The sequence below is a fragment of the Crocodylus porosus genome, unplaced genomic scaffold, assembly GCF_001723895.1.
Source record: "Crocodylus porosus isolate Cpor-Errol unplaced genomic scaffold, CroPor_comp1, whole genome shotgun sequence".
In the NCBI taxonomy this organism is placed as follows: Eukaryota; Metazoa; Chordata; order Crocodylia; family Crocodylidae; genus Crocodylus; species Crocodylus porosus.
In genome coordinates, this window is record NW_017728924.1 from 11,666,320 (window position 1) to 11,733,476 (window position 67,157).

A 67,157-nucleotide genomic window follows, 5' to 3' on the forward strand; every position below is an offset into this window, starting at 1 on the left:
ATAAGAAAAGCTGTGGCAAGGCTGGGCAAGGAAAAAAGTCCTTGGCAGTGTTTCTTTCTTACCAGGTGCAAGATGCAAGCTGTGCATTTCTAACAATACTCCATTTCTAACAATATTCCATTTCTAACATTACTACTAATCAAGCAACTGTTGTTATATAAAAAGTGTGAGTGTTCCCTTTCTCCAATCACATGCAGTATGTCACTTGGTGAGGGATGGATGGAGGGCTGCATGGTTGGAAGGTGAGAGGCAGGCAGGCAGGCAGCCTGGTTAGTGACCCTTCTTGGTTACTGGCCATGTCCCAGCAGTGTTTTATTTTTGGTCTACATGACATGCATGGCCAATGGGGGGGTGGATGATGTGGTTTTCAGAGAGCTGATGACTGCACAACTTTTATGGAGTCATGGCATTACTGGAAAGTTGCAGCATGGACTGTTATCCAGGAGGGATGGAGGAGAGGGAGGGGAAGAGGAAGGGAGGCAGGCAGGCAGGTGCCATTTTATATTTTAAAGGTGCTAGGGAGGAAAATGCCCACTTCTGTTATACTACTTTCTGTTATCCTTAGTTATTTAAAATCCTCCTTCCTTCCACAAGTCAGAGAAGAAACTCAAGGAGATAGAGGGCTCAAGGAGACAGAGTGGTGGGTGGATAGAAGTCAGAAGACATGTACCCCAGCACAGTAAAAGACATGTACGCCAGTCCAAATTTGCTGGGACATGGCCAGTAACCAGGAGGAGGACAAGAAGACTATAAAATGGGCCTGCGAACTTGTGCAACTCATGCTGATGCAGGAGGCAGGGAGGGTTTTCCCCAGCAAGAAGCTTTTCCCCAGTCAGAAGACATGTACCCCAGTCTGAATTTGCTGGGACATGGCCAGTAGTTAGAAGAGTGAGAATAATATGAAATGGGCCTGAAGGCATGTTTTCTGTATTTACCCCAGTCAGAAGACAACAACTCTTACCATACTCAAGCTTTGCTTGGGCCAAAGACAGTGAAGAAAGCAGGAAGGCTTGGCCAGCAACCAAGAAGAAAGCCCCTACAATTAAGAGAAGAAACTCAAGCCTCAGCTTCCTTCCGGGCCAGCAACAATTTGAAAGTTACAAGGGTGCAACGGAGAGGTGTGAGGCAGAGGTGGGTGAGTGGGGCAAAAAGGTCACAGGCATGGGCCTACTACCCAAACCCCAGGAGGGAATTTGCCAGAGTGCTTGGTCCGCAACCGAGAAGAAAGCCTCTGCATTTGTGGCCAGCAACAATCCCCTAATTACAATTCCATAATACACTCATTAGCAAACATGGCCAGCAACCAGGAGGGCGAGAATAATATGAAATGGATCTGCAGAACTTGTGCAACTCTTACCATACTTGAGCCGATGCTCGGGCCAAAGCCTGTGAAGAAAGCCTCCACGATTCAAACAGTACACAGAAGAGAAGGCTCAGCAGTACTTGTGGCCAGCAACCAGGAGGAGGGCGAGAATAATATGAAATGGACCTGCAGAACTTGTGCAACAATTCAAGCAGACAGAAGAGAAGCCCTAACAGTACTAGTGGCCATAAAAAAAGGCAGAACAGGGGCTCAGTCTCGCGCCGGCCCCACACTGGCATGTGGCGGCGGGGGAGGGGTATAGCCCCGACTCCCAACGCCTTCTGCCTTTCTCCCGGTGCAGCCCCAGGCCCTGCCTGCCCCAGGCAGCTCCTGGGGCATATGGCCCCCCCCCATGCCCTCCCAGACTGGCAGTGGGAGCAGCAGTGAGAGCCGCTGGACAAGCTGCCACACAAACAGCTCCCAGACAGCGCTCACAGTGGCGCAAGCTGCCCCACCCCCTCCCTGGGCAGCGCTTGCCCCAGCCTGGGCCCTGGCCACAGCCCCAATCCCTCGCTTGCTGTGGGGGTGTTGATCTGCCCCCCCCCCCCACGCCCCTTGCCTCCCTGCACAACAGACTTACCAGCTGGAGGCAGCTGTGTCCAGCATCAAGCACTGGTGCCTGTTTAGTCTATGGCTGAATCTCCGAAGCAGCACCGAATCCTCAAATCCAGTTCAGCCAAATTGAACTGGGACAGTGATTTGAATCACCAAATCAAATCACTGTCCCTCTGAATCGTTTGAATCCAATTCCAAAGCGAATACTTGCCGCTTCACAGGCCTAACAGTAAAGAGCACTGTTACTCTGGTACCTAAATGCAAGCTGAGCTCAACTGGAAATCTGTTCCTTGACCTTTCATTTATCCTCTGGTTTACCTTAGGCCCTCCATCCCCTGAGTCTCTTTTCCCATCCCTCTTTCCCCTCCTCCCCACCCCTTTCTCACAGGCCAAACAATCTCATTTTTGAAGCCACCTGGTGAGACTTTAATGCTTTACTTTGTCAGTATTACTTTCCTCTTGGGCCATGAAACCTGGAGATTTGCCATCATTCTGTCACACAACTGCCTTCTTTTGATCCTTCCTACTGCAAAACACTCATATCTTCCTTTGTTGATGAAACACAAATCCAAATTATGTGGGAGAGAAAAAAACACCTTCCTCCTCAGTTCTGTACAATAATAAAAGTGTCACAGCCAGGATCCTCTCCTGTTACCATTGCTGAGAAGTGACCTTTGTTGGTACATCCAGCATAGTTTGAGCTATGAGAACATTCATGTGTGTGACTTGAAGATTTCATCCCCTCTGTCCTGGGAGATTATAGCCCTGGAAGGAAGAACACTAGCAAAAATATTCACAACCCAAGTACTGATAAGTTGGTGTTGTGGTGAGCATACTGCTCCCCCCTTCCCCCCAGCACCAACCAATGTGCTTCCAATATCCCCATTGACTCTCCAGAAGCTGGGTGCAACCCAGACTTCTAGAACTGAGTTTTCAGAAATGCTATGCACCTGGTACCACCCATTACAACACCAGTGGCTTCCTCAGCAATTAGTAGGGCTGTGTGAGGCTTCAGACCATGCTTCAGATCCAGAGAAGCTTCAGATGCTTTAGCAGCAGAAGCAGCATGTCCGGATCGAAGCGCTGGCTTCGTTAGGCTCTCTGAAGCACTTTGGAGCTTCCAGAACGCTTTGGAGCTGCCTCGGAGCCACCTCGGAGATCCGGCCATAGGGTATAATGGGGAAACAATAAAATATCTATAACTTCGTTGTTTTTTGTCCGATTTGGATGAAATTTGCAAATGAACTGCACCTCAAGCTGCGGACAAGCAAAACTCATGACATGGGTGACCCTGTGTGTGTTAAGGCGCACCAGGGTGAAAGCTGCAGGGATGGTAGCCCCTGCTGCAGCCACGAAGCCTGCCAGCTGTCAAGGAGATTGGTGCAGGGGGGTTCTATGGCCCTGCATCTCTGGCTGCTGACAGGCAAAACTCATGCCATGGGTGCTTGTGGGATGGACTGTGTCTGTCTTGGGGCATGGGAGACACTACTGCAGGCCTGGCTGCTAAGCTACTGTGTTACCAGTTACCAATCAATCATGATTCACTCAGGGACCAGCTCAATACACAGTTGCTAGCTAATGTCCCCAGTTAATTATCATCAATTAACACCTACAAAACCAGACTAAGGAGAAGAAATAATACAATCAACTGCCCCAAGATAGAGAGAGTCAGTTGCACGAGCACCCATGTCACAAGTTTTGTCTGTCAGCAGCTAGGGCAGACAAATTGGGCAGTTTTGACTAATTTTTCCTTAAAATTTTGGCATCTACTCAAAGCCCAGAACTCTAAATTCCAGACAAACCTGGATTCTGGGGAAGATCAACTGTAGATTGTTACTTCTGCTCACTAGTGGCTTGACATGCAAAAGTCCTAGGAACTCAGCAGCTCCCATTATTCCCAGCCTAAGGTGATGCTAAGGATTCTCCAGTGTTGACAGTAGAAAATGCTGAGTGCAAAGCACTTCTGAAACTCTTGCTTGATACCAGCAAATTCACTGGAAATTTTAAGCTGATTTCAGTGGACCTGATTCTTCTCACTGTAGTTGCACTGATCACATCTATGTCGATGTAGCATAGGCAAACACTAACTGACACCACCACTACTGCACAGTAGCAATGAGCTACTAATTCAAGCTACTACTACTTGTTGCTACTGTGCAGTAGGGTTGAAAATGATCGTGCACCGCCAGGACTGTGTAGTACCAGCGGGTCTGTGCAGACAGGGGACACATAGGTGCGCTCACTGAAAAGTCCCTTATCCCTGAGAACCTCAACTGAAATTAATGGGGTTACATGATGAGTGAAGAGTAAGAGTAAGGAGTAAGAGTATCCAAATCTAGCCAGTGTTGATCTCCTAGACCTAACCCATCAACCAAACCCTGAAACAAAGTGCACACACAGTCGCTTTAGTTCCCATCCACATGATGCCAGTTAGAACTGTTCCAAGTATCTAGCATTACTGAACCAATCAAGATTCATAAAAATACAGAAGACATCAGAGAACTCTTCAGTGCCCTTATAAATGCATTTCCAGGTTTTCCATGACGCTCTCTAGACGAAAAAAACAAGTTGATTTCACATGTAATAAATTTCATTTGCTGGACTTTCATCTGGCCATGACAGATCATTCAGTTATAAACTGGGCCTTGTGATCCTGCCAGGAACATTCAGCTTTATAGCCAGAATAAAGACCATGGAATTGTTTATAGTCAAAGGACATTTGCAATAAACATTAGCATAAAGGGGAGACTTGATGAAATGCTCAGGTGGAGGGGCATGCGATCATCTCTTGCCACAAGAACCAGACATGTATTTACCACAAATTAATGCAATCTATGCTCAGTTCATAACACTTGGAACTGGGAGATCGTATCATAACTGGCCTCTGGAACTGTCCATAGAGTGGGACACCACTGTGCAGACAGTATCTCCGGGTCTTCCCTGCAAGCTGGGATTCACTCCACATTGCCCTGCTCTCCCACATCCAGCTCTGTTCACATCCAGCCTTAGGCATTCCCTACCCCCGTCTGGCCCTGTAGACCCTTCCTCATTCCATATCTAGACCTCTGCCATCCTTCCTGAATGAAAGCCATTTCATGATAGCTGTATTCCCTACAGATACTTGCTTACATTCTGCTGTGTCCTGGCATGCAATGCAATTTAAGTGAGGCAAGGACAGGTGCTGCTCTGGCTACCAGCTACAAAGTGCATTCACACACATCACTTAAGAGAAGTGCCTCACTGTTGACCTCCAGCATCCACTGTAACCCCAGTCCTGGGGCTCTCGCACAGCTCTGTTCATTGACCTCTTTCCTGACAAACAGCTCCCCTCAGTTTCTCCTCCTGAAGCTATTGGAGCTGTAGGGTGCCCACAGTTCTTTTGATGTGTCTCAGTCCTGACATCCACGACACAGTAGCCCAGGCTATTCCAGTCCTGAGGACCTGGCTTCAAATCTGCCAGCACATCTCAATACACCGTGTTATACCAGTCCAAGTCTTCCCTTGAACACAGCTTGTCAGGTGTGTAGATTGCTCAGGTACTGCATAAAATGTGTAAATAAGCAGGTCACACGCCCTGTTCCCACTTTACAGTCCAATTTCTAGAGGTCAGGACTTAGCCAAACCCTGTACTACCAGCCTGCCCACTGGAAAGATCCCTCCTCTTTTGTCCTTTCTCCAGGAAATCCCAACTATAAGCAGAGACAGAAGCTCTTCCTCATCCACTTTTACAGGCTTTCTATTGAATCACCGGGGTTAGAAGTTCAAAACCTCAGCATGACCCGCCAGTGGAGACCTCTGCCCCAACAGCCGCCTCCTCACAGGCAGTCCCTGCAATTGCAGGACATTGCAGGCCAAAATTAACTCGGGACAGCCTTCAGCTGCATGCTGGTGGTGATTTGGCTGTGGCTTAAGGAAAGCAGGCCAGGAAACAGTTATAGGTAAGCACAACCTTTAGAAAAAGAACTTTGATCACAGAGGATTTTAATTACTCAGTTTCAGACAGTGATAACACAGTGGCAATGAGGGGACTTTTCCTTCAGAGTGGACTCTGGCATTTCTTTTTTTATATGCTTTGCGAAGCAGCCCCAGTCCTCCCCTACTAGGAAAATGTCTCAGTTCCGGTCTCTGCTTTCTACCAAAGCTTTCTACCAAGAATATCCACTTCCAGAAAAATGCCCTTGACACTTAGCAAGTGCAGAGCTCCTGATCTGAACAGAATCCTTCATAGAACAACAGCCTCCCTCTGCTCTCCAACCCAGCTTCTTTGTACATTGTTTGAGCAAATGTTGCACTACTGCGGAGTGAAGAGGCATTGCTTTTACCATTGTCTCATCTGAGCCAATATTTCCTGGTCATAGTACACTTTGAATATAATCAAATCTATCAGCAATCATCATAGAATAAAGGTACTGACATTCTCTTTAATTGTAGTCTTCAAAAATGTTATTTGGTATTGGTCTTCCTACAGATGCAGGCTGCTTAAAGACGAGTTAAGGGTCTCATGCCAAAGTGCCAAAGAGTAGCATTACAATTCCGTCCTACTTCTATGGCCGTTATGAACACAGTATGATAACAAGCCAGATCCCTTGATCCTGGGTTACTTTTCAAGTTACTTTTATGCCTGGAAATGAGAGAGGAAAACAAAACAAACAAACAAAAACCTAATTACACTATTTAAGACATTCAAGCACTATGGACAAGACTCTAAAACAATTCTAAGGTTACTTTTCTCAGCATCCTGGAAAGTATTCCTCTTAAAAGCAGACTAAAGAGTTAAACCAAAACATTTCTTACTGAAAAGTTTTCCCAGTGAAATCAAATTTTTTTTCTTTTTTTTGGTTAGAAATCAAATGGCTGGCAGGAAAATGTTGGTTTATAATAAACTGTCTCAATTTTTACTGGAAAATTCTAAATGAATCATTTTTTTAAAGATATGTTAGTGTGTCTAAGTATGGAAAACAAAAAATACTGACATTTCAAAATGTTAAAAAATAGTTAAAATGTTGCCATTTCTAAATGAAATATTTGGCTTTGATCAAAACAACTTCTTTTTCACCTTGACATTTCCAAGCTGATTTTTTCTGAGCTATTCACTCCATGAACATTTATGATATTCCAGCTTTTTGGGGAATGTACCCAAATGTTGGCATACCTGAATGTCTTGGCAGGTGGAAATCTCATTTTCTGAGTATTTCTAGTAAATAGACCACATTAGCATAGCTTCTTTGAAGTCAGTGGAATTAAGTGGAGTAATGTAACAAGTGGTGGGTCTTGGAGCACCAGCCCCAGGCTTTCACTTAGAGTGGAGTGCATGAAGTCCAGCGGCAGATGCCACAGGTGGGTCAGTCCCTGCCACCAGTGCCCCAAACACAGACCCTAGCTAATAAGCCTCTGATGTGCTGAATTACATTAGAGTGTCTGGGCCAAATGTTTGCATTTTGGTTTAAGTTTGGATTCATATTCACCTGGTCTGGCGAAGGTAAAATGCAAAGCAAAGTATATCAGTTAATTGCACATCGCTGAAGACAGCGTTAAAGTTTTCAAGAGGCCAGAGAAATTTGCCCGACCCAGAAGATTTACCTGGTGACCCATCTGTCACAGCAGTGCCTCTCCAGTGTTGCAAGTAGCACCGATAGCCACAACATCCACATTGTCTGTACATTTACTCTTTTGTAGACCATCACTTCCAGAGGCTCAATGCAATGTTGCTGCACTCCACTAGGATACTGCCTAGGCACAGTTCGGAGATGGATGCCATCTCTGGTATCCAGGAAAGCACAGAAATCATAAAGAAGCAGTCAGAGAAAGAAGCTGGCATTCATCAGAGAGTGGTTTAAAAAGATCTGTTTATTTCATTCCTTTTTATAAAAAAAAAATATACAAGTTGAGTTTAACATCCAAGACACCCATCGCATTGTACACCTGCCAACTCACAATCACACTCTCTCTTTTTTCTTTTTTTCTTTTTTTTAATTTTTGCGCAAGGGATGGATTTTCATTTTCTCAACCTGCTCCTCCCCAGAATTCCCAATTACAGGAAGTAACTTGAAGGCTGCTCTTATGAATTCACAGAAGGGACTCTAGAAGCCAGGGAGATGTGAGTACCTTGGAGACAGATGTTAGCTAAGAAGAGTGATAATCCATGACAAAGCATTGGCCTCACAGATGATAGTCTAATTTCAGGGCACAGAAGTGTACATTTGAGGCGGGCATAGTAAACTGCTGATTAACCTTTTAGCTGCCTTTCTGTGCTGCATGTTGTATTACAAAGTGTTCGCCCCAATTGATGCACAAGCTAAGCTAAGAATGATCAGATATCATGCTCCACAGATATTAAGGTGACCAATTAGCTGTGAAAGTTAGAAAAGGATTCCTTTTCCTTTTCCCTTCTTAACACTATAAATTTAGCCAAGTCTATTGGCAGGTGGATGACATTCAACCTTCTCCTGAACCACTGAATACAAATGAGACTGTCTGTGATATCCTGTATTACAAATGGTGACTTTTTCATTGAATCTGGGCACCCTGATTTTCTAATCCATCCTAATGAAAATTATCTTTTGATTGCATTTTTTATGAAAGGTAAAGTCTAACATATCCTTTTGATCTCTCATTCTGCTCATAGCTGGGCAGAATTGGTTTGTGCTGAAGAAACAGCAGCAGTTAGGACCTCTGCTGGTTTCAATTGGGTTTGTATAGATGAGCAGAATTCTTAACCTTTCCCTTGTAGTCAGCAATGAAGTTACTTCCAGCAACTTAACTACTGTGTTTTGATATGATGAATACACCTCTTCACACAGAGTGAGAGACACTAGCAACTGGACTATGGCATTTCTGGCAATGTAGCAAGAAATCAGGCAATGACTGCTAAAATGGCATTTGGGGTGGAGGGGAGAAGAATGACTATCCTTCCCTGCAGTGAAATTTTATTACAAAATATTACATGAATTAATATCTGTAAAAGTGACAAAAAAAACCTATGCAGAAAATAAACCTTCCACCACAGTTTTCCAGGTCCCAATTGTGTGTGTGTTTGTTTTATACAGTAAACAATTGCTTTAACTCCACATACAAAATTCTGTACAAAATTCCCTATTATTTACAGAAATTCCTCCACTGTGTTACAAACTCAGAAGCACAAATGAAAGCCCAAAATAGGGATATCAATTCTCTAAATTTTATTCTGAAGGAAGCATAGAAAATCTAGCTCATGGGTCCTTATGCCTGTAGGACAGGGAAACAGAATCTTGTGCTTAAGATAGGGAAATAGCCTCCAACACTTTTTTCAAACTCTTCTCATGGTCCACTCTTCTTGAAGGCCCATGACACAGGACAGGCAGCTATATGTTGGTCTGGGCTTGTTATATTTCTAGACATGCTGTTTTACTGTAACAGCTAACATTTGCTGCACTGGTGCTCCCCCAATGAGGCACTATCCAAGATTTTTTTTGTAATATGCTAATTCCTCAAATACTTTCAAGTTCCACTTAAGGTTCCAGTGGGTCTCACTTATGGGTCACACAAAGGGGAACAGCAAAACATTATTTTAAAGAAAAAAATGACTCTGGCTACATGCTTTCAAAAACTGATAGAGAATTTTAGTTACTAGTCACAAAAAAGCCCCAAAGATTTTGGGGTACAATGTTTCCAATTTTGGTGAAAGCAGTAGGTTTTCCAGCCAAAATTACTCTGGTTTGACTTCAAGATTTAGAAAATGTTTTTCAAGTTTTGTGTTTTAATTTTGATTTCTTTTACCAAGCAAGCATGGTACTGAAAAAGATTTTTTTTTAAAACAAACCAAAACTGTGGTTACTTTTTCCCAAAAAGGGAGATTTGTCAAGTAAAGATATTATGTTTTGAGTCACTTTAATGACTAAATAGTTCCCATTAGTCACTTAGTATCAATACAACACTGAGCATGTGTATGTGAGTTTAATGTGTAAAAGAGGAGGAAATTGTTTCTTGTTCAAACTTGTTTTGCGTTTTAATTGGCGTCTCAACTGCTTTTGCGGGAAATTTTCTTTAGATTTTTTTTTAAAGACAACATTTTCCTAAGCTATAAAAAGTACACCAGAAAGAAGATATAAAACTGAAATGAAAAAATCCATGTAATGTCTAATATTAAGCCAACTAGAGCAAGATCTCTGGTAGACTTATTGCTGCCTCATTGTGCCAACACACTGTATCTGATGCAGTACCAAATAAAGTTTGAACAGTAACATCCTTAACTATTGGAAGCTATATGCTGCCAAGAATCCACAGACGGTATATGGAACTTCTCCCTGTTTCACTCAAGACTGCGCACACAGCTGGAGGGCTGGAGTGAGACCATACATGTGGGTTACTGCACTAGGCACACTGCTAAGATTTGTGCCTGATTACTTAATGTTGCATTTTTAAGCTGCTGTTTTCGGTGAGACTGCTGCAACCAAGCTGTTAATTACTAGGACCATGTATTATCTGGGGAGAATGTGGGTGGGTAGGGGAGTTTAATAAGAAGGAGGGATGGTGTGAAAAGACTTGCATTTGCACTATATTGCAATGTTGTCAGCTGAACCCAAGCCAACTATGTTTGGGTTGGGCACAACAGGTTTCAACATGGCTGGTTTGGGTTTCCACCTAAGCCACTGACCCAGCCCTAATTTCCAGGATACACCAGATGTAGTTGCCTAAGAATATATTGCCTTACAATGAAATGCCTTTGAGCTTAGATAACTGTAAAGACAGTGTATATGTGCGTGTGTGCAGTTCTGAAAGCCTGAAGAACTTCCCCACCCCACATCATACGGTCATTGGATCTTTCTATAAACAGATACATGCTGGTTACCTGGAAGAATTCATACTCAGTGTGGCACCTATCAGTGTTGGAGAAATGGCACACCACACCCATAAAATAACTCTGGTCACTGTGTCTGACAGAGGGGGAACGGTGTTTGCTGCCACACCTGGCTGCCAGAATTGGCCTGATGTCAGCACAGAGTTCTGAAGGATAGAATATTTTGTACAACGCTGAGCTTTAAAGCATGTTCTGAACTCAGACGGAACACCCCATCCTCAGGAATACCTCCGAACACTGGGTAATTAGGACTGTCATGTCTTTGGCATGTGCCTGTGCACACCAGAGTCTGTGCCAATGAAAGGATTCTGTTCTAACTACATCCACACACAAAACACACCCCTATTTGACAAGGTATATGATAAAAGAATACATATTTTACAGAAAAAGCATATGGCACATTGCAGTTCCCAAGGGTTCCTTGTGTTATAATACAGGCCTTTTAATAAAGAGATGCAACCTTAGTGGAGATGCACAGGGAAACTTCCCTAGCCACACTAGAAAGCAGTGTGTGAAATGTACACAGTCACACACTTGGGTTCCAGGCCTTGCTTGTTTTGGCTTCTATTATGTTTGTCATCTTTGATTGATTTACATGCCTGGCCCTGGCTATCGGGTAACTACCATTTGTCAGGGTCACAATAGAGGTGTGGGAGGGGTTGGTGTTGACTTGCTGGAGAACCCAAATCACCAGAGCTTCCCAGCCCACTCACGAAAGAACTTGGGCAAGCTGAAATGTCTGGAGAGTGGAGTCAAGCCAGACCTGGTAAGCCCAGGCAGTGCAGCTCAATAAGCCAAGACAGAAGCCTGATCCCTGTTCATAGACTTGGCGCCAAGCTCTGCAGTGACTTTTCCACCCCCGGCTCAGCCTGCACATCTGGAGGTCACCAAAGTTTAATTCCAGTGAGTCACTGCAGCTGGGTTATTTACATGGCCTAAACAGGGCTCTCTGAACTGGTTGGGCAAGCTGCTTAGAAAGTACTTAATCAGGGGCAGCCCAAATGTTGAGCTCACAGAGCCTTGCAGGTGGCTTGCCAGTGTCCCCAGTGCCACACCTACATTAATGGATATGTAACCCTAAACCAGTAATGACTGTGCATCATCCCTAACATCTGCCTTCACTTGCATCTTCATTGACACATGCAGAACTAAACTTGCTGGCTCTGTTCACCAGAAGTCTGACTGATTTTATTTACATGGAGACGGGCACTAGTGGCCACATTGGACTATTAGGCCACACTTGGGGTTAACATTTCCAGAGCCTCTAAAGCCCTAGATCCTGTTAGCAGATAATCTATCACACAGGTCACCATCTGTACATTGCTTACATTGCTTCATCAGGAAAATCAGTGTTCTGTTGAACATGCAAGGCTGATTGATTACTTGTTCTTGATTTATTCATTATCTACATTGCTGCTGTTTAAATTGGTATCACCTGTTCTTGTTCTGCCTATGTTTAATTTTTCATAGGCTTTAGCAGTTTCTGGTATACACTACACATCACAGCATGTTAAGGAAGACAATGAAGATTCCTTAAAGAGCCCAAGGTCATGAACCTGTGAGGTAGGTAACAAGATTACAATGTGGACAGCAAGATTTATTAGAATTTCTTGAAAGCGGCATTTCTGAAATTGGTAAAATGCATGAAAAGCAACAGCAAAAATATCTGATTTGTAATAATCAGTCTCTTGCGTTCAAGGCATGAAGAGACCTGCCCAGTGCATTCTGGGAAATCAGTGGTACAGTGCAAAGCTTTGTGTTTTCCTGGTGACTGCCCACTTCCTGCCTCTGAAAGCCATGCTGGTTCTCACAGCAACCACATAAACCAAAACCATCCTGGAACCAGAAGCAATAAGGGCACAGTGATGGAAATACTTGGTCAAAATGCATAGGAATTCATGCCCCAAAGCCACCTCACTGCAGGAAACAGCACGCGGGCTCTGGGGAGCATGAATAGCAGATCATCTGCATTTGATCTGCTCCAGTCATGGGGCACGTCAGATATGGGAATTTTTCTATCCTTGTTTCTTGCACTGACATATAGAACAAGGTAAAAGACTTGACTTTCCAAACAAGCAGTGAACATCTGCTGCTGTTGCTGCATTACGTGCGTATCCTCTGGTCATGAGATGGTCAGGTCCAAAGGGATTCCACCAAAAACTTAAATAAACCCTTTCATCTGCTGGCCAGCCCATCTTCCCAATACATTCCTGCTCACTTCCAACAAGACAGAGACCTGAAAGGGAAAGAAAAGTCCCGAAGTTTGACACAAAAGAGAAAATTGCTCCTGAGTGAAAAATAAATAGTGAATTTGCTGGATGAGAGAATTCTGAAGTCCAAAGAACATCTCCTCGTTGGTGAGTGGGATCTTTGCCGGTGTACAGGTCTATCTTTAATAATCTTTCAACAAGAGAACTTTTGTGACAGGGCACGGACACATCCAGACCCCATGCTGCCATTGAGTCACAGCCTGGTTTTTTTCCTATGTACAAGAAGAGTCCATCAGAGAGGGAAGGAGTCCCAGCTGCTCCAGGAGATGGAGGTTATGGTGGGGGTCCTGCCACTAGTTTTGGTGTCTCTTCATGTGGAGGGCCAGGTGGTCAGAGCGGGAGAAACAGCGCCCGCAAGCAATGCACTTGAAAGGCTTGGCACCTGTGTGCTTGCGATAGTGCCGGGTTAGCTCATCAGAGCGGGCAAAGCGCCAGTCGCAGCCTTCCCATGTACACTTGTACGGTTTCTCTCCTGCAGAGGAAAAACAGGCCACAGATTACAGTTTCTGCATCAATGGCAGTGGGCCAATATACAGCACTTGCTTATTTGTCTGTCCTTCCAACCTCTCTGAGGCACCATGATCTTTATCCATCTACCTATGTGATCCTTGCTGTATCTAGGCACAATCCCATGTGATGTGTACAGTCGTTCTGATGGTGATACCCAACTCTGCTTGCTCTGCCCTTTCTGAACTGATCATGAGCTGCCTTACAGGACTGGAGGTATCACATTCAGACCTATGACAAACTCAACCATTTCAATTCGTAAAGTTTCAAACAAGTTTCTTTTGGGTTCCCTGTAGGCTTTTACTTTGAGCTTAAGGATAGAAAAGCTTGGGGCTTTGTTTTTTCCAATGAAAAGTCAAAAATTTCCATGGAAAATTTCAGCTGTAACAATTTTGTTCATTTGCTGTTCACTCAATTTTCCACCCTTTTCCCCACTCTCATTTTCCAGCCAGGACCGTGGTGGACCTAAACAACATGACATTCTGACATGCACAAAAAGGATTGTTGGGTTATTTTTAGTGGGTTCTGTGACTCTTCATCTCCACCCTCTCTTTTAGCAGAAAAAGACTGATTTGTGAGACTTCTCAGACAGCTGAGAACTCATATGAAGAAGTCCCACAACTCCTTTCTAGATACCCATGAGCTGTCTGCACCCCACAGAGGCAGCCCAGCTTTCTGAGCTGAACTCTGGACTAAGAACTGCAGCCTTCTTTGCAGCTGGGTGTGTCTCCCTCAAATATTAGTCCTCACTCTTAACAGCCTGAACAAGCAGGCAGAGTTCATGGAATGTGCTGACTTTCCTGACCTCAAATATTTACCATTTCATCAGCCAATTAGTGAGCACTGCACAGCAGATCAAGTGCACGTACACACACAACATGTGTGAACGGCCTTGTGCAGGAGCCATCTGATATTCACACACACGCACACACACACACACATGCAATTCAGCATAAAACATAGATGCATGGACATGCATATACGAGTTCACAATCACACACAGGTATCCCATGATGCATGCACCCATGCATGCATGCCTCCAACCTTCCTGACATGTATCTGTGCATAGACACATGGGCACATAAGCCACCTGCCCATAAACCTGCCTCTAGACATGCATGCATCTAGACATGCACACAAACACATGTGTATTTGCATATACCACATGCACCCAAATAAGTGGTGTGCTCCCCTCCCCCAACACAGATTCAGATATATGTGTGAACTCAGAAGCAAACATGACACAGACAGCAGAAAAATGAACTTTAGCCTTGCAGTGGGTGTGAGAGAGCTTTTTATGTCTCTTGTAAATAGGAACTTAAGCTCAATTTACAAGAAGTATATTGGGAATTTTATGGCGTGCTCTAAATCGCACATGTTTGCAGGAGTCTTTGTTAGTCTTCTACACTGAAAGACAAAGACATGGTTTGCCTTGCTCAGCTACAGTCATTGTCCCAGCCAGGTCACCTGGCTGGGTCAGCCCCACCAAGGCCCTTTAATTTCAAACAATAACCGGTTGATCTCCAGAATGGAAACAAAACACTTTCCATTGTCCCGTGAGTTGGCTCCTTCTCCCAGGGCAGCACGGCAGGGCAGGCTCAAACAATGGCCCCAGCAGGCATTCCAATCCCCCGGGAGGTGGGGGGGCAGCCATGGGGTTAGATATTTAATCTCACAATGGCACCCAGTCAATGAATGGCTTCTCCCAGAGATTAATACAGGCAAGACCATAGAAACAGCAAACCCCAGGTAAAAGTCTTAAAGAGATACTTCTTAAGCTAGAACCCACTAGGAGAGTTATCCCAAATGATTTGATTAACTCTTCAAGTGAATGAGCCAAGTGACTTCCTTGAGGGATACTGGTGGGGAGGGGCAGGGAGTTACTACTCTGGCCTTTCCACTCTAGATACACAAGATTAATGTTGGAAGTGAAATGAATATGGTGGCTTTGAGCTTGCCCATGGGGAAGAGTGGTCCATGGTTCTCAGTATCAGCTCATCAGTGTCTTCCCTTCAGTCATTCTAGATTTTCCTACCAGCCCGCACCAGTACTCATACCAGCTCTAGAGACATCCTCCTTTCCTTCTCTGTTTCATGCCATAGGCATGTGAAGGAAGGAGGCCATACACAGACCTCAAACCTAGTCACCAGGAAGGAGAATAAAATGGCTCCAACAGAAGGCATCAGGTTTGCTAGACTGGGTCTTTGCACAATGGCTTAAAAGGAGTTCGCATCTACAGAGACTTGTAGAAGTCAAATATCTGTACTAAAAAGTGCAAATACCAGTGTCCTGATAGGAATCAGGGAAAAAATTCTTCAGCTTTGAAGAAGGAGACCTCACGGTAGGTTGTTAGGTTCTCCCATTCTGACAATGCCCTGGGAAACCCCTCTGACAGAACCCCAACACTATCTGCCCAGGGCACGCTGGGCACTGTCCCTCCTTTTCTTTCCTTTTACCTCCTCCCAAGGAGTTCTACAGCATGCATACAGACAAGAAAATGCTGTGCTTTGTTCATAAGGAAAATGTCTTTGATGCCTTCTTCGTGGGACTGATAAGATGAAATAGGAGCAGAGCCAAGTATGAGAAATGATTCCCAGGCTCAGCACATGTTTTGTGTTTTGTTCGTTGTTAATAAAAAAGAAAAGTGAACCCAGGGACAGCTTAATTGCACCCAGTAAAGATCAACACTTCTATAAAAGAGATTTATGAGGGCAGCTCCAGTTCCAGGACTTGCCAAGAATCTGATAAAGTTTCAGATTGTAAAAATTGTCCTCGGAGAAGACCTAACCATAAGTATATGAGGTACACTTGGATGGCTTTGTGCAGGGGAAGCCGGGGTACCTTGGGGTGCATATTCATCTGAACCAAAGCCCCAGCCAAGTGCTAGAATGACAGGAAGTAACACCAAGTGAAGGTACCACAGCTAGAACCTGTGCAGTAATATGCACTAGAAAGTATAGCTGTTGATTTACTGAGGTGGGCGGGGCTGTTGTCCACAAACAATGATGCATTTCTTTATCTAATTGTATTCACTATGGTAGTGATCATGATCAGACTACACCAAAGCCCTCTCCTGAGCAATACTATTAAAAGCAACAATGCTACCACTACAATGAGGGGCATAGCATAAAATACTGCTAGTAGATAGACAGGTCATAAGTTGGACTCTTACCTGTGTGAGTTCTCTGATGTGCTTTCAGGTGGGAGCTCTTGGTGTAAACTTTTGTGCAGCCTGTAGAAAAGAAAACCCACAGTGTAAAACTAGTTTTGTTCTAAAAAAGACTTAAAATAGGTGTATCAAGTTTATGGTCTGCCATAGCACAATGGAGTGGCCAAAAGGAAATAGCGTGAAAAATTGGGGTTATTTGGATGCAAAGGCATGGGTAACGCTTGTTTCTGCAGAAGCAAATCAAAACAGGAACATTTATGATCAGAACTGAGCACAGTGGGTGTTAGCTAGGGAGGAGATGAAGATGGTTTTCTCTCCCCCAAATCCCAGAGTATTGGGAGCAAGGCTGTACTATTAGCAAGTAATGGCAAATTGAGTATATTAAGCACACCCAAGATATCTAAGAGGATTTCCTTCAAGACAGAAAATCTGCTTTACAGCTTTATTCAAGAAGGTATCATTGTTCTGCTAAACATCTTTTTCATCCATGAATTTTGTCTGAATTGACCCTAGACTCCAGACTTTATGAGGTTTCCCCAGCTCACTACTTTATTATCACACGCTATCTCTGGAGTGTGTACTCCTCTGAATTTTAATGGCTATTTTTGCCTAACTGAGAAGTCTTCTTTTCTATTTACAGGATCACACTGGTTTTTCTGTGTTTGAAGTTGGCTATATTTAAACCAATGTTGCCAAGAGACTGCTGTGTTATGTCTGTTAGAACAGTACTGGGATGCCTCTGGGAAATGCCCTGTAGTCAGTCAGCAGAGTCCCCAACCCTACTGCTGGAATTTGCAATGATGTCAAAGTGAGCCACCATCACAGCCAAGATTCAAGCCAGGATTCAGATGGTCTGTACCAGATAGAGATAGGGCTGGACATAACCACACCTGAACTTTGAGGGAAACTTGGCCCACAAGTGAATTTTACTAATGCCCCCTCAATTTACTAATTGAAATGTTAATGACAGGTTCAACCAAGACCCTGGATTTGAACACCCTCTATCTTCAAAGAGTCCTAAATCAGTAATAAGTCTGGAATTTTGTGATTAGGGTCCCTTTTTCCTCAAAGGGACTATCCTCTCCCTCCCCCAGTCACTGGCCAAGACACTAGGAGCCAAAAGGAGTTTGTCTCAGCTGGCAGCAGATCCTGAAGAAACCACACCACTGCTGGGAATGCTATGCCTCCAGTGCGGGTGGAGACTGGGATTGCAGCATGGTTAGATACTCCTGACCCTAACAACATCCCAATGGGATTGAGTGTCTGTCAAAGAGCCCCTATATCAGTATGGACCCCTTGGGGGCAACCACTGTATCTTCCTAGCCTCCTACCAACCAGGATATCCAAGTGACTGATCTATGCTGTTTGATTGTTGGAAAGGTTCTTTGCAGGCCTAAGGCATCCCAGGGTAGGATGTTGCTATGTCTCACAGCTTCACAGGGAACCAAGAAAGCAGAATATCCATGTCTCACAGATGGACTCTTTCTTGGAGATGAATCTGTTCTGCCTCTGTTTACAGGTCCTCTACAGCTTTAAAATGTCACCTATGATCTAGGGATTCTTATTAGAATTACTTTTATCGTCCTCATTGTGGTGATCTGTCCTTGGATGCCATATTCACATTTATATTTATTTATGCTTTCAAATCTCTCTGGATTTAGAGAAGGGGCTGACAAATTGCAGCATCAAGGAGGCCTGTGGGAGAGTTGATTCCAACACATGCAGTTCCTATGCACATGAAGGCTGCTCCGACCCACTGTAATTCCAGCACACTGAAGCAGACTTAATTAATCGAGTCTGCTGGAGTGTGGCAATTACCGTGCTCCAGCAGACTCCAGTGTCACGTGTATCCCTGTTCCCATACTGAAAAATGGTGGTGGGGCACTTTAACTATAGCTCATTTGATGAGCTTTAGATAAAGTGCCCTCACCACCATTTGTCAGCAGGGGGACGTTGATACATATGACACTTTGGGCATTTTAATTAGAGTGGCTCTTGGAGCTGCTCTAATTAAAGTGCCTCCCCCCCACAACCCACCTCCAGAAGCATGTGTACAAATGCTGCTAAAATAGGCAGGGCATCAATGGGCCTTTCTGCAAACTATTATATCTCTTCCCCTTGTGAACTGCACCCTTGGAGGTGAGCTGCTAAGGATTTGAATGGAGCAGCCTAGAGAACCAAAAGTACAGCAGAATGTGGTTGAGGTTAGTTTCCTGGACTACATATGTGCAGACAAACGGCCTTTCAAGGACACTGCTAAGGACTGTCAAATGATGTTTTCTCAGTGGTGACCACTGGCAGAGCCTGAAGCCCCAGCAAGGGTCAGTGTAAGTGACAAAAAGCCCTGAGCACTCTAAAAGGAGGGAAAACTGGGCTCCTAAGTGATTTCTGTAAGAGTCTGAAAGCATTGTCCTTCCTTTTGCTTCCTTATTAAAATAAACAAAGGGTTTATTTTACCATTCCAGTAAAATCTTCACCATGAGCATAACTGAGGGGGACAATGGGGCAGCAGCCTTCATCGTCACCTTTCGAGGAGATGCCAAAATAGATGCTACTGCAGCTGGCAGCTGGCCACACAGCCACTGCCAGCACAGGCAGGTCATTTAAAACCCTTCTTGAACAGTGGTAAAGCTTTAAAGAAACCCCCAAAACATTTCCACACCTGTGGATTTATTTAGTGTTTACTCAATGGGAGTTGAGTAACATGGGCCAGATGCTGCACTTCCCATACAGGCTGAACCTCTGTGGCAGTGGTTTTCAACTTCTTTTGCACTCAGAATCCCACCTCATTAGACTCAAGGCCCCCTCACACAACATCAGCTTATTTTTCATTCATTTTTTTTACCACAGAAAAACAGCAGAGCAGTTCTTCTGTTGCAAATGGCTCAGAAAGACCTCAACAGGGCAAGACATTTTTAATATGCTAGATTCCTATTTGAAATCTCTGGGCACATCGAGACAAGCATGGACATTTGTTTCCCCAGGCTATGTGCACAACTGTGCTGGCCCCAGCAGCCTCACCTGGGGTTCTGGGGCCTCCCAGGCCTGCAGCGGTAGCGGGAACCCTGGCCAACAGCCGGAGAGTGACTCCAGCCGGCTGGGCTCTGGTTTTGGGTGACACGCGTTGCCACATGTGCAGCCCCTTTCTTTCAGGATGAGCTTTTTTGATCCCAGGCTCTCCCAGGGTCAACCACCCTTCCCCCACAATGCTGCAAGGTAGAAGCACGGGGAATGCCTGCATGTGTGTTGTGTGGCACTGCAGATGGGCCTGTGGCACCACATACTGCATGTCTGTGCTCGTCTGGACATGGCCTCTGGGTTTATCTTGTGAATCATGCACACCTAACAGCACTAACCTTGTGTGGGACCCTGCGACACCCTTGAAAGGACCTCAAGTCACCCTCCTTGAGAATCACTCTTTTATAGAAAGCAACATGAGATTTCCCTAAGGATAAGGATTGTGTAAAGCAATCAAAGCCGTTTGCCAGTCCAATCAATCATGTCCAGGCTCATTCTGATCAGGAAGATTTAGGTCCCTTCCAAGACTCTTAGTCATTTTTGAACACTTGCTATTGTAAATCTGGATGCTTTTGGAACCTGCATTATTTTCTAATCTTGTTAGGCCCACAGCTTTCCTGGCTCAAGTAGTTTGTTTGTGGCAATGAGTTCCAGAGGCTATTTGTGTGTTGCAGTAACAAAAACATTTCTTTGTATCAGTCATCAAGGAAGACTGACTGTTTTCTTTGAATGCCCCCATGTTCTTGTAGCAAGTGACAGGATGAACCCAATATGACTTCTGTGCTCCCTCTTATTCAACACACAGCCTGCTGCATGGCACGTAATTGCTCACATACAACCTTAATAGTTAGGTGTGTCAAAAGCAGAATTTTGGCTTTAAAGAATGTCTCAAGATCGCTGATATGTCAGGTGGATTGGAGCCAATATAATCTTACTGCTGTATGTGTATTATAGAGCAACTTCCACATTATGCACAGCACCTGACACATGTTGCCCATAGCTTGCATATATAAATTACTGCATGGCCTTTAGCTCAGGATGCCAAATGCCAAATGCCAAACAGATGCACAGCATAACATTAGCAGGTGGGGACATTTTGGACAAGGTCACAGTAATTTATAAACAAGGTAGATCTAAGTGAGACAAGAATGGATTTTAACACTACAGCAGCATGACAGCTGTGGCCATACCTGGATAATCGCAATGATGGATCCTTCTTTTCTCCAGTTCAGGATTGTTGCGTCTGTTGTATTTGGGGGGTTGCATTATAATGTGCCCTTGGGAGAGTGCCCCAAGCCCGTCTGGGAGTGTGGGCATCTGGGATGACTGCACCAGTTTCAGTCCAAAAGTGGCTTCATAGGATGGGGGAGGGGAAATGGTGTTGATGAGCTCAGGCTGATTCTCAGGGCTACCTGGCTGTGAATTTGGGGGTGAAGGGGGCAGGTTCACTCCTGGGACAGGATAGAATTGCCCTGTGATGTTGAAATTCCCCTGTCCTTGGGAGACATGGTGGAACTGTTTCACTTGTCCACTTGGCTGGACAGGTCTGTGGACTATGCTGGACATGGCATTGCCCGTGGACATGGTGACACCGCTGAGGGTGTTGATGGCTGTGGTGCTGCCAGTAGAGGGTGCCATTGTGGCAACATCTGCACCACCATTGCCAAGGGGCATCTGGTACAGCTGTGGCTGGTGTGGGCTGGTGGACAAAGGGATTTCTGTGGGCATCTCCTGCTTGATGAAAATATTGTTCACCGCCACTGACTGAGGCATGCTGAAGACACTGGTGAAATCTGGCAGGGTCTGTGTTGACCCAGATGTGGAGGAGCAGGGCTGGGCAAAGCTGGTGCCAGGTTCTGTTTTGATCTGTGGGAAGGGCATAAGAGGTTTGGATGGCCGGTAGAGCCCGGTCCGTAGGTGTGTGGTGTCAGGCAGTATCACGTTGATGTTCACACTATATGGTGCAGAGTTTGGCTTCTCTGTTGAGAAGAACTCATCCACCACTGAGGCACTCTCACGACGATACTTCTTGTCTGGCAGCATTGGTACTGGTGGTGCCTGACTTGAAAGATACTTGTCCATTTCAGAACGTGCCTGCAGGGAAGATTAAAAAAGAAACAGTTCTTGAGCCGACTGCCTAGACAAGATGGTGACAGGTGTTCTAAAATACTTGATAAAAGGGTGGACAGAGAGCAGGAAGGATGGTTTAGTGCAGAGGTTCCCAAACTTGTTTCTTCTTCCAGATTTACCAGTTGCCTATGTATTGCTACCAGCATAGATTTTATATTTTAACCCCTTCGATGCCTATTATAATTAGAATGAAAATTAAATCCACCATTACAGAATTTCTCCTGCGTAACCCCCAGAGATTTTTTGTGTAGCCCAGGAGTACGTGTACCACAGTTAGGTAACCCCTGGTTTAGTGGATAGGGCAGTGGCAGGGGATAGCAAAGACTTGGATTTAGTCTTTGACTCAGCCTCAGACTTCCTGTGTAACATTGTTTAATGCACTGAATCCACTCTTTGCTTCAGTTGCTCCATCTGTAAAATGAGTACTAGTTCTCAATCTGCTGCAAAAATAAAATCCATTGAATATTGTGCAGTGCTCAGACACTGTGGTGATGAGGGACTTAAAACCAAAAAGAGAAATGACACAGTTATGAAAAGTACACAATGACATCAAGAAGGGCCAAGATTTAGATTCACTCCTTTACGCATAAAAGGGCGAGAATTTAAAACTAGAGATGTGACTAGACCAGACCGCTCAGATGCCTATCCCATTCAGCTCTACGGCAGTTTGGATCTGGATCTGAATCTGAATGTGAGCTTAGTCAGTTTTGTGCTTATTCATGAGAATCTAAACATGAAACTTAATAGGAACAAAAAAACAGGTATGGCTAGTCTATTGTCACTGCCCCAGTGAAACATTCATATCTGTAATATGAAATATTCACAGCATGGTTTACATTTTAGTCCTACAACTTTCTGTGTATTTTTTCCAAATTCAAATATTCCAGAATAATGTGATCTCTGATTTAGGACATCACCCAGCTGCAGGTTCCCCTGGGGTTCATCTCTGACAGAGCTTCCTTTACCCATTCCTATTAACTCAACAGCCTAATGGCAGTAGTGTGCTAGGAAATTCAATCAGTGGCATCTAATGACTCTCTCAGTGGTTAATGATACTACTACTAATACTCCTCAATGAAGCTACAGCCTTTAATTATGTAGTTAGCCATATGTCATTTTCCTTACATAGACCTCATATGCTCACTCGTGTGTAGTTAAGCTGGCAAAACAGTCAAATATCCTTGGCCCTGAAGACATGGGTTGCCAGCATGGGCTGTAGAATGCTGCAGTAAACCAATTCACCTCACCACCCAAGATAAAAACAGAGACTACATTTTTCCCTGGGAGAAAGCCTTTTGTTCTGGTGTACTACAGACCTTCAAACTAGTTGTTTCACTTTGAGCACCTGTGAAGTACGCAAGATAAATTGTGCTAACAGTTTTTCTTGGGCATAGTCATGGCTCATTCAAGTTTTTTGCCAGAGGGGAAATCTGTGTAAATCGCTGTTCCTCTTTGGTCCCAGGTTTTGATCAATCAGAACCACTTCAAATGAGATGTCTGTTTATATGTTTTGCCAAAAGATTTACAGCTCTGAACTAAGCTCTATGTAATGGGCCAAAGTCACCTCTGGTATAAAGTGACTATACCAATTGACTGCCGCCAATAGGAATGCATGCGGCCCCAAATGCTTTACCCTCCCTACCTTATGTTGCATGCCATGAAATAGAATATATTTGTGCCTCTTTCAAAGATTCACAACTTTGTCCAAATGAAAGCCATGCTGGCAACTGGCCAGAAACCTGGGACCACACTTGATTTCTATAAAATGGAACAATCACAGCTGCATCCTCTTGAAAATGGAGACAGTGAGTGAAATTGCAATGTTCCAGCTGGATTAGGACAGGTAAGAGGCCACCACAGCAGAGCTGCATGGGCTTTCTTTGGACCCCAAGCCCCTGTTGGCCACCCCAGGCCTAGCAAGAAGTACCTGTGGAGTGCTATCATCCTTGTCAAGCTAGCTATGCTGCAAAGCTCCCAGCTGCCATTGAAGTCAGTGTTATTAAAAGAAAAGTACAAGGAGTAGCTTGTTATCACAAGTTCAACTCAAGATAAATGCCCAACCTACTGCCATAGGCCAGTGGTCACCAACCAATCAATCATGATCAACTGGTCAATCCCGGAGAGTCAGAAAGTCGATCTGAGGCTAGGAGGGCTGAGCCCTGCTCCACCCGCAGCCCAGCAGGTGGGGAGATCAAGGCCCCCTCAGTGAGGGATGGAGAGGGGCAGAGGCAGGAGCATGGGGTCAGGTAAGTGAGGCCCCAGAGGGTGGGAGGACCAGCCTGGGGTGTGCACCCTGGGAGGGCACAAAGGGCATGTGCCCCCACATCTGTACATGGGGCAGGGCAGGCTGCTGCTGTGGGCTGGGGCCAGGGCTGTACCAGGCTCTTCCTGGCAGGGGCTGGACCACACTGTGCTCAGGGCAGGTGGAGGTGCCATACGCACTATCTCTGAACCACTTGCCTTTGATCTAGGACCACCCTGTACAGTAGTAACAGAAGGTATGGATCTATGACATTAAACACAATATCTGGAATTAGACCAAAATCTGCACATTCCCCAAATGACAAGTGTGATATATTTTGGGACCCCTAAACATTGGCCATTATATTCTGGAATCATATCTGATCCTGAACTTTTCTGACATGTCAGGGGTTGGACTCCTTCTAAAGACAGACTTGAGCTTAAATACTTGGAGCTGAATCCTGATTTGTACAGAGGTTTGTACTACTGTCAGAGTGAGAATCATCACAGCTTGCTTACTCCTGATTTTACATGTACTCAGGCTACTCCAGCAGGTTATTTTTATCCTTGGCAGACAGATTACTGCTAGGCAGTACCAGGGGCTCTACCTCAGGCTCCAAATGCCACACATACCTGAGCAATGAAATGACCTGCTCCCCAGGGAGATGGAAGAGGGAGGTGAGAGAGTCAAAGTATTTTACTACTAAGCTTCCCTTATCTCTGGTACTTTGATTTCTCACCTTCAGTGTCAAGGGAAAGAGTTTTTCTAAGAGGGTTTCCAGGAGGCAGAGTAGCCCCAATCCCAAAAGATAAACAGATGCCAAACTTCTATGTGTACCTGGAATCACAGCTGTTGGGCTTCCTGCTCTGTCTTCTCAAAGAGAGACTCCCAAAACCTCTATTATCCTACCTGAAGCCTTCACTTAACCACAAATAATAACTAACTCCAATGTCTTGCCTCTTCTGTCTCCTAAGGCACCTAAAAACTGAGCCTAATGAAATTCTTGCAACAGAAATGCATCCCGCTCAGAGCTGGTTTGTGGCAGCTCTTCAGTGGTGAACAGCAAGCTCATTATGGACAGGCAATGGAGAACACCATATCTTACCTCAGCTACAGTGCATCACTGGACTGTGATGATCTGAGCTGGATTATGGCCAGGACACCTAAGCTAACAGTCTTTGCCCTTGTGAAAAATGCAATGAAATGCAATGTCAAGATAGTGACATCTGAAAGGCAAGACTCCTGGTATGGAAGTGTTCTCCCAGCACCATGCTCGAATACTAGCCCTACACTTGCTTATTCCCTGTAGACCCTAGAGTCTTTAGTCAAATTTGGGGTACATTAGGTGAGGCACTGTATAAACACATAATAAAAAAGTCTTCTCCCCAGAGTTCTTGAAATCTAAACAGGCAACACAGGGGGCAGAACAGTATCTATGACTGCTGCTTGTTAAAGCTAGTCTAGAATGAATGCCCACAGGAATCAAGGGACATGGTAAAAATCATACAGGGAGCATTCAGTAGAGTCAAGAACTGAAACCAACACTCATATGGCCAACACAGAGCTTTATCAACAAAGCAGACCCTAACTCTCATAACAGCACCCACACTGGATCAGCAGCACAACTGCTAGGACAATGTAGTGCCTGCTTTCCTGAGCAAGTGAGTGTGCAGGGGAAAGCAGTAGAGTTCATCAAGCCCTTTCTGTTGTGCCTTAGTCCTTAGTTTGAGGACACATCTGGTAAGGAGAAACCAGCTGAGTTGCATGAAGGCTCCTATGACCCTGAGTTAGTTTTCCAAGTGGCAAAAAACATGTGTATATAAAAATAATAATAAAAACCTTCACCTCTAGAGGGAGTGGCATTCGTGGCTCCATCTTCACAGGATAAAGCTGTGGAATAAACACAGCTCATTACTGGGCAGTCATGATATAGTCCATATTAAACTCAGGACTCAGCAGCCAACCACCCCTTTCCAGATCCTGGACATACATGGCAACATGCATCTCTCCACTAACATGGTCTTATACCTCAACATACCAAAGCCAGCACACCCGGTGCTTGGCAGTATTGGCCAAGTTGCCCTACTTCCATGTGAACTCCGGGACACATAACTCTGCAACCCCACCACCCCAGTTTCTACAGTCAAGTCCTCACCCAGCTGTTGATTTCAATTCCAGCCAGGGATGGTGGTCCACTGGCCACTGTTGCTTAGTGACAGTTGCTAGGCAACACAGGGCCAACAATTCTTACCTGAATCCTGAGAGTAAAGCAGTATCAAGAGCAGTCCTGGCAGAATGGGAGAAGCAACTTCCCAGGCATCAAGGCAAAGTCCCACATGGGTAGGGGAGGACAAACCAGCAGGAAATCATAACTCCTCTCAAACACGAGACCTCACAGGGGACACCTGTCTCATTGTGGCGTCTGTCCCCGTGTGTGGGCAGAGTTTAAGTGAATATCCCTATTTTTATATTCCCAATCTGAGCCCTTTGCAGAGGTGAGTCTTAGTATCTTTATTGTGCAGTAGGACAAATCAAGGCACAGGGAAGCTATGTAGTCTGCATAAACGAAGCAGTGACAGAGCTGAGAGGGGAGCCCAATGCGTCCTATGTTGCTTCCCAGAAGACTGTTCACAGCATACAGGTCAGCATAGTTCCTTTATACAGCCCTGTGGACTAAACTGCCCTATGGTCAAACCAAGACAAACAGCCCTCAAATTCCTACAACCAACATCACAGCCTGTCTCTCGTCTAAAGACTTTCCACTTCTTCCAGAACAGGACCGATGCCTTCTGAGTATACTTGTAGGGGTAGCAAACTATTCAAGCTCCCTACACCAAAGGAAGGCTTAAAACTGCCTCTAAGCCAAGACTGGAAATGGAAGCACTTAGAATTAGTGTTTGTAAGGCACATGCAAACACACAGAAACACTTGACAAGATGCTGCTATATAATGAACAGTGTAAACGAGTGAGACATTATATTTACACACAGTTATTTCCCTACTCAGACTCACACTTGTTACTTCATTTTCCTCCTCTCTCATACACACATGCTTGCTTTCAGGGGCCTACAGTGAGACCATTTGTTCTGTTTAAAATCATCTGCACAACTATAAAACAAAAAAATCAAAATCAGGGATGTATCCTCTCTTTAACAGGGACTTGTTTTGTTCCTTCATTGTCAGCACTGCAATATCGCCTCAGGAAAACCTCATTTCAAGCACCAAAAAGCCCCTAAAAATAGCTTATCAAGGGGGAAAAGTCCCCTTTGTAATTGCTTGGTTTGTTTTTCAGTGCCTATTGCTCTGAAATATATTTGTAATCAACAACATTTGAATGCATTTGGAGTCAATTTACATTTGTTTTCCCTAATGGCAGGGGCAGAGTTGTGCAACCCTAACCTTGCAAATGCCTACATGTCAAAATGGGGAATATGTATTAGAGGGTTGTTACATTCTGGAAGAAACTGAATCTAGGAAGGGCAGCAGGAATTTCAATAGCAAGATCCTTGTGACAGAATCACAAATGCCCCTACGTTCATCTCTGTAGCCAAATTATCCAAGAAAAAACTTTTGCCTTTTGCAAGAAACAGGGGACAACTCAATACAACATTGTAACATTGTGGGGCTTCTTCTCTGATCAGAAATATTTGAAAATCTCCTAAATCGGTATTTCTTGATCTTTTCGTACCATTATCCCTTGACCCCTTGGAAACACCCTGGATTCCCCTTTCTCCTACAGTCAGGATCTAACAGGAACTCCCCACTCACCCACTGAGAGCATGACCCCTCAGCAAATGGTCCCTGCCCTAGAGATTTGGTGTTTTTTATTGTGATCTGTGCTCGGTGCTCTGAGCAGTGAAATTCTAAGCCCAGTTTAGGGCCAAGACTGGCTTGATATCAGATCACAGATGGAACAGAAGAGAATGGCAGCTCCTTTGAGCCAGACATTTATATGTCTATAGACAAGTCACTCAATAACTCTCCTACCACAATTTCTTCATCTGTTAAATGTGAGAAGATATTTACCAGGGATCAGCTGATATGTGGAAATTGCTGTTTATTATTGTTTTCTTCCCTTCTTTATAATCTGGGCTACTAACACCCCAAGCTTCTAAACTCAGCAGCTGATCCTATTGCTTCCCTACAGAAAGTAGGGAATCCATTCTCTAAGGGTTTAAAAACAGAGGGACAGGGTGTGGATTACATTGTCTTTCACTGATCTGCTGCCTTTGGTACTTTTTTCTTTCCTCTTTAACACTGCACGTCCAGGGGATAAAGTAACCGGTCAGACAAGTTGGAAGCTGGTTCCCGGTTTGCATAGCAAGCCTCTGCTTTCATTTCTCTTAAAAGACTGAAACTTCCCCAGAGGGGCAAAGACGGATGTCATAGGGTGGCGGGGGAGAACTTTCTCCAGGTTGATAGGGAAAGCTACTTTGCCAAACCAAATGAAGCTTGCTTGACCCCTGATATCACAGACAGATCCCTTTCTACTTGAGATGAAATGGTCTGAGAAAATATAAGGGTTATATTCTGGGGCTATACAGGGTGTAGGAAGCAAAGATACAAACAGGACTACTCCACCCCTCTGACCAATTACCTAGCCCTCATCATAGTCCTTCTGCAAGGTCAGTAAGTAACACTACTCCCATCCCACAGCCAGAGGTCACATGATTTGCCCAAGGCCCCCAACAAGAAAAATTATAAATTTATATCTGCTTGCAATCAGCCACACCTGGCAATCTGCCTGTGAAAAAACACAAGAGCCCATCACGCTTCTGTTCCAGTAAATCAACACTGTCCTTTCAAGGAAGCATGGCTGCAGCACATTCAAGCCCTCCTTGGAAGAAGCAAACTGTGGCTCAGTCACCTTGGCCATCTAGGTTCATGGAGGAAACGCTACTACTTGAATATAGTTTCAAGCTTCATGTCCTGTCCGTAAGATTCAGATCTGAGACCAATATAAAGGAATCGCATCCACATATCCAACCCCCACGTGTAAACACGTGTCTCAGCTTCCAAAGCTATCAGGAGGAAGAGTTGCCTTATGATGGTTTCTGGGGATGTAGATAGTTCTGTGGTCTCTTTGTGGCAAATGCATTACATTTCTGTGGCCCTGGTAACTATCCCTGGATAAGGATCAATGAGTCAGGTGAAACAGCTATATTGGCTAACCACCTGAAGCAACAAAGCATTGACTGCCAACATAGTAAAATAATCTAAAAACGTGGAACATGCCGATTGGGAAAAGGGAAAATGTGTACAACACACATTCAACTCCAGGTGTTCCTCATGGTTCCATGACACTGTGTTACTGCCCTGCCATGGCCATGCGACAAGGAACCAAGAATGAGCATAACACACATGTGCAGCATGGAGTGCCTGCAGCACCAACCCTGCCATGGGCTTGCAAAATGAACCCAACCCACCACCCCACCACCAGCACGCAACCCAACTCCATCAATAAGCCTACATCACCAGCCCTGTGATGGGTGTGAAAGGCAAATCACTTAAAAAACATGCCTCACCAACCCCACACATACAGCTTAAATCCTATGATTCTGCACACCATGGGTTTGCCTCTGCTTCCTCCTCCTAAGTCTATTCAGCCAAGGGCTTTGAAGACAAACAAGAAACCCCCTCTTGTGCACAGAGAGTAACAGTGATGGTGTCTTTTATTAAAAAAGAAAGAAACTTCATGCACCTGTCATATTATTATGGCCAGTCCCATCCCACCACCCTCTAGCCCACAGGAATAGACCCTCTTCTGTTCATTGCTTGTTGTTGTGTACTCTGTTTCTCAGACATACATACATTTCAGTAGGTCACAGACAGAGCTAGACGGCCAGATCCTCTGTGATCTTGGCACCCCCTAGGATAAAACCTTCGTGACTACCTAGTAGTGGTGGCCCACCAAAAATAGTTGCATGGGGTAGAAGGGACCTCAAGAGGTCCTCCAGTCCATCCCATCTTCTGAGGCAGGATCAGGTATACCCAGACCACCCTTTAACACCTATTCTTAAAAATGCTCAATGACAAAAATTCTACAACCTGCCCAGATTGCCTGGTCCAGTGCTTAACTTTCCTCCTAGTTAGCAAGTTTTTTTTTCTAGTATCTACCTTAAGCCTTTATTGCTGTGAAGTAAGCTGTTCACTTCCTGGCCTATTTTCAGGAGTTATGGAAAACAATTGAACACTGTGCTTTTAATAACAATCTTCTACATATTGAAAGGCTATTGTCATGTCACCCCTCAGTCTTCTCTTTTTAGACTAATTAAATTCATTCCTGTCAACCTTTCCCCATAGATCATGTTTTCTAAGTCTCTTGACTTTCTCCTCTGGACTCTCTCCAGCTTGTCTACATCTTAGACTGCAGTACCCAAACCTGGACGCTGCTCCAGTAGAGGTTTCACCAGTGCCAACTAGACCAGAATAACAATTTCTCATGTCTTTACATACAATAATATGTTCCAGAATGACATTTGCCTCTTTTTTGCACGTGTCATACTGATGATTCATATTCATCCCATTGTAATACCAAATATTTTTCTGCAATACCACAATTAGTTATTCACCATCCCCTGTTTGCACATTAGATTTCTCCTTCCTACATGCAGTGCTTCACACTTGTCTCTAATTAATTTTGTCTTACTGATTCCAGATAATTCTTCTCATTTACCAAGATGGTTTTGTATTCTGATCCTGTCTTCCAAAGTGCCTGAAACCTCCCATCTTGATGTCATTGAAAAGTTTATAAATTTGCTTTCTGTACTATCATGCAAGTCATTAACAAAAATATGGACTACAACCAGGCTGAAGGCAGACCTTTGTGGAAACCCACATGCTGCATCCTTCTATTCTGAGAGTAAGCTACTGATCATTACTCTGTGAATGTGGCTTGTCAATCATTCTACCTGGCTTGTGGTGATCTCATGCAGACTACATTTCCCTAGTTTGCTTATGAAATGATTTGCCTTGGACTTTTTTTGGTCAGAACTAGAAAATCTTTTAAATAACCCTCCACCCCTCCATCACCCAAATCAGGATGAGCAGGCTCAAAAAGCTGTATAAGCACCTGCTTACATCATCCCTGCACTTTCACAGACAACAAAACACTCTAAATCTGCTGGCTAATAAGGTCTGTACTGGTGAGATTGGCAAGGGGGATGGAAAGGCAGTGGAGAGTGTAAAAGAAAGTACCATCTCAAACTACTCCCTGGCTGTGTCTACACAAGACACTAACTGTGCAGCAGCCAAACAATACTGTGCAGTAGCGAGTTAAAGTACTGATAGTACTAATGTGCTACTGTGCAGTATTATTAGGCTACTGCGCAGTATAGTCATTTAAAAGGTGTTCGCTGGCACAACTGCGCAGTGACTCTGGTTACTGCACATTTATTTAGTACTTGATTATACTAGTATTAAATAAGCACACAGAAACCACTGCGCAGTAGCGTCTTGTGTAGACATGCCCCCTGTTTGTGTAATAATGAACAACGGATCCAAGTGAGATTTCTGATACCTTCTGGTAACAGCTCCCTTCTTCAATGCCTGCTCTGACTTCCACCAGCTGGCATCCTCTGTCACTGGCACTGGAGGAGAGACTTCTTGTTCTGAAACAGTCTCCAAGAAGGGGGCACTTCCTTCTTTCTTGTTTATACTCTTCTCAACAGGAATGCCAACCCCTTCCCCAAAATTCACAATCCAATTCCTGCCCCTCTCTACTCCAATCCACAAACCACATTTTACTTTCACTGGCTTATTTCTGGAGTGACAGTACTGAGGCGAGTACACTAAGCAAGAGGAGAATTAAATCTCTGTTCCCGTGGCACTGGGGTTATGATATCATAGTCCTGTCCACAGCAGCACACTGTGATGAATGGAATCTTTCTGCCCAAAATGTAAGGTCTCCTGCTGTCACGTAGACATTGTAAGGTAAGTGTAACAAAGACCACTTGGCAGCAGAAAACTTATAGAAGAGCACCATTATGGTCACTGGGGCTCAAAAAGTAGAGATCAGAAGCTGTCTTTTGGAAGTGAGCATGCCACACCCTCCCATATCTCCTAAAACCTGCCAGCAGTGTGCAGTGTAAATCCTTTCCTCAGAGAAGAATGCAAACACGTGGGTACCAGGTTCACTGCTAACTGATATTCCAAGAATGCCACTGGAACAAGCCAGGCTTCCCAAGTGCTTTGTGTGCTTACCAGATGGGCTGTTATGTCCCTTGTTCGGTCTGTGAGTCTTGGCTGGCTGCGAAAGGATAGGTGAGGACTGGGTGATGAGCTGCTCCAGTCACCTATAATGTTCTGTTGCTGGACATGAAAAATAAATGATCTGGCAATTTAATGCCAGTCATTTCCTTTTCACAAAGAGGAATAGGATTTAAACCTTTCCCTGTCTCACTGGTAAGTGCTGAACATGTCAGTGGGATGACAGCAAGAATGCTTAACGGATCTAGATGCTGCAGGAGCAACCTTTCAGAAAGGCCTATGCCAGTCAAGCCCTGTGCCCCCAAGTGCCACTCCAATCCCTTTCCCCTGCTTAGTCTGCCTTTCTGCTCTCTGTTCCCTATCCTCCGCTTTCTGCCTGATCTGCTGCTCTGCTTTCTGCCCCCTGACCTGTCTGCTGCTGTGCAGTCTGCTCCCCCAACCTCCACCTGGATGCCATGTGCCACACACAGAGGCTGCTCATGCCACAGGTTGGCCACTCCTGCCTTGTACAAAGAATGCCTTTTATACTTTCCATGAGAGGATAGCCAGTTCCCTATAAAACAGGTACGTGCCCCACTGTGCTTAGGGAACTCATTCAATGGAAGCTCTGTGCAGAAGTACACAGTGCGGACAAGGTGACAGTTCCAATAGCATTTAGCAGCTTGTTTGCAGTCAGGGATAAAATCCAGTGGCAGCCATAAGATCACAGCCTCCTCCCCTCTGGCTCTTTGACATTAAGAGGGCTCTTTAGCAGCAGAACAAACATAATCTGAAAGTCCTTCTGTCCTCCTCCCCTCTGGCTCTTTGACATTAAGACCCCACTTTTTTACATTAGTTGTGTGTTGTGTGATGCACACAAAGAGGCAGAAATGCTGTAGGGATCAGCAAAATAGATCCCCTAAGGAAGTTTCCTTTTTTTCTAGGAAGTGATTGTCGTGTTACCAATCTTGTTGTAGTAGTAGTAGTAGTAGTAGTAGTAGTAGTAGTAGTAGTAGTATATTTTCCTTCCACCCTCTGGGATCTTATGGGGTAGGAGGGAATGTATAATCATAAAGACAGGTCTAACTTGGACCAAGGCATCAAGGGTTTATAATGTTTTCACCTTCCTCGGTATTTTAGAGCTGCCTAGCATTGTTGTATTTTAACTGACTTATGGTCTTACAATAGAACTGATCTCTAATGTACATTGTGTTGCAGTAATACCTGTCTTGAGAGATCCCAGCTCACAGACGCATGACCTAAGGGTAGCATGTTTTGTAAACCTAAGACCAGTATCTTCCTGCACAGCCATCTAGGCTCCCTTCCATGGGCCTTTTCCAAAACAACATGTAAAGTACCCAATTATCACAAAATCATGAAAAAACAAATATGCCCAGTGACTTGGAGGGACCTACAGAAATAGCAGTTTGTGCTGCCCCTGCAGTTTCAGCAGCAGCAATTAACCAGGATTTTTCCTAGAACTCTGCTGGTCAGTTCAGTTTGGTGATGCAGTAGCAAAGATGCATTAGCCTGATTGCTACGTAGTTTATAAGCTGAACTAGATAAACAGCAAACAGCTAGAGCAACCTTGGATGCTTTCAACACATGGAATGCGGGGGGCAGTGTGGAACTAGCAGTGGAAAACAGCAGTATTTATTCAGTCCTTCTATTATCTGTTCTTGGCCACCCCAGTCCACCATAATGGATGAGAGATCTATTAATAGCTATTAAACAGAATAGTCAGCAATGTTTCCTCTGGCATCTCTAAACCAATGGTGATAGATTCCAGGGAGGGTAATGAACAGGAGATATATCACTCTAGCTATACCCTGGTTAGTGCTCTCCCTCTAAAGCATCCCCTCCTGCCACTATTGGAGATGAGACACTAGTCTAGCTGGACCAATGGTCTGGCAAGTGTGGCAAGTCTTATGTCCTTATGTTCTTAAAGTAGCTCTCTTGTGCTCAGTTCTTCCCCCTGTGACACTGTTGTGAAGTGGGCTTTGAACCTGATCCTGAAGATCACTAGGATCTAAACAAATTCCCCTTGAATGGAAAGATCTCCTCTGACATCAGTGGTTTTTCATTTGGGCCCTTTCATGTGACAGTGATTGATTATGCCAGTGCCCAGGGGCTAACCAACAAGAGGACATTATTGTACTAGTCAGTGTACAAACATAGTCATCCACCTTGCCTCACAGAGCTTTCAGTTTGAACATACAAGCTCTACAAAAGGCATGGGAAAGGGATATAATGTGGAAGTACACAAAGCCTTTCAGTATGCATGTAACTATTGGGTGCGTCTACACATGCAATTAATACAAACAAACTCCAGAGCAGTGTAAGCCAAAGTAAACTACTCCCAGGCACAGTGTCTATACTTGCGCCGGGGACAACAGAAATTTAAACTGAGGTGGGGCAGGCCCAGGCTGGCAGGGGGCCACAGGATGTCAGCCCCAAGCTCCAGGTGGTGGTGTTAGGCAGCGATGGGGCTCGCTGGGGCATGAGGGTGCTGAAGTGCAGAGCGCTATGGCTAGGAGGCAGGCAGGAGTCTTCCCCCTACTGCCTGAGTTGACTGAGTACATTTTACACCTACAGTCAGCATCTACACATGCATTTAATCTCAGTTAATTACCCTGCCGTAAGATAGTATTATCCCTGATAGTACTGTTGGGGACAGTACTATCTTACTGCAGAATTAATTAGTTTACTGTGGCCTAATACCACTACACATGTAGTGATGCTTTACTGGGTGCATCTACGTGAGACGCTACTGCCCAGTAGCCAGAGTTACTCCATGGTAGCACCAGAAAATGCCTTTTTAGTGATGCTACTGCACAGTAGCATATAAGCACTATTATTCTGTGATACACCACTGCACCATATTATTTGGCTACTCTGCAGTTAGTGTCCCATGTAGACATGCCCACAGTCTACTCTACAGTAAAGCACATGTGTAGATGCACCCACTGTAGTCTCTTGAGTAGTCCCATGGAAGCCAATGGGGTGATTTATATAAATAAATTTATGAATGCTCGAGGCTTTCATACAATAAGTGAGTATCTAGTGTTGCTCCCTAGTGGCTAGGCTGCAAAGAACATACAGGGCTTATCACTAGTGTTAAAAGGAGTCATTTAGTTCAAGGAAGAAAGACTAATCTCTTCAAAACTGAAGGTCATATATTCTAGTCCCAGCTGCCCAAGTGTGTGTCTGAGTCAGACAGTAACTGAGTCTGTTGTCAGATGACATAAATTTGGCTCAGTACAACTTCTTTTTCATGCACGCACCTGCTAGAAATACAATTTCTAAGCCCCTAAGGGGAAATTATAAACAATAAGAAGGAAAAACATAAATCAAATGCCATGGTGAGGACTTGGCAGTATCCCTTTAAAAATATACGTTATAAATAGAATTATTTATATACAGATTTGGTTCAATATCAGCATTTATTGTCCTTCTAGTTAAATATTGACCCAGGTAAATATTTGTCTCTCTGATCATTTAGTCTTGGTATTGACCTCAACTGAAGTCATTTCTGTTTGTTGCCTCATTTCTTCTGGAACTCTCTGAGGATAAGAATTAATGATAGTACTGGCAGCCCTACCTACAACGAGAACAACCTGAGTTTTTTTTCCTTTTAAGCACCAGCACAGGCAGACACACATACAAGAGGCCAAGTTCTCAGCTAGGGTAAATCACTACTGCATTGTAGTCAACAGAGCCAACTCCCCAGCTGGTGCCCATTGGCAGTATCTCCACTGAAGTCAAGAGGTCAAATCCTCAACTGGTATAAATCATTGTCATTCTATTGTAGTCAAAGGTAAGTGCAAGGTCAGCCAGCTAGCACAGTTTTAAAGATGTTAAACTACATCCACATTATGACCTAAGGGATATTGCCATTGGGGTTAACTGGAAGTACCTAGTATATTTTAAAGCCTATGCTAGACACCTAAGAAAAGTTTGTTCCAGAACACTAAGAAACCACAAGGTCTACGCTTTTCATCAAACTTCGAGGGAATCTGAAATCAGGTTAGCTATCCTGATTAAAAGGGCAGTCAAACAAGGGTACCCAGATGGTCAGACATTTGGTTTGGAGAAGCACCCAGAATTTGGAAGTTTAGTTTCATAGATTTCAGAGACATTAGGGCTGGAAGGGACCTTGGAAGATCGTCGAGTCCAGCCTCCCACCCAACGGGCAAGAAGTCAGCTGGGGTCATAGGATCCCAGCAAGATAAGTATCCAATTTACTCTTGAAGGTGTTCAGTGTAGGTGCTTGAACCACCTCTGATGGCAGACTGTTCTAGACCTTGGGGGCTTGGACAGTGAAGAAATTCTTCCTCATGTCCAGCCTGAAATGGTCTCGCAGTAGTTTATGACCGTTCGACCTCATGATCCCTTGGGGCGCTTTGGTGAACAAACATTCCCCCAGATCCTGGTGGTCACCCCTGATAAACTTATAGGTGGCCATCAGATCACCCCTGAGCCTGCACTTTTCCAGGCTAAAGAGCCCCATGGCGCTCAGCTTGTCATCATAAAGTCTGTTTTCCTGACCTCTGATCATGCACGTGGCTCTTCTCTGGACTCTCTCAAGCTTCTCCACATCCTTTTTGAATTGTGGAGCCCAAAAATGGATGCAGTACTCCAGCTGCAGCCTCACCAAGGCCAAGTACAAGGGAGTTATCTCCCTTTAGCTGAGACAGCAGGCTACAAAATTGCCATCAGGCTTTATTGGTCCAGCCAAGTTCCTAAAAAGCCTTAGCAAGCGTTAGCCTTAGTACACTGTATGCCCTTGTACTGCTTTGCAGTTGGACAGGAAAAACTGCCCATCAGATGCTGTCTTTCAGAAATGTGCTGTGAACTTCAGGGATGCCAATACACAAAGAATGCAAAGAGAAGTCCCAATCCCAACCCAAGCACAAATGTGTGCCAAGTGAAAAGGCCGCAAGCATTTTCATGTGGGGTTGTGAGAAAGGGACAGAAATCATCAAAAATAAATCTATTAATTAACCTAAAAAAGCCTAACTCTTCATTGTAGGAGTTCCCTCAGCCAAATTCATCTCACCTTGGATCAAATACTAGCTAAGTCTTCTCATCACTTGTCCATCCAGAGTCTGGGCTCTTTCCCACAGCCTGGCCAAAAAATCTCAGGTACCCTGCCAGAGAGTGACCAGCTACTGTGATAGGGCAGGAAGTGTCACTGGATGAATTATTCCAGGAAAATAAGGGGCACTTCCTGCCTGTTGGACATGAGGGTAACTAGAGGCACTGCTACCCCAAAGCAGAAGTTGACTTCCTTCTTCTTACACAGTAGTGCAGACCTTAAGTAGCATTCTTCCATTGCATGATCCTTTGGAAGCTCCTGAGATGGCTACTTAGACCTTTTTTAACTACATGCCTCTGCCCTAGATCTGTTTTTCCCTGCTTTAAGGCATCTAACCTAGCCCCACTGTTGAAGCAGTCACCCTAAAGAGCAAAGCAGCACTCAATATATCCCTGCATGGTTTTATCCCATATGCAGAGCACAATCTCTGCAAGAAAACAAGGAAACTTATCTGGCAGAGGAGATACCATGATCATTTTGGCACAGGTGGTTTTACTGACTTAACAGGGGAGATCCCCTTCTTCTCAGCCTTGAATGTCTTGGTGGAGACCTGCCCATTGCACTGCAGACAGTACCCCTAAGAGAGTCTACTAAAGCCACCTAATGAAAGAAAATTGGCTACATAATTTACAGTGATGGGGGAATGCTGTTGGGCTCTCCCTCTAGCTTGCTCCTTTGGCCTTTTGGCTAGGGCCAAGCGAGATTAGGGGGCATATGAACTCCAAGACCTCTGGGCTTCAGGCTTGCATGCAGGATGCCTGCCATGGATCTGGGAGTATCTGACGCTCCAGGCTGAAGAGTCTGGGAGGTAGGATACTTGCTGGTGGCAGCACCACACAGACTAGAACAATTGTGCTCTACTCAGTTGATAGGATTCGGAACTGATTTAACTGATTTGACCCAAGACTTAAAATTTCAACAACAACAAAAAAAGGAGGAAAGAAAGCAAGGAAGGAGGCAGCGGAGCTATGAATGAGCCCTTCCAGAATTCATGGCACACCCTGATAAGTCCCAAACAAGGGACCAATGCTCACATGATCCCATTCTAGGATGCTTGCTAGTGATAAGAAATGAAGTCAACTCAGCACTGGGATTTCTAAAGGGCTCTTTTCCAGTCTCTAGTCAGGCTCTTTCAATTTCTTACCTAGTTGACTATAGGCCTGACCCAAAGCCCATCAAAATCAATTAGAATCTGTTCATTGACTTTAATGGGCAGCAGGTCAGGCTCTACTGCACTAAACCGCAGCAGAATGTAATAGCAGATTATCCGTACAGACACATGGCACTGCATGTGACCATTCAGAGGCCTTCCACAACACCCACAGAAAGCACTAGTAGTTGACTAAAGCATAGTGCCCAGAGCTGGCTTATCGGTATTCCATTATTATTGTTTCTATTGTAGGGGCTTTTAAAAGCCCCAACGTGCAGCTCTGGGTTAGGATAACCTGAGATAAGAGCACCAGTGTTATTTTAGCATCTGGGTGATGAAATCATAGGTCCTGCATGATTTCAATCCCAGCCAAGGCTCCATGAGGTGAAAAAAACTCATCACCCATCACCCATGTCCAAAGGCTAAGGTACGAGGTTCTCTTTAATGCAAAGACTGAATGCACAGCTTAGGTGAGGAATGAACTTGTCTCCTGCCTCTCCCGGGTCCCTTTGCTTCCACAGGGTCTGCTCCACTCACTCCCCATTGGAAGCTGAGTGCTCTTGAGCCACATGTCCATACTAGCTCTGTTTCTTTGCTCTTCCATGCTGGCAACATCCAGGCCTCTGTCACTTTGTCCCCAGCATCCTCATGCCTTCTACCTCCTGCCATAGATGGCTGGCTGAAGGGATATAAGAGAGGTCCTGGCAGGGGAAAGTGGGTTAAGTTGGAAATTGCTCTGCCTTGAGTCCTGCATAGTCCCTCCTCTGGCCACAATGCTTCCTCCAACAGCAGGACTGCGCAAAGGGTGTCAGTAAAGGGTTAACTCATCATTTCATTTGCAGTGTATAGAATTCAAAGGAAGGGCTACATGCCCAGTGCTGGCAAAAACAAACAGAAGCAATGCATTTCCTGGTGCTGGCGCACACTAGAGCTCACACAGCACTAGGCTTTGCTTGCGCAGTACATTTGAAGCCATCCATCCACTGTTGTGCCTGGTTTTCAGCAGTGGCTCTTGTTTTGGCTTGCAAAACTATTATGGCATGTTTAAAGGAATAAAAACGGACAATAAAACCTCTCCTTACACTGGGTAATGCAAATGTAAGCCCCTGCAAATACAGGCAATTCAACCATTCCCTCCCCTGGTCTTTCCAGAGCTGCCTGACCATTGCATCCTGTGTACAGAAACAGCACTGCCACATTTAGGGGTTAGGCCCCACTTCTCTGATTTAAATCAGATGTGGCTGTTCCTAGGAAGAGTAGTAAAAAGAGCTGCAAGTCTTATGCTCTTGGCTTAGAAAGCCAGAGTCTTCTTCAGATGCCACAGATGCATTTCATTTTTCCTTATGTTGAAATGATCAGTTTGAGTTTGCATTCCTAGCTTGCCCAGAATCTGTATTGGATCTTACTGGTGTTTGGGTTGCACTAGGAATTTCCATATATCAGATTTACCCAAAGAACCTTGTCTGGGTTGCACTAGGAATTTACCAAAACAGAAAGCAATTTCCACAAAGGGCAAAGCTACACCGACCACTCATGGGGTCAGTACCACTGCTGGGAACAGCAAGGAGCCAGGTGCTTTCCAGTGGCAAACAAGAAAAAGCACAAAAAGTGAAAAATGCCATACTTTGATTGTAAGCTCTTTAGAACAGGTACCCCCTCTTTGTTCTGTGTACAGAGCCTGGCAGTGTGGGGTCCTGGACAAAGACTAGGGCTGGTGGGTGTTACTACAAGCATCATTATCATGAATCAGAGTGAGTGAGAGTGTGTGTTCATGTGTGTACATATATCCACCACTGCCCTTTATTTAATAGAATCCAGAACTGTTCATCTGTGTTGCCTTGTCCCTGTATTGCTAACAGAGTTGCCCAGGTCTTTAACTCAAACCCTGTAGAATCTCAGTTCTTTTGCCATAAAAGCAGCCATGAAGTCTTAGGTACACCCATGAACTTGTTACAATAACTGTGAGAAAGAAACACCTCAATCCCTCCCTACTCTATACATGTAAAGACATGTGTATCTGGCTGAGTTCGCAGTAAGTGATTTGTTATTGTTAATTGTTAATTAAGGAGCAGGGGGGTGTATATGGGGCAATAAAGTTTTATGTGAGCAAAGCACCCAAACGAAGGAAATGTTCCATCTGGGGGAAATGTGGATATTTCGCATCTATTTTCATCCTAAATTGTGCTGAAAAGTCAAAATCTTGTCATTAAAAAAAAAAAATCCAGAAAAATCTTGATCCAGAAATAGCAAAACAAAATTGTTCATAGTGTTGATCAAAAAGAAATACTTTGGTTTGAAATGACAATATTTTGGAATGTTGATTCAAAATATCCTATTGTGAATTTACCCTTGGGAAAAAATGGGAAATGTAGTCAAAATTGATGTTTATCCAATGAAAAGCCTCTAACATGGTAAACCCTCTATTTTGGCAGGAAGGTTTTTCATTTGAAAGCTTTCTACAAGTTCTAGGTCCAAATCTATAAAGGTCACTCTTGAAAAAAGAATGTGGCAAACACAATATTAAAAATACCCACAGGGCCAAAATAATATGCATAGGCATATGAGCACATATCACTGTCCTCTTTTGAACTGATTCAGAAGCCCCCAGTCACAGCGGCTGCAGAGTTTTTACATGACCTGATAAGCAAAAAAGATTCTCTGGCTTGAGTAGCAAATTCTATGCACTGAAGCAGGAGGATCTAAACAGATTTCATTGCCGTTGATTTTTCCGGGACCTCCTCTTCTGGTCAGACTGGAAATACCACAAAAACAGGCTTCCTGGAAATATTTTGGCCTTTGTGTTTTCTGTCCCACATAGAAGCAGGAAGGTCCAAATCCCATTGTAAAGAAAACATTTTTTAACTATTACCCAGCCATATCCGATCTCAGTGAACGTTACTGAGTTTGTATAAGGTTCAGTTTAAATGTGGGGGGGCAGCTTGCAGTTTGAGGCTGTTGGTTTGAAGATCTCCTCACACTATTTTGAGAGCTTGCAAAACAAGCTCAGATTTTGAAAGAAAATGATATGTAACCACAAATCACAGAGCAGAAACAATGTCATGTAACTCCTGTTACTAGCCAATAGTTTGCTACTGGTAAATATTGTAATCAGATTAGTTTTGCACATAATACAGTAGTAGCTGTAATTACTTGCCGTTTGGAATATTTGATTTCTTGGTTAGATAAATAACTCATCTATTCAAGGCAGGAAACAAAAGGACATGGGATTTATATAACTAAGCAACATGGCATGAATTGCAAAAAAACTCACAGTAAGATGTTTGTGATGTGTTGGCCATGAATTATTTGCCCAAGATATTCATGAATAATTTTGCACACTAAGTAAATCTTATAATCATATTATCTTCCCACAGACAATTTGTGAATGGAAATAAAGGGAAATTCATCAGGTAATTTACTCCGTGGCAGTTAATCACTCAGCTCCTCATTTTAACTAAAATCTTTGTAAGGTTCAAAAATAAATTATGCTTTTATAGCTAACCGGCTAAGAATGCTCCATGTCAGAGACAGAAAGCAGATTCCAGGGGGAGTGGTGGATGTGGAACACAGACTTCCTCTTTCGTGTCTGCCTCAGTCCCTTTCCCCCATTCCATTTTTTCTACATCAAAACTGCTCCAAAGCAGCACATTTCCCAGCAACTTTCACGCAAAATACATAAAGTCATCGAGCTTCAATGAGCTTAAAGTTAAGCTAAACTGTTTCACTTATCCCTTGCTCTTGTTTAACAGCAGTGGTTTATCTCTGCCTCACAGATGGGATTCAGAAGTTACAGAATTAAAAAAGGGAGATGACTGTGATTCTTCAAATCTTCCCGCTTTTAGCAGCTCCTGCTGTAGGTTCTGATCCAAAGTCAGCTGAAGGCAGGAGGAGACTTTCCACTGACCTCACAAGGACTTCAGACCGGGCTCTGAAGGCCAATGAAAACTATCAGGAAGTATATTGCCCAGGGTCCTACAGAAAGTCTGTAACTGAACAGGGACTTAACCCTGAGCCTTCCAAGTCCCAGACAGGCACTCGCATGCTTGGACCATCATCTTCCCTTAGCGGGAAGGAGCAAAAATTCCACCGAGCAACCACACAGCAGAAAACCAGAAGAATGTGTGGCACTTCCCAGAACAACAGGTGGGTACACCCATATCCCAGCTCCTGAAATGCTGGTAAACACCACCCAGCACCACCCACCCACCAGAAATTCAAGGCTCGGCTTGCCACACACTTGGACCCAAGTCCTCCATGAAGAGCTCCTCAGGGGCATTTTACTGTTACAACTGCGACCTAATAACCTGAGAAGGTTCCACCTCCTTAGCAACTTCCTCTGTCAGGCTGAAGGAAGGACCAGAGAGGATCATCTACCGGCCCCATCCGAGGAAATCCCTTCCTCTCCGTTAATGCTCAGAAAGTCTCACACAGAGCAGAGCTCCATGTCTCACAGAGATCTGTACCCCTGTATGGCTTCTCTCTTCCCTACACTGAATATGACATCTATGCCAATCCTGTGTGCAAGGAGCCAACTATGGAGACCAGGGAAGGATATACTTTCTAAGATGAAGACAGATGGATTTAGCCTCTGGTTTGGCTTGGTAACTTCTGACTATGGCTTTGTGCTCTATGAACACTCAACACTGCATTGGGCTGAATGGGCAGAAGCTTGATTCATTCTCTGGGGAAACAAATGGATCACTCTTCCAATAGTGACCTGGTTCAGAGCTAACCTCCTGGGTGTGATTCTCCTTCAGCATATCTCAGCTTTACAGCTCTGTTAACTCAGAGCTCCAAAGATTTCATCCTGACCCACCAGGTTGGAAAGTGAATCAGACTCACAAAAACTTGCCCAGTTTGAGACCAGTAAAAATATTGTATTTGCATAGACAGGCAAACGAGTGAGCTCATTCTGTCATGCCATCCCAGTTCCTTCCCCCATTGCTATGACTGGCTCTAGTAGGAGCTAACTGAAAGCCCTGGGGAGTACATGTTGAATGACCCTGACTGATGTGTGGCACCCCTAGGAACACAAAGGCTGTTTCAGATGCATGCATGTGTCTTGACCACAACAGCAAGGATTGTGACATCTACATAACTTCACAAGAGCCTGTGATGTCAGCCAGTGAACATGTGTACACATGTTAGTCACACACATTTACACCGATAAGGATAAATGGATTGGCAGATTTAATTGCACTTACAAATAAATGGCTGAGTCATGGGTCCCAATGAAAATATTCCCATGTCACTAAAGTCTTTTCCGATTTACACCAGTGTAAATCTAAGATTCAGGCAGGAGTCCTGGCTCAAGCAATTGCTCCCCTCCCCCGCAAATAGAAAAAAACAATGGGCTGTGGTGCAACAAAGGGCAGGATTTAGCCCTTGCAAGTCATTCTGAATCACTAACATGCCTATTCAATATAAGTAAATCTACAATTCTGTTGACCCAGCAAATGGCAAAATGCTGTCGTGTTGTGGGAATGCAAGGGTCTGAGGAATGGCAACATTGCAAATTCAAGATACCTGAAATAAGCAAGGGACTGTTCAATCATCCTCCATGCCAAATAGAAACTCTGAACTGGGGACTTCCCCCTGAATTTCATGCATGTGGCCACCATAGGGCCCTGCACATAGTTTCTGACAGCACAGTAAATGACATGGACAGCATTCGGTAATTATTACGATTAACAATACTGTTGTGTGTACCATGGTATCACTGAGGGGTTCATCCTGGCCCAGGATCTCATTATGCTAGGTACCATACAGACCTGAATAGTCTTAGGTGTTGTACAGACCTAAATAAAAAGGCCACCCATATCTGAAACCATCTGCAGTCTATTCCTTATTAAACTGTTGTCCAATAGCCTAGACACAGAGTTGAGATTGCTCTGAATCCCCTGAAAAGCAAACTATGTACATAATATAGCTGCCCAAAAAGAAATGCCTCTTAACATTTAGCAAAATGAAGGTGAGATCAAGTAAATGATTCAGGCCAAGCTTCTCTCTCTATTGCAGCAGTCACAGACTTGCCAGCCCTCTCAGTGATGGAGCTATTGCCTGATCAGTGACACCTTGCAAGATACTGCTTTGAAAGACCCTGGAAAATCCTGCTATTGGGACCCTTGATCTGGAATGCCGTAACAGCTCCTCCCAGCCTCAGACTGGATCCGGGAACATCTAGTCCCGGTGTCATTTCATTTCCCTGAACTCCTTCCTGCTCCCTTCTGTCCCACATTTCACAACCACGCATTGGCAGGAGGGTGCCCTGGGCAGGGGAGAACCAAGACTAGCTCAGGGGATGTTTATGTGGCCCTAAGGCAGGATCAGGCAAGGGATGAAGCTCCCCATGGTGTCACTGCAGTGGAGGCCTCCTGCTTTCAGCCCCCAGGCTGCACATTGTTGTACCCTTCCCTCACACAGCCCTAGCCAGATGTTCAGAGCAATTCAGAGGGAAGAAGAACAAATATCCATGTTCCTGTGGAGTAGGTTTGGCAAGAGAGGGGTTAAACTCCACCCCACCTTTCATGACTACGTGTTCACTTCCTCGTGGAAGCCTTAGGATTGTGGAAACCTGAGCTCTTCTCACATTATCTCATTCCTGTTGGCTGCAGCCCAGACACAACTGATTCCTGCATCAGGATCCACCCCTGCAAAAAGCTGACACTGATGCCCGGGGTAAGGATTGACATCATACCCTCAGAAATCGAACAAAGGGGCCTTGAACAATATAGGCCCTGGGCTGCTCCCTAAATAAAAGAAGATTGAGCCCAACAGTCACATGCAAAGAAGAAGAGACAGGCAAGTGCACCCACATGCCTACTACCAGCTAATCAGAGCTGGCAAAACAGAGCTGCTCACCCACCCACAATGAATACAAATCCAGCTCTGGACATCTGCATCCACTGTTACCATCTAACGGTTTCAGTGACCTCTCTGGCTCCCTGTCTCAGGCCAGTTCCTGTGGGACTGCTTTCTCAAAGTAATCACACCACCCTTGCACTCTTGGTAGGGCACCCAAGGGCTGAATGGAGCATGGAGACTGACCTCCCCCCTTTCCCTTCACAATGGCTCTTCCAGGCGAGGCACTAAATTGTGAGGGCAGAAACCTGCCTCGTTGCTGGCTATTTTATCCCTGCCCTGGGTACAAGGACATGCCAGTCTCCAGAGTTATCAATCCAGTTTTGAATCTAAACTAGTAGATCACATATAATAAGATAAAGCCAATGAAGGAGGAAATGGAAGATCAGAAACAGCCAAAGCACATGGCTAGGCCAGGGTGAGTGGCCTGACCCCTCTCAAGTCATTGTGTGGGAAAGGAAGAGATGCTGTTCTTAGAAGGCCCAAATCTTTTGGGGGAAGGTTGGATGATGGGAGAAATCAGGGGTGTTATTCTGAGTAATTCTGCCAGTGCAGGGATGGGTAGGGAGGAAATGTAGTGGAGTGTCCTTTGCTGATACTTTCCTTCCCAGATGGCATTGCCTAGACACCAAAGTGATTTCGGTCAGGCACAAGGAAGGTCACATTGTATGACAAAGGAGCTGGCTCGCCTCCCAAATTTGAAAACATTTTGTGCTGATGCCAAGATGCAGTGGGGGTAGAGGTGGAGGAAGACTCCTTGCTAGAAGTTCGACAAAAACCTGTAGCGACGAATTGGGGGAGGGGGGGTGTTCCTTAGTTCAACCTCAGATTTCAACATATACTTAACATATACAAGATATTATGCTATATATTACTATATATACAATATACATTTTTTCACAAAGTTCAGCAAATCCAAAAACAGAACAACAATAAATCCAGTTTTGGTCAAGTGATGTGTTTGTCCTGTCCCTAAAGAAAGACTTATTTTCAGTGCTAGGAATTTTTCCAGTATTGGGTGGGGTTTTTAAAACATTTTTAAAGTGAAATAAAAATGAAATAGTGAAATAAAGTCATTACAAATTAAAAGATCAAGTAAAGTTTGAATTCTTTCAGGGAGTTTGCCTTCTCGCTGAAAGGAGTGATTTGACAAACATCATAATGAATTCGGAAAACAGTCTGATGTTGCTTAATCTGCATTTTGGGTTTTATCATTAAATATGTTTCAGTTAAAACATGTGCATGTGCAGAGGTGACTTGAACACCCTCAGATCCAATCCTCAGTCAGAAACTGTTACTCATTGCCATCTTTGTGACAGCCAAAACTGGTCACAAAATGGCAATAATCTTCCATGAGCAATTTCAAAGGCAAAAAAACCTCATTCTTCATTTTCTTCAAGTTTTTTCAGTGACATTTTGAATTTCTGGTCAAAATCAAATTGTGCAGTTTCTAAAGGAAAGGTTTTGTTTTGATTTCAGCTGGTTCAAACTGAAATGAAAAAAAAGATCTCCTTGCACCTGTCAGGCCCTTTTCTCTCCCATTTCTCTAATTGGAAAAGAGTGAAAATGGAAAAAAAAAAGGCAGGGACAACAATGCAGAAAGTAGAGTAGGGGGAAAAAACCCCTAATGTTTCATTTTGATTCAAATCAAATTAAAATAAAATTGATGAAAATCAGAAAAATGAAGCCAATATTACATTTTCAGTGAAAATATTCATAGAGCTGAGAGAGGTGTGGAAACCTTTCCAGTAAAAACATTGATTGGCTGTAGTGAGATTATTACATGGGGAAATTATCTTCTGTACATAGTGTCAGTAGGACAGGAGTCACAGGGAAGCTTAGCTTTACATGCTCTGGGATGCACTATTATTTCTCTGGTGAATCATTTACTGAGAGCAGCCTTTATAATAAACTCCATGAAATAGAGAAAAACTCATTATCCTGAAGCAACATTCTCTTGCACTCACGTTTATTCAGCCCTTCAGCTACCAGGCTTTTAAGTTTCTGCCTAGCTTAATGAGCACAGCCTTTAGAACTAATCAAAATCCATGATTTTTAACACAGCTGGAACATCCTGCAGGAGACCACAGATAAAATCAAAAGGATTTTACCACCAGTTAGCTATATACACTGTAAGAGCCATGGGCAGAGCGTTAAGGAGATAAAGCAGATAATTCACCAGCTTCTCAAATCATGTAAAGGGCAGGACAGGGTAGTACCTTAAAGACCGTTTCAGAGAGGCAAATGTAAAGTTATGTTTCTTCAAGACTCCTGTCCTACTGACACTGCAGGCGTGTAGAGGCCAGGAAGGAATGCTTGCCACAATGCACAATTGATAAGGAATTTCTAGATCTGGGCATTTATCTGGCACAAAAAGATTAAGGTCAAAAGTATTCACCACTAATTTTGAGTGCCCCGTCTGAAATGCCCAGGGCTTGATTTTTCCATTAGATTCAAACCAGAGCTCCTGTTGACTTCAATTTCAGCTTTGACTGCTCAGCACTGCTGTTCTAGAGGCTAGATTATGTGCTAGTCCAAAGTCAAACAGGAAATGAGTCCACTTCTACACACTAGCCTAGGAGCCCATGATAACTGGCTGCCCTAAAAAAAAATGTGTATCAGACTATACACAGACAGGAGACAATATTAGTTTAGACGTAACCCACAGCAAGAGAAACAGCCGGGGACGGGGTATGCAGGGCATTGCAGCAGCCTGCTGCTCTGCTCAGTAATCCCCATACCCAGTGCTGCTGGTGAGAAAGGAAGAAGAGAGGCCAGGTAAAGCAAGACAGAGTCACTAGCTTTGTTTGCCTTGGTTTGTTGGTAGCTCACTGGATTCATTAGTAACCTTGAGCCCTGCTGGCTAATCATCCTAATGCTCGGCTAACGACCACTTAACAAGCAGCAGGAGGGGAAAGCAAACTTCTCTCTCTCAGATCAAAGACCAAGGTAATCAAGGGAGTGATGCCTTTGTTTTCCAGCCTTGCTCTAAAAGAAGCTCCAGGTCATACAATCCAGCAAAGACCTGGAATAATGGAACAAGCCAGTTTAGGAGCTGCAACCCCCATGGGAGGGAGCTGATTCTATCAGGTGCTAGCCACTTCCCCAGAGGACCTCACCCTTTCCCTGCAGAGCCCTATAACTGGCTCTGGAAAGCCCCAGGAGTCCTCCCTGACCAGGGACCTTTAGATCAGGGATGATTTGTAGCTTCTCCTCACTACTAAGTGCAATGACTGTTCAGATCCAAGCTGCTTTCCTGTGAAAATACAAGGCCTCTAAGACTGAATCATTCAGCAGCTGCACTTAATGAGTCCTTTTCTGGCTTATGGCAGAAAGCAGCTCATGGCTGAATTTAGCCCTGGTTAGCTGGCTCTCCTTTGGTTTGCAGGCTTCAAATAGCACCATCCCTTCCAATTAGAGAATTGAGGACATGGGGCAAGCACACAGAACCTAATATCCCCCGTTCTGTTCTCAATGACCCAAGTGCCTGATTCCCATAACGACAGCCACTTTTGGAAGTGGGCTTTTTTGAGCTCTCAGCCTTTGAAGAGCCCAACTATCCCGAGCTGTCTTCATTCTATGTGCTTGGGAGGAGTGTTTTTTTCAGGGGATTCCTAAAAACTAGGGAAGTATGCAGGAAGATATGCTATTCACAACCAAGTGAGAGCAATACAGCATTGTAATATAGGACCCAATTCAAAATCCTTTGAAATCAATGGAAGTCTTTTCATTTGCTACAATGGGTGGTGAATCAGACCCAAACTCAGAAGAACATAATGCAAACCACAGAGTCAATACTCTCTCAGTGCTTACTCAGTCTCAGCCCAAGGCATATTCCTGGTACAAGGATCCAGCCCACTAGAGCAAGACATTCTGTGGCTGGGCCAGGATTGAATGCTTAGTGCCAGCAAAAGATGAGAAAGAATTTGCTTGTTTAATTAATGAAATCCTTTGGGATGAGCTTGGATATACAAATTCCCCACGGGTGCCACCAAACCAAGAGGGTAAAGGCTGGTTCCCATTTTTTTGCTCCCATGCTTGGATGCCCTGAGCTTACAGATACCTTCCAATGAACCCCCACCTGGCAAACTAAATCAAGTCAGTGCAATCCACAGTCCCAATGTACATCAGTGCATTAGAATAAGCTGTCTACAAATGCAGGTAAAGTCAGTCCTCTCTGCTTATGAAGAAGCTGGTTTTCAGTCTAAGGATATCCCCCACCCCATACCTGTTGCTCTTGTATATTTGACGTTCTCTAGCTCACCACAGGCCACTGGGCTTAAAGCAAAAATCACCGAGTGAAATTCCCTGGCCTCTGTTATGCAAGTGCGATAGAATGAGTATAATGGCACCTGGCCTCAAGGAATCTGTTGATCTGCATTCACCTCTAGCTCACTGAGCTAGCTGCAACCACACCTTAGCCAAACTTTTCATTGAATCATTTAAATATAATAACAAAGATCAGAGTGAAGCCTAAACCCGCACCTGTCCCCAGATATAAAGGAAACAAACAATATCATGCCCTAAGCTTCTTTGTTAGGACCCCTTGACATAAAGGGCCCCTAACTGGATCCATGAATCATGACCACCTTGAACTTTGTGTGCTTTTGGAAATTTTACTACTGATGATGATGGTGATGCCAGTAACAACAGCAATGATGAAGACTTGGCCTGTCCCAGTAAGCATTCCAGAAATGGATTAGCTGAAGAAGAGATGAAGATGGTATCCACCCCCACTATTAGAGAGGAAGTCTGGGGCAACCTGGCCTCCCCCAGCAGTCGCAGGGCCAGAGGTTAAAAATGAGTCCATAGGATCATAAGAAAATAGGACTGGAAGGGACCTCTGGCTGTCCCTCCTCAGGGCAGGATCATCCCTTTCTAAATCATCCTGGCCAGGTGTTCATTTAACTTACACTTAACTTCCCAGGATGGAGATTCCACAGCCCCTCTGGGTAATCTGCCCCAGTACTTAACCACTTCATAGTTAAAAAATGCTTCCTAATATCCAACTTAAATCTCCCTTCTTGCAATTCAAAATGATTATTTCTTGCCCTCTGCAACCATCCTCTTTATAAAAACCCTTTCTATATTTGAAAACTGTTATCAAATTGCCCCCTTCCCTGCTCAGTCCTCCCTTCTCCAAACTAACTCATCCCAGGTCCGGATCCTGACTGGGTCTCAGGTGCTGTCATTGCTACAATGAGAACAAAGGTTAGGCATGTCCAGAATAGTCCAGGCTGGTCCCAAGGCCAGACAGGAGACTGGGCTGCCCTGCATACCCGCTCTGGCCATGTTTCTGAAGGCTGGAACTGTTTCCCTCATGGTCCTATCGTGGGAATGGAAAACTTAATGAGCCCATGTTTTTTTCCACTGGTGGAAGAGAAGTCTGAGTAGCTAACAGCATCCCCTGCCCCAGTCCTGCTGCTGGAGAGCCAGCTTCCAGGGGGCCCAGATCGCTACCACACCCAGCCAACTAAGGGACTACCCTCAGAGTGGAAAGAACAAACCCCAGTGGCTGCCTGTGTCCCACCTGTACCGCAGGCTGTCAGACTGCAGCAGACACATGCTTTACTTTCTGGTGTCCAAGCCACCTTGCAGTACCCTGCCTCATGTTCTACTGTTGTCATATCCACCCCCGAGATTTCTTTTTGGCCTCACTGCATTGTCTCGGATTTCCCAGCCCCACCCTTCCCATGTAGTCTACTACAGGGCTCCTCCATCACACCACTCATGAACATCTGCATGATACTGCTGAAATCAAAAGAAGGTGGTGGAATAAGTTAGTGAGCCAAGATGGGACTCACTGGGTGGGCTGTATGCCACTCCCTCCCAGACAGCCCAGGAATCACAGGCACAAGGGAATGGCTGGCAGCAGAACACTAGGCTGCATGTGGGACATGCCAGCTGGAGAAACAGATGCAGAGAAGAGTCATCCCTGTACTTCAAAAATAAGCGTGGCTTGTGGTTACCTGAGCACCAGCTTGGGTGTTACGCAGTGACTACAAAATGGAGCTCAACACCAGCTAATTCACCCTGCTTTTTGGCTATCCTCAGAATCCTTGTTAACCCCGGTAGATCTGAGCTGCGGTGACCAGCCAGAATTCTGCAAAGGTCCCAAGATGTAAATCAGAATCGACTGAGTCTGTAAAGAGCCAGGGCTTTTTTATTTAGCTCTTCTCCCTTCTCTGCCTATATAAAGTCAATGGAAGATGACATGCTGCATCATGCCCAAGAACCACGGTTCATGGATATGCTCATGCCATTCACACACAGACGGCACAAGGAAGACTGGCACAATGGGAGATCCAGCAGCTGAATACCAAAGTGGGTTGTGGACAAAATATGCTGAGTAGGGTAAGGACAGTAACAAAAATGCATATCTACTTGAATTAGGAACTGATACCAGGCTCCTGTATCCCCCAACCACCCCCCTTTCCATGGCCTAACACATAGGCCTGTGGCATTTTCTGGTGCTTACCACAAAATGGCGTGTGATAAAGGTGCACTTGGGGTTAATCATTAGCCAATTTAGTGCAGCAACTTAGCAAGACAAATTAGAGCAATGCAACTACAGAATATGTGGGAACCTGGGAAAACCCATGCAGGCTTCTCTAGGGAATAAGAGCTGATAGCTCTATGAGGAAACAGCACTAAGAACAAGACCCTCCAAACTCCCAAGTCCTGAGCCAAAGTTGTTGACATTACAGATATCTCTTTGTGCTCCAAGAAGAGTAATTCTTTGAAGCTGACTTGGTCCTAGCTATAAATCCACTGAAATCAGCAGTGTTACACCAAGGCTGATTGGTCCCAGTGGGTTTTACTTCTTTCCCAGAACTCCTTTGAAGGACTATTTCCAAAGCTCTTGTTCATTCCAACACGGGTGAACGGAAAAAAAGGGAAAGACCAAGACCACCTGTCTTTAAGACAGCAGAAGGAAACACTGGTGAGAAACAGCCCCTGTGAATCCTGCATTTTACCTTAAACAAGCAAGAAGGCCATAGTACTTCTTGAAAACATTACGGCACCTAACGTTTTAAAATGGTTCCCCCATAAGACACACCACCCAAGTTTCACAACCATCCCCACAATCAGTGCGAGCGGAGTCATTATGCTCGGAGCTTTCACCAGGCATGAGATGTTGCAATCTTCTCTGCATCTGGGATCTTTGCTGTAGAGGATCTGGAACATTTATTTCCCCCATCATGGTTTTTAATAGCTGAAATGCAACTGCAAACTGCCATTCTTCTCCCCGACAAAAGGGGTGTGTGTATGCGTGTGTTTTCAGCACCGTACTAGTCACTCTCTAGGCTGCTTATCCAGCTCTTTATCTCTGGCTTTGCTGTTCACAGAGGGAAGCAGCAGAGCTGGGGAATTTCAAGGAGAATTCCATTCTTGTTTCCATGAGTGTGATTTGAAAAATTAAAAAACTACCTCTGTAGGGCAATTATAAATTCCCTGAGCCTTTCCTAGAGAAGTTTTCAGCTTTATAAAACAAGTTCTTTTAACCACCCACTTGGACATCTTCACTATGAAAATCAGCCCTGTAACCAAAACCACTAAAACCAGAGTGCCCCTCCACCTTTTCATCCTACCACGAAACAAACAAATGACACAAACTAAATGGAACGTGGTTCCAGAGACAAATCAAAACCTATTTCTTTCGCACCTGGCAGAAAACACCTCCCCAAAGCACTTCTAATAATAATAGAATAATACTTTTTTCTTCTATTTAAGTAAGAAACAACAAAAATTGGAACAACCCCCAGGCAAATGGTTTTTCTTCAGAAAATCAAATCTATGCTTTTGTCACTGGCTGACTGATTAACTTTTTGCTGAAGAGAGGGAATGCTCTGAAAAACTTTCCAGTCTGACAACCCAAGAGGTGCAGCTTTCATAACTAGATACAAATAGGCCAGGATCTCAGCTGACATCGATTTCAAGGGAACTATGCTCCTTTACACCATCTGAGAATCTGGCATTGTTTGCGCATTCATGTCTTCTCTTTAATTCTGGGAAAGAGGGCTCTAAGTTGAAATGTTTAGTTTAGCTCTCAAAAATTATAATAAAATATAAAGTTTTATTTTAAAACAATGTCACATCCTGAAAACAAAACTCCAGAATACACCAGCTGGCACGTTATTTTTTTCTCGGACAATGAGGGTACTGACAAGCGCAAAAAGCTGTTGGGTTTTTGCTTACCTGTGCCAAGTCATGATGGTTTTCCAAGATCCTTATAGCAGGCTTGATGTCTTCGAAGACTGAGGTGTCTTCAGCAGAGTCCCCAGACATTGTGACTGGTTTTAATGGAGTAAATACTGAGTTTTCTTCAGGAAGCGGGGTGCTCAGAACCAACCCACTGCTGCTCATCCCTCCCGTCACCCCCTATCTTTTTCCTTAGCGTGCTGCAGACCAAAATCTAAAAAGGAAGGGTAGAAGGAAAAAAAAGGAAAAAGGGTTTTTTTTGGACAAAACTGGAAGGGAGTCAAGAACTCGGAAGCAAGCCCGTTGCTAATCCTTAGGAATCCAGGTGCACTGTAGCCTTAAGAAGTCTGATCTGTTACAGAAAAGCTTTACCTGTCCTGAAGTAGGAGGCACACTAACCTGGAAAACTTCAATGACAGGTTGGATGAGCCAATCAGGACTGGAGCAAATGCTGCTCTGGCCAATAAACCAGCTGACATCTCCTTTAAGGTAATACAAGATAAAATGAGTGCTGGGCTGCTGTGGATCTTTCCATCAGCCATGTTACCTGTAACAGGTCTACCTAGAAAGAAAGAGAAAAAAGGATCAGTACAAAGTTGCACAAGAATCCACAGCCAGGTCTGCACTAGAAACTTTTGCCAGTGTATGAGCAACCAGTAAGAATGTGACCGCAGCATCTTTATGCCAGCAAAATGTCCTAGTATAGATGCAGTTAGACTGGCACAAAAATCCTTTGATCAGCATAGCTTATTTCATTTGGGGGACTGGTACAAACCACCATGGCAAAACAACTCTGTATCTCCATTAGAGATGTTTGCCAGGATAGCTGTACAGTTGGCAAGGCATAACACCCAGATCCACAAAGATAGTTAAGCAACCAACTCCTGCTTAGTCTCCTAACTTCCACTGGTTTCAACAGAAACCAGAGTTAGGTACATAAATCTCTTTGTGAATCTGGGCCTAACTGACATGGTTGTAGGATTCTTTTGGGGAGTTTGCTTTCTTGTTGAAAGGACTGATTCTTGTTGCTGAATTTACCTCATTCCCACCACAAACACATCCCCATTGGCAACACGTAGGGAATGCATGCGGGTGCATGTGCACCCCGTGAGATTGGCTGGGCACCCCTGGAAGCGCCAGCTGTAAAACCGAAAGTGCACTTCCACTGGGGGGGCCTCCCCCCCGGTCAGCAATTAGATGCTGAGGGATTCTCTCCCCCCACTTTTCAGTGGTCTGGTGCCCCCCTCCCCATCCCAGAATCAGGAAGCACCAGTCACCCATGCACATCCGTGGCCCATTATCACAGCCCTCCTTTGTGCCTACACACGTACATTGATTCTGCTCTGACGTGCTGTAATTACAATGCTCCGGAGCAGGCTCCAGCATGGAGCATGGTAATTATCGTGCTCCAGCAGACTCCAAAGTCACGTGTATCAACTCATTTGCCACCTTGTCAAGTTTTAGTTAAAGCACCCCTGCCACCATTTTTCAGCACATGGACATCGATACACATGATGCTCTGGAGCTTTAATTAGAGCGGCTCTTGGATCCGCTCTAATTAAATCATCCGCCTCCCCACAACTGCTCCTGGAGCATGGCTATAAATACTCTTTGTGACCAAGACAGATTCCCCTTTAGAGCCTCTAAGTGTCCCTCCTTGCCTACCTAGAAATAACACTCACGGCAGCTGCTCCCACCTCAGGCTCTGAATATGCTGATCAAAAAGTATGCTAATGCCCCAACAGCCTGGAGACCAGACAGCAAGGGCTGAAATCTTGGCTTCCTGCAGGGCAATGCTATATAGGCTGAAAGGATATCATGTCCTTAAAGAAGAAATGGCAGAGTGTATCTATATCCAAGATGTGCTGGCTACAGCAGAATAAATCATGATAATTCAAAGTTTCTTCACTGAAAAATTAAGCCTCATTGAGAAGGATTTTGGGGAGAAAATATTTCCAAATAAGTATTTAATTTTAAAAATAAATCTCTTTGACAATCTTGTCATATTAAAGAATGTTATGAAAATATTTTTCAGTTCTTTATTTTTTTTAATTGGAAAATTCCCATTTTCTCACAAGGGTGTTTTTTTCTTTCCATTTCTTCCACTAAAAAAAATCTTTCTCTCTCATTTATTTTTCCATTGCAAAAAGCTGAAAATAAAAGTGGGAGCACTTTGGACTTTTAAACTTATTTCCCCTGGGGAATTGTGAAATTATTTTTTCTCACTTTTCCAGAGGAACAAGGGAGACGAAAATAAGGTATTGAAAGAAAAGGAGAGGAAGACAAATCCAAAATACTTGTAACTAAAAAAAAAAAAATCCAAAACAAGACAGAGGGGCTGGTGTGTCAAAACATTTCAAACATTTCTTTCACCAGTCCCAAGGGACACCCCCACCCACTATGGGATGGGAAGGCCCGACTGAGGGAGATTCCTTACCCTCCATCAATGCCGACCTTGTGAAGGAACACCTTGAGAAGCTGGATACCTTCAAGTCAGCTGGCCCTGGCAACTACACCCCAGGGTACACAAGGAGCTGGCGAGCATCATAGCCCAGCCCCTGGCATGGATCTTTGAAAACTCCTGGTGCTCTGGTGAAGTGCCAAGACTGGAAGAAGGCCAATGTGGTGCCTGTCTTCAAAAAAGGGAGGAAAGTGGATCCGGCTAACTATAGGCCCATTAGCCTGACCTCTATCCTGGGGAAGGTCTTAGAAAAGATTATCAAAGAGGCCATCCTTAACAGACTAGCTGGTGGCAATATCCTGAGGGATAGCCAGTACAGATTTGTCATGGGTACGTCTTGCTTGACCAATCTTATTTCCTGTTATAACCAGGTGACCTATCACCTGGACAAGGGAGAGGAGATTGAGGTCGTATATCCTGACTTTAAAAAAGCCTTCAATCTGGTATCCCATCATCTTCTCTTGGCAAACCTGGCCAACTGGAGCCTTGGGTCAACCATGATCTGCTGGCTGGGGAACTGGCTATGTGGTTGGACCCAGAGGGTGGTGGTTGACAGAAGTCAATCGTCATAGTGCACTGTGACCAGTGGGGTCCCCCAAGGCTCTGTCCTTGGGCCTATACTATTTAACATCTTCATTAATGATGTGGACATTGGGGTCAGAAGCAGACTGGCCAGGTTTGCTGATGACAGCAAACTTTGGAGTAAAAGCATCCACACCTGAGGACAGGAGGGTGATCCAGGCTGACCTTGACAGGCTCAGGAAATGAGCGGAGAAAAACCTGATGGTGTTTAACACTGAAAAATGCAAGGTTCTCCACCTGGGGAGGAAAAACCTGCACCATGCTTATAGACTTGGTAGTGCTACGCTGGCTAGCACTACAGATGAAAGGGACTTGGGGGTTATCATTGACCACAAAACGAACATGAGCCTTCGATGTGATGCCGCGGCTTGTAAAGTGAGCAAAACACTGGCTTGCATCCATAGATGCTTCTCAAGAAAATCCCGGGACATCATTCTCCCCTTGTACTCAGCCTTGGTGAGACCGCAGCTGGAGTACTGCGTCAGTTTTGGGCTCCACAGTTCAAAAAGGATATGGAGAAGCTTGAGAGAGTCCAGGGAAGAGTGCATGATCAGAAGTCAGAAAAACAGACCTTATGATGAGAGGCTGAGAGCTATGGGACTCTTCAGTCTGGAAAAGCTCAGGGTCAGGGGTGATCTGGTGGCTGCCTATAAGTTTTTAAGGGGCGTTCACCAAGATCTGGAAGAATGATTGTTCACCAGAGCACCTCAAGGGATGACAAGCTCAAACAGTCATAAACTCCACCAACACAATTTCAGGCCGGACATAAGGGAGAATTTCTTTAGTGTCCGAGACCCCAAGATTTGGAATAGACTGCTGTCAGAGGTGGTTCAAGCACCTACTTTGAACACCTTCAAGATACATTTGGATGTTTATCTTGCTGGGATCCTGTGACCCCAGCTGACTTCCTGCCCCTGAAGCAGGGGGCTGGACTCGACGATCTTCCGAGGTGCCCTCCAGCCCTAATGTCTATGAAATCTATGAAAAAGTTAAAAATAGAGTGGAAAAGGCTAAACTGTTCTACATTAAAATTCCTAATTTTCTCTCAAAAATATTCTCATAGAAAATCCAGAATTCATATTAATACTATTCCTGATATCCCCAATCAACTCAAAGAGTCACTGCCAGACTTAAGAACTGAATAGCTCAGGTGGAGTAAGAACCTTCCTCCAGGCCTGTTTTCTTGCATTCCCCCATCTGTCTGTCTGTATTCACCTGTTGTTTTTTGTATCTCAGTGTAAGTTCTCTAGAGGGACGGGGGTTTCTGTGTTCTGCATTTGTATAGTACCAGCCCAATGGCATCTTGGTCCATGACTGAGGGTCCTAGGAGCTTTCACATTAATTCATTACTGTTAATCATATTAATTCATTACTGTTAATCATAATTGTTGTTGTTATGGCCAAAGAAGAGTCTCTTATTTGAATAACATTTCTTATTGTGCTGTGTCTAGCTAAAAAAGCAGAAATAGCCAAAAAACCAAAAGAAAAAGTTTGTTCTCATCTATTTTTTTTCGCACATGAATGCAAGGAGTACCAGAAATCCATCAAGAAAAGAAGGTGCTTCTTGTGCTCTTGAAGTTTCAAGCGTTGTAGACCCATGAGCTAAATTTCTGAAGGCTTCTCAGAACCACATCTCCCAGCTTTTGTGACTCTTTCAGTACCAGATAGTAGAATGTTCAGTGACCATCACAATTTTCATATTTCTGTGCTGTGTGGAGGAAACTGAGTTTTCTGGACATTTAGAGATCTATTAGGCAGTGAGACTTCAGTGTTGTGTTCCAACGCTTCATCACACAACACATCCGAGTGGTATAACATCAGACTAAGACTGCAGTAACTCAATATCACATTGAGACATGATGGAACAACGGTCACAAGTAAGACCTTATGGCAGTGTTGCAGTGCTGCACATGTTTATGGTATCCCACATGCCAGCTACAAACTAGTCAGCAGCCATACCATAGGTCAGATTCTCCAGTCCATGCAGGATCTGTAAATTGCTATAGTCCAGTTGAAATCAGTGGAGCTACATCAGTCTACACCATCCTGAGCACCTAGCCAGGTTGTTCTTGTTGAGCAGTTTATGCTGTGAAGCACTATGTTAAATTGTCAGGTTTAGGAGGGAAGACCTTGGCTATTTTATATCTACAGCACCTACAACAGGGCACTGGTCCACAGCCAGAACTCTGGGGCACTATGGTAATACATATAGATAAAAGTAGTAATATGGGTTCATTATGGAGATGTAGCTCTGACCTCAGATTGGCCCCACTTCCTTGCTGCAGGCAAAAGCCTCAATGGAGCCTGTGTAGTACTTCATAGAACCAGTCCCTTAATGCAAACACTGATAATAAAGCTTTCCCAAAAATGCCACCAATCAGCTAGTCTTTATTAGTGCCCCGGGCTTCCAGCAGTACAACACATAACAAATATGCAAAACAAATAGCTTATATCAGGTGCAAGACTTTGGACTTCAGTACGTCAAGCAATTAATTCATATCATGCTAAAGGACTATGCTGAATCCAGTTGGCTGAGCAAATAATTCTAATACGAAAGAGAAAACATTGGGAGACTGCAAACGTTGGTGCTGTTTAACGCAGTTATGCAAGATCTACTGTTAACAGAAATGCCAACATGGTAGAAAGACAGTTATATTCTCATTACTGTTGTTTGTTGGCTTGTGTGTATTGTTTTAGTGACTAATGGCACGGACCAAAACTTTAGGCACCACATGTCTTCTTGTTGTTAATCTGGCAATTAGAGGACTTGGCTGGTGCCAAAGGGCTATGGCTGAAATAGCATCATTTCCCACAGCACGTTGCAGTGTTCCTTGTGAAAAAATGCATCTGAGTTTTGAATTTCTGATAAATTCTGATGCCAGAGGCAGGGGGAAAAAAGTGCCCACAGCCTCTGTTCACTGCCAATGACAACAAGAAATAATGTCATGAGTTTCAAGTTAGTTGTGGGTTTAACTTGTCGTAAAGAACAGCTAAGGACAATGTTGTATACTTATAGGTGGTTTTTATCTTTACCATGTTCCTTCTGAAAGATGTTTAACAGTCTATGAATCTGAATCTATGAGGTTATAGTTGCTGGAAGCAAGCACAGGTCTGTGAGATACAGGCTTTGAATCAATTCCCTCATCGTTCAGATTTTAAGGTGTGACTGGCTGGGTCTAAACACTACAGCTTGTATAAGGGCTGCAACCAAGAAACAAGTTCCACCCACTCGCTCGCACTGTGCATGAGTGGAGTGGCTCTGAGAGTGCCCCAACGCTGCTCTCAGGCTTTCTATCTTGGGAGACCCTGAATGCAGTGCTGGGGGTGCTTCCTTAGGATGGCACTAAGTCATCTATGCTACCGGGCCTAATTGCTAGATTGGTGTGCATGAAGCAGAAGTGGGGTTTGTTTCTTGTCTGCAAAGTGATATAAACATGGCCAAACCGACAGTCTCCCATTCAGCAAAATGGCTCTTTCTTTTATTCCCTGCCCTTCTAGCAACTGAACTGGGTCTTCCAGACATTTTCTGTTCAGCAGGCTCTGGGTCAAAATCTAGCCTTTTAGAGGCCTAAGCTGAGTCCTGTAAATGATTTACCAGTTAAGAGGATCCTTTGCTTTCAGCCATAAAACAAAGCAATCAGCAAATCTCTTATCTGCCTCAAGTCCATCCAGTTGTAAGGAAATGGCCTTGGGTCTATCCATGATCTGTGTCGGTTGGTTTGTTCAACACCTTTCCAGTCTTTTCAAAGGCATGTTTGACTTCTAAAGAGACTCTAAGACCTCTAAGAAAAAAGGAGGTTCTTGGGCTGGTGTGAATCCTCTAAGAAAGGGCTGCTTTTATCTTTGTGCCACATGCAACTGTGAGGACAATGTCTCTTGCTCAACAAAGGATAAATTATAATTAGCTGTCACTGATGACTGGGCTATACAATGCACTTTCACCCAGTATTTCACCCAGCACAATACCATGCTTATAAATGAGCGCAAACCTGACTCAGAAATGCTGGAGGGCTTTGGGATAAGCCATGTGGGTGGAAGGGGTAAGGGTTGGTTTGCAGTTACGAGGCAGGAGCGTGGCCTGGTACCTAGAGGAGGAGTCTGCAAGCCTGGGTTATATTCAGAGACGGGAGTGAGCTGAGACCCTGTCTCTGAAGTTCCACTTACAAGTCTCAGAGCGTTGCCTAGTGTTTAATACGGAAAGAACCAGGAAGCAGGACTCCACAGTTCTGGCCCTGGCTTTTGGAGAGTGTGGGAGTCTGGCAGTCAGAGCCCAGGAGGTGGTGAGTCGGGACTTCTGGGGTCTACCCTCAGTGCAAGTTGTTGGGCTAGATATGGTAAACATAGGGCACAGACTGATCAGATGGTTGCTTTGGCCTTAAGATCTCTGAAGTCACTGCACTTTGAGGGCGTTTCAGTCTGCATCTGAGCTCGAACTACGTGGCTCAAGCTCACTTTTAGTTCAAGTTCTATCTTTGCCAATACCTGGCAAGTGATGGATCCTGACTCCTGGCTGGCTTATTCACCTAATTACATCAGAATTATATAGCATAAGCTTTTGTAAGCAGAAGGGTTACTTCATCATAGAATCATAGAAAATCAGGGTTGGAAAGGACCTCAGGAAGTCATTTACTCAAACCCCCAGTGATGAAGCATCTGATGAAGTAAGCCCACTGCTTACAAAAGCATATGCTATACATCTCTAATTTACTCTATATAAGGTGCAAATGTGCCGTGCCTTCTGCCTGACTTCAGTCTAATATAGCTAACTTCCTCTCCCTGCCTTATTCACCACTATCTCCCAGGGCTTTCTGGACAGAGTGAGGGGCACTTTATTCAGGGAAAAGAGCAGGACAAACACCCTTCAGACAGTGACCTGCTCACTGGTCTGGGGTACTTTCTCCTTCAGCTACCCAGCAGGGGCTCTCTAGGGCAGCGGTTCTCAACCTTTTTTTTACCAGGACCCAATTGTAAACATCAATGGCCAGTCCCGACCCCGTGCCCCTGCCCCTGGCCTCAGTGTGTGGGGCAGGGGGTGGCTATGTGGGGTGGGTGGAGGGGCATGGGGGGCCCCAAGCAGCCCCTTGCAGGCTGGAACTCTGCCACAGTTTCTCACTTTTTCTCCTTTAAAGGAAAATCAATTTTTAAAGTTTGTTGATCCATTTCATATATTCTTGCAACCCACAGGTTGAGAAATGCTTCTTTAAGGCACTGTTCACTTTGGGACGGTTTTCCTCACCCTGCTTCAATCCAAAACCCATACCAACTAAACTCCTTCAGTCTCTACACCTCTTTTCCTCTAGATGAGAATGGAAATATCTTACAGTTCCTTTCCTTCTGTTTACAGAGAAGTGTAAATGCCTACCTAAGGCTCAAGCTAATACAGTGTATAACAGCACTCTTTTTAAAAATGTGTGAGCTTTTTGTTTTCTTTTCTATAAGGTGCCACAAACTAGGGGCAGTAGGTATGTAGCTGAAGAAACAAAACTCCAGCTCCTCTCCAATAAATCTGCCATTACTCCCTCGCACTCAGATGAATGACACAGGATTTGCACCAGGGGAAGCTAAGCCCTGGGTCCTGCTGATACTGATTTTGGACTCCTGTGCGGTGGCTGCGAGTAGTGTGAGGCATGCTGCACAGGGGGGGAATGTCACTCCCAGAGCATTTATTTCATCACGGTTAGATTCACAGATTTGCAAGGCTTACAAAACAATGCTGTTTGGCCCCCAAGCCCCTCTGCTCCTGCCACAGAAATCTAAGACCACCTACTTTTCCCCTGTGCAATTTGCATCTGACAAATCCTTTCCAGCCTCCTTCAAAGAAACACTTCTGCCCCCTCTGATCCCCACCCCCCTCTTCCCCCAACAAGCACCACACATGCAGTGGCCAAACCAGTTGGATCACTCTGGGAACTTGCTCTCAAAAGTGGCAGGGAGGGGACATAAGCCTGCTGCCTTATACAATCAGGAGCAGCAGTAAGGAGGGGGGGGGGCCAGGAAAGAACCGGAAACCAGCCAGAAACCTGCCAATAAACAGTTCAGCCTGCCGGCAGTGGAAGGAAGGTATATCTCACAATGGTTGATATCCTCAGCTGGTGAAAACTGGCTGTAAAATAGCCGGCTGTGACAGTGGCTTGTTGGTTGACAATCACAATCCAGGAAAACAAAGGCTCTTTCAGTCCCATCCTCCAGGTCACTGGGGAATCATCTTCCAGCTGAGAACTTAGCTGTGTCAGGAAGCAGGCCTGGCTCTCTAGAGACTGTGGTTACCATGAACACATGAGAACAGCGACTTGTCATTAATTGAGGCAGTGGGAGGATTAACATTAGTAATTTCATAGCATGAGCGATATGACATGAGTGTTCGTATTCACCCCTGGGCTCCAGTGCATTGGGTGCCCTACCATTGCACAAGATGATGCAGCCTCTACTCTGCAGAGTCTACGATCTCATTCAAAGCAGGATGCAAGTGAGAATGGCAGCCAGTGGAAAGGAAAGAAGGATCATGGTAAAAATAAGATTGGCCTGCCTACGTGGGCTGGAATCAGGAGTGTTGTTAAGTAAAAACACTTGTAATAATTAACTGACTGGATTCAGGTGTCCCTGTTTGACTTTTCTTGGAAGAATCTCCACAGAAGTAAGTCTAGAACAGGACTTAAAAGGAAATGAGATTAGTCATTTGTCTTAAAACAAAATTTCCATATCCTAAAATATTTTAAGATTTCAAATATCGTTTTTGTTCCATGTCAAAACAACAGTGAGACCTTGCAGCATGTTTCACAGTGTAAGGCTGTCCTCCCAATAGGGCATTCACTTTCAATGCAGAAGACTCAGGGGCTGCATCTACATGAGACACATTAATGCTCATTAGCCTAATTTAATGTGCATAATGCACACACATCTACACATGCGTGCTCTTAATGTGCATTTAAAATGGCGAAATTAGGCTGCATTAATGCATGTGTAGACACGACCTGGCACTAACCTTAATGCTGGGTTTGCTCAGACACTAGGGGTACATAGCAGGGCTGCAGGAACTTGGCACTACCAACTTTAGTGACAAGTCTCTGTGGGTGTAGACACCTGCCAAAAATTGCTTAATGCTCACTAGAATTAAATTTAGTTGAGCTTAAATGCATGTGTAGACACTCCCAGGGTCAAGTCCTTACTTCTGCAGAGCAGTAACTTTTACCTGGGTCTTCCAGATAAGTGTCATAACCACTGAGTTATTGGCAGTTCTGATGTGAGTTAGTTTCTCTCACCAGACTATGCCAGACATGAGACTCCATACCAAAGAAAATGTATTGAGAACTGATACATTTCCATGAAAAGTTGATTTCAAGGCATCTGAGCTTTCAAAAAATACCCCACAATGCTTAATATGAAAAAAAAAAGCCCTCACCCAACTCTAATAGTGACTGTAAAAATCAGATCGTGGAGGGGGACTCTGTTCACAGGGGCTGGAACAGCAGAGGCACAGGTACATCTATGAGGGAAACAGACAGGCATTGAGGTAGCTTTGCTGCAATGGTGGACAAGAAAAGAAGGTGAGAATCAAATCTTGGTTCCAAATCAATGGAAGGTGGAAAGCCAGCGGAGAGACTGAAAGAAGAGAGTATCTGTGATCAGAATGAGCACCCTGCCTTGGAAGGTTAGAACGAGCAGTGTTCACCTCACACTAACTAGCACAAGTAGCAGTGTTGCCCTCTGTTATAACAAAAGACATTGGCAAGCACTTTACCAAGTGGCAGAGATCTAGTAGACCTATTACAGTTCTGAGCTCAGTTCCTCATGACATGGGTGCTCCTGGGTTAAACTAGGAATAAACTATAGTTCATTGGGCATGTCTACATGTCTCTGTATGGCGACATTGCTATGGTGCTGTGCTTTAGTACTTACTTTTTAAAGTACTAAAGCACAGAGCAGTATGGGTGGTTACTGTGCCATGCGTATGGCGCATGGTTAGATTTCACCGCTATGTTGCCATAGCAGCGCACTATACCAAGGAAGCACACTGCTATGGTGACATAGCTGCAGATCATGTGTAGACCATCACTATGTCACTACAGGGTGATGTGTAGATGTGCCCATTGTATATTAACTCATTCCATGTCATGTTTCCTCTAACATGAATACCCATCCAGGCCCAAAGGTTTGATCAAGATTTGAGATGAAATTTTCAAAAGTCTTCAGTGGGTTGAGAACCTAAGTTCCAATTATAAAATGGTTTGGATGCTTAAAAGTCTAAGTCTCACTGAAAGTAAAATCAACAGTGACAGCAAATGCATAGCAAAAGCCCAGGTGACTCGAACAGGATTAGGTTCTTCCTCTCCTTGGTTACTGGCCATAGCCTTAGCACAATCAAAAAGGAAACTCAGGAACTTATCCCAAGATGCTGGCACAAGACTCTGAGAGTCTGGCTCATGTTACCTGGACATTCATGCAAGACCTGATCTACTGACCCATAAAACTCAGTCCCATGCCTCACTGTCAAGAATGAGCAGATAACCTGAGACATAACAGCAGACCTGAGGATTGCAGTGCACCAGCCACAGAACACAGAAAGAATCAGGTCATTTGGGACACAGTCCTGTATTTTATGGCTGTGGGGTCCACACACCAAATCAAAACACATGCTAGCTCTGCTGCCAGGCTGAACTGGTGGTCCCGGGTGCAGCACTCCTTGTTGATCCCCAAGAGGAGATACCAAATGGAAATGGCTGGAAGTGATGTAAGGAACTGGTGATAGCTACATCTACCAGCTCTGCTACAGCACATTTCAGCCCAGGATCTGAAAGCATTTTACTAGAATTTGTTTTTTTAAGGCTGAAATTTTCAATGACATCTAGCAAAAGCTCCCATTAAAACTATGGTCTCAGCCTCAGCTGCTCTGTACAATAGAAAAATATTCTCCCTACCATTTTACAGGAACGGAAAGGTAAGACAGGGAGAGGGGAAGTGACTCAATGATGGGTATAGAACCCAGGTTTCCTGACTCCTAAGTTTCTGCATTCACCACCAGGCTCTGCTTCCAAATGATGTGCTTATGAAAGTCTTGCTGTGAGTCAATTGCAGAGCTAAAAGTAGAAGCTGGGAGTCCTGGCCACCGGTCCCAGGGTCTAATCTCTAGACCATTATCCTTTCCAGCTCAGATGGGTTCCCTTTGCTACCAGCCCCTGAGGTTATATTCTCATGGGTTCTGATTGATACCAAATGAGTTTTGGTTCCCATTTCAACATTGAATAAAGAATGACTGGGTATATGACATCAAAAAGCAGTAAATTTCCAGGCACTGGAGGAAAAATACAAGGACATGCCTCAGCAAGTACCCATGGGGGAAACATCTGCAAAGCATGAGAAGCAAGTAAGCCAGCTGCCTCCAGAAATCCCACATTACACAACGACAGTCCAACAGCACATGAACGGTTAACTCCAAGTGTGTGTCATGCCGTTGGAATGTGCCTGTTCTTTCTTTCACCTATTGCCTCCTGCGGGAGGTGTGTTCCCGGGGCCGGTTTCTCATGGAAACAATTCTTTAAAAGCAGTGAAGCCGCAAAACATCCCCCTGACATTTAACTCTGCTGGTCATCTCATTAATAAAAGTAGTCATCAGTGCCCCAGAGAGGTCTGAACCCGTATCATTCCCTGATGCTAACTGGGAAGAAAACACCTTGCTTGAACAGTCACTGCCTTCTAACTAATTCTGTTTTGCCCCATTTCTCTGTGCCTGTTTTTTCCATATGTATAGAAAAAACCTCCTCAAGACCTACAAGACTCCTATACCTGCTTCTCCTTTCTTCCTGACCTATGCATAATGTATGTAACCATATATTCCATTTCTATTCTGATTCTCTTCTTTTTCCTTATTTCATCTGATTGTTTGTTGCTACTTCTTGCTTTTTTGTCTACAAAATTCATAGCACTGTAACTAGACTGAAACAGCTGAATCCCAGTATAGATTCAGATATGGTACCAGTGTGCTTTACGCCAGTATGCTAGTCCCATTCAAGAAGGCAAATAAAGTATAGTGGGATAAGGCACCTTTAGAACTGCATCCATGCTGAGGATTGTGCCAGTTTAATTATTTCAGGAGAAATCCCACTCTTAACTGAAATAATTATACTGATACAATCACTGCAAGCTAACAGGCGTGGCCTTTGGGAAAAGTGGCCTGGGAAAGGTGACCTGGCCTGGGAAAGGTGTTTTGGCATAAACCTAAGGTGTGAGATTAAACCAATATTGTTCTATGCAAATTGTTTTCCATGTGGACACCCTTATACCAGACTAAATGCATTACATAGGCATCAATATCTATATAGCTGTAGCTGTATAACTGCTAAACGTATTCCCAGGTACATCAGGCTTGGTTGATTCAAAGACTGTAAGACCAAGGGGGTGGGGGGCAGAGCTGTATGTGAAAATCCAGGGACTGGCATCATAGTTTCATAGTTTCTAGGGTCGGAAGGGACCTGAGCAGATCATCTAGTCTGACCCCCTGCCATGGCAGGAAAGAGTACTGGGGTCAAATG

General features: G+C 44.4%; 1 protein-coding gene across 2 annotated transcripts; it reads right to left on the reverse strand.

The window, feature by feature from the left end:
• Window positions 1–7,746: 7,746 nt before the first annotated feature.
• On the reverse strand, window positions 7,747–53,934 carry LOC109313665 (Krueppel-like factor 5). 2 transcript variants are annotated; one of them, XM_019540334.1, is made up of 5 exons: window positions 53,586–53,934; window positions 25,936–25,980; window positions 20,909–21,812; window positions 16,704–16,763; window positions 7,747–13,496 (listed from the first exon to the last, which is right to left on the reverse strand). In XM_019540334.1, the coding sequence occupies exons 1-5, from the start codon at window positions 53,751–53,753 to the stop codon at window positions 13,318–13,320; spliced, it is 1,356 nt and encodes a 451-aa protein (XP_019395879.1). In that variant the 5' UTR covers window positions 53,754–53,934; the 3' UTR covers window positions 7,747–13,317. The 2 variants fall into 2 exon arrangements, with proteins under 2 accessions (XP_019395879.1, XP_019395880.1); XM_019540335.1 differs by lacking the exon at window positions 25,936–25,980.
• Window positions 53,935–67,157: the final 13,223 nt, after the last annotated feature.

Excerpts from the sequence above, each read along its gene's own strand:
- LOC109313665 (XM_019540334.1), bottom strand. The coding sequence starts at position 53,753 with ATGAGCAGCAGTGGGTTGGTTCTGAGCACCCCGCTTCCTGAAGAAAAC. Across the intron at positions 21,813-25,935 it reads GAATGCCACTCCCTCTAGAG|GCACGTTCTGAAATGGACAA; the intron begins GTGAAGGTTTTT and ends TCTTCCCTGCAG. Across the intron at positions 13,497-16,703 it reads ACATCAGAGAACTCACACAG|GAGAGAAACCGTACAAGTGT; the intron begins GTAAGAGTCCAA and ends TTTCCTCTGCAG.